Genomic DNA, 72,089 nt, shown 5'->3' on the forward strand with positions numbered 1-72,089 from the left:
GGAAGGACCAGGGACTACAAAAGTCTGAGAAATGCAACAAAGGTAGTCAGGGGCAAAGGCAACAACAGAGATGTTGAAAAGCTGGGAGGAGAGAAGCAGGAAAGGGGCTGTCAGAGCCAAGGGATGGGGGTAGCTGCGGATGGAGCTGGACTAGAGCAAGTCACATTTTCTGGAAGATCCCCTCCCCTCCTGTGAAATCTCTTTACATAGTTCCTAGATTCTCTCCCCATACAAAGGACCAGTCTTTCCAATAAATCTACACATGATTTGGCTCTTGTTTTCTGAGGAAATGAATTCCTGTGGACTAGTGGCCTTCAGGGTTTCAGATGTCTGTATCATTCCTTATCCCTGTTATAGATGAGTGAATGAAGGACACAGGCACAGTTACAGATGTATAAAGAAGCCACGTTTATTACAACCGAAGGCCACAAAACATGGAGAAGACTTAGTGTGGGGAAAGTAAACAGTTAAATGTCCTTTGACCACTTAGAGAATGCATTTCTCTATTTCATCAAAGTGTCAACATTCTGACTGTTAGTCCTTGTCCCCATCTTTGCTTCAGAGAGAGTATAAGGAATCGGAAGGTTGCCCCGCACACGGCTCAGGGTCAGGATGCAGTGGCCGTCTGTGGTGGACAGACTTGGTCTTCCTGTGTCTGCTGAGGTGAGACTTGAAGCTGAAGCCCTGCCCACACGTCTTGCACACATACGGCTTCTCCCCCTTGTGTGCCATTTGATGTAAGGTGAGGTGTGACTTTTGGAGAAAGCCTTGGCCACACTCTCTGCACACACAAGGCTTCTCTTCCAAGTGAGTCCGCTTGTGTGTGATTAGAGCTGACTTATTGCCAAAGCCCAGTCCACACTGCCTGCACATGTAGGGCTTCTCCCTCGAGTGCTTCCGCTTGTGCCTGATGAGACCGGCCTGGTGGCTAAAGCCTCGCCCGCACTCCCGGCACACATACGGCCTCTCCCCTGAGTGCGTCCTCTGGTGTGCAACAAGGTTTGACTTCTGGCTGAAGCCTCGCCCACACTCCCCACACACCATGGGCTTCTCCCCAGAGTGCGTCCTCTGGTGGGAGATGAGGTTTGACCTGTCGCTGAAGCCCAGACCGCAGTCACCGCACACGATGGTCTTCTCCTCCAAGTGTGTCCTCTGGTGTCTCACGACAGCCGACTTCTGGCTGAAACCTTTGCCGCACTCCCGGCACACATAAGGCTTTTCCCCGGAGTGTGTCCTCTGGTGTATGATAAGGTTTGACTTCTGGCTGAAGCCTCGCCCACACTCACTGCACATGTAAGGTTTCTCGCCGGAGTGTGTCCGCTCGTGTATGATTAGCGTTGACTTCCTGTTAAAGCCTCGTCCACACTCACTGCACACAATCGGCTTCTCCCCCGAGTGCGCCTTCTGGTGTCTGGCGAGGCTCTTCTTTAGGCTGAAGCCCTTCTCACATACCCCGCACACGTAGGGCTTCTCCCCTGAGTGTATCCGCTGGTGACTGAGCAGGTTTGTCATCTTGCTGAAGCTCAGTCCACACTCTCCACAGTTGACTGTTCCAAATCCTAAGACTTCTATCCTCTTCAGCAATTTGTCTGTTTCCTCAGGGTTCCCCGTTGGAGCTGGGCTGGCTTCTAACTCCACCCCTCTGAGGCTGTTCCGAGAGGTGACTGGCTGCCTCTGGGGTGGCCTGGAGAACGCTCCCAGAGTCCTTTTCTTTGTTCTTCCAAACAAAGGCCTGGAACCTTCTCCCCCGGGACCTTCTGCTTGATCATTCCAGGGTCTCCCCTCAGAGGCTTGTTGCTGCTTCTGCTCATTCCCTGGGCCCGGATCCCCAGGCTGGACGTCACCTTCTGCACACAAGCATGTGAAGATCCAGGGGGGATGATTACACAGCACATGCTGCATGGGGAATTTCTGACTGGAGAAACCAGGAGGGCAGAAAGGATCGAGGTAGAGTTCTGGCTCTGGATCTGCTGCAGAGAGAAAAGGGTGAGTCACAACTGAGTTCTCAGTGGGCAGCCTGAGCAATCAGCTTAGTCAGATCCCCTAGCTTTCAAAACACTTATGCCTTAAGTGCCATCCAATTGGGACTTCCTTTACATGGCCTACTCTCCAGCCTACCACTACTTCTTACGTCTTCCACTGCAATCTAGAAAACCCACTGGTAAGACCTGTTCTACATATCAGACTATACAAGCATCCCTGGCATTTCTGGGTGTGTAAATAGGGCCAGTATGGAACAGTTCCCCTTCACCTTCAATACAATGAAGTATCTTCTAACTCACAACTACCCACACTGAGATAAATCACGTCCACAAGTACTTTTTTCTTTGATGGAAAGATGTCTAACACTAGGACCCATGTGGAAACATCCTTCCTTATTTCCCTATGAGGACAGGGGGATGGATTGAGAAAGCAGTTATTTGGAGTGAACAGAGAAGCCCTGGTACAGGGAGGAGCATGAGAGGCTGGTGAAACAGTATGTGACACACCCGAACTGCTGTCTCCCCACTCAAAAAAGATTTGTTAGATTACTCTATGCCAGAATTTCTAGGAGGCAGTAGGCTTTCAGCAACAGACAACACAGAGCCTAGGCCCCCAGTGACTTAAAGGATGCTCCCTCCTAGCACCCCCAACCCATTTCCATAATTAGTATAAATAAAAGGTTCCCCAAAAATCAGTGTAAAAGAAGAAATTTCTACTTATAGTACCTCTTGTGTAGGAGATGTCAACATTGATTATATTGTTTTATCACAACAGGGTCTAGTCAGCTGAAGGCAATCAATGACCAGGCAATATGAGTAACCAGGTAGAGACCTCAATGGATGTACCCGAATGCTTTTTTCTTGACCAATGAACAATCAAGCTTATTAAAACTGTGTACACAACCACATTCCAGAATTATTCCATGCTACACGAAACGTTACTTTTCAATCCTAATTACAAAGAGCAGAACCACCTTTTCCTAATACTTAAAAATTCCTGACTCTTCCTACTCAGCAAATTGCCTCAGTGAATGTATTCCCTTCCATGTTTCATTGCCTGGCCAGCAAATAAGCTTAACTTTTCTCCTTTCAGTAGCTCTGGTGGCCTTTACCTCAGGCTTTGATGACAGAAGCGGGAACCAACAATGTAACCTGATGCCACCCTCTCCCCACGCCAGTGCTGAGGAGCTGCTGCAGAGAAAGCCTGCTCTTCCAGCCCTTGTACTCAGGACAGGTGCCCGGTGGTCCCTCAGGTCCCTTTCTCAGCAGTAAATCCTAGCTGCTTTCACTGAGTTCTCACTAAGTGTTTTGGTTTAATCTAGGGTGTCTGAGGTTCCACAACTCATAACTGATTTTGTGTTTCTATTTCTGGCCAGCAACTTCCTTGAGATTATGGAAACTTGAGTTGGGTTGTTGTCAGATTTGATTTATTGGCTGTTTCGTTTCTCTTGAATATGACAGGAGAAGGAAGCAACCGCTCATCTCTCCTTGGCTTAGCTTCATACATATTAGGGCATAGTCATGGGTAAGTAGGTCTTTCAGCAGCCAAAGGAACTCCTGTGTCTGTCCTGAGTTAAGCACAGTGACTATGATTTTGACACAGGTAATACCTCCCACCCACCCTTGTAAGAACCAGCGCTTCTGGTATGTCGGCTTATTACAGCCCTAAGTGCTGTGTCTATTTGTACAGTGGCAGGCTTTTATTTACACAAAATGTATTTCAGAATTACAGAAGCGCCTTCAGATAAATCTCAATTCAACATGGTTTTAACATTTATATGGAGTGACAGAAGAAAAACAAAACTTTAATTCTCCATTAGTCAATTTTTTCAGTTGGTCACCAAATCTGCCATTCTGTGTATACACTAGGAATATTTAGTCTGAGGAGAAATTTTAACACAAAATATTACCAGGTTAATTAATTTGTTTATAAAGTATTTTAAATCTAAGGTACTCCTGTAGTGATAGGTTTGTAGAGACTAATGGGTACTGACACAAATTTAAAATTTAAAAACTCGAGAATAACAAAATTAAAAAAAATCAGGCCAGGCGTGGTGGCTCACGCCTGTAATCCCAGCACTTTGGGAGGTTGAGTCGAGTGGATCACTTGAGGTCAGGAGTTTGAGACCAGCCTGGCCAACATGGTGAAACCCTGTCTCTACTAAAAATATAAAAACTAGCTGGGTGTGGTGGTGCACACCTGTAATCCCAGCTACCCAGGAGGCTGAGGCAGGTGCTTGAACCTGCGTGGCAGAGGTTGCAGTGAGCTGAGATTGTCCCACCGCATTCCCGCCTGGGCAACAGAGCAAGAGTCTGCCTCAAAATTAAATAAATAAATAAATAATAAAATTGAAAATTGAACTCCTAATGATTTAAATATGCCAGTTTCTGCAGGAAATCTTTCTTGCTGCAGCTGAAGCTCTGGCTCTGAAGAAAAAAGTTGAGCTGTGAATTAAGCCAGGCACCTTGGTTATTAGGTCACACTACAAGAAAGAAATGTGAGGCACTCAGGGCTTATAGACTACAGTATGTAAACGACCTTACTAGCTGGTATGTAACTGTAAAGGGTGGAATCAATATTTCAAAATAAGATAAAGCCTGTAAATTAGACAGATGCAATATCTTTTCCCTTATTTTATCAGTGTAAATATAACATTAGCATAATATTCTAGTGATATAAAACTTAGTTCTGATATGTAGGCTTTCTCAAAGAAAGTTTAACTAATCTAAACTTCCAAGACTAATACATAGGTTCAGCATCCCTAATCTGCAAAGTTCAAACATTTGAAAACCTTTAAGCACCAACATGCAGCCACAAGTTGAAAATTCCACAGCTGATCTCACATGACAGGCCGCAGTCAAAACACAGGCACATAAAACTCAGTTTATTCAGCATCCTTAAAGGAAAAATATAATTACCTTCAAGCCATGTGTATGAGGTGCACACAAAACATAAATGAAATTCCTGTTTAGACTAGGGTCCTATACCCAAGGTATCTCGTTAAGTAGTTGGTAATATTCCAAAATGCAAACCAACCCACCAAACAAACAAAAAAAACCCCAAAATCTGAAACACTTATGGTCCTAAGCATTTTGGATAAGGGATACTCAACCTACACTGATTTTAAAAATCAGTATATTGCATTCCTAAATATTTAAGATTAGGTAACTGTAGATATATGTGTCCAACTAGTATCTTATAATTTACAGACAGTGCCAGAAATTATGTGAATCCACAATTACTTTACACAAAGTAAATACCAGAAATGGCATATTTTTCAGGCAGTTTTTAAGTTAAGACTGATTATGTTGTTTTTCAATTTCTAAGATCTCTGTTAGGAAATCATTATAAGAATAAATATTTTTGTTAAAAAATTCAAAAACAAAACTATACAAAGTGTTCCCATGCAATAATTTTACTTGTATTTTTGCCTAAACTAATGAGATCAGCCTTATGTTAATTATTTGAAACTGAAACTTAAAACTTTAAATACCATCTATCAACACTATATATGCTTAAAAACACGTACAATTATTTAGCTTGCCAATAAACAGAAAAAGAAGCTTAAACTTGACAATAATACTGGTAACTAAAAAAGAATTATAACTTGGTGTATTTCTGTCCTCCATATGAAAAATAACTAATTTCTGTCTTCTGTATACTCAACTTAGAAATACAAGCTCTATTTTTACTTCACCAGATTTTCAATTTCTCATTCTTTATTTTTTAAATTTTTTACAGATAGGATCTCACTCTGTGGCCCAGGCTGAAATGCAGTAGTACAATCATAGATCACGCAGCCCAAACTCCTGGGCTCAAGCAATCCTCCCTCCTCAGCTTCCTGAGTAGCTGGGACTACAAGCACATACCATCTCATCCTGGCTAATAATAAAAAATTTTTTAGAGACAGAGTCTTGTTACATTGCCCAGGCTGGTCTTGAACTCCTGGCCTCAAGTGATCCTCCTGCCTTGGTCTCCCTCAGCCTCCTGAGTAGCTAGGAATACAGATGCAAGCCACAGCTCCTGGCTTTAATTCTCATTCTTATGCTTCTGTGTTGCCTCTTACCAGGCTTCTTAGTCAATTTAAATAACAAGGATTATTCACTTCAGGAGGGTATATAATTCTTCATAATTATAGTAACTCCTGTTACTTTTAAAAAACTAATTAATTTTTAAATTGACAAATAAAAAATGTATATATTCATTGTGTACATTTTGAAATACATATACATTGTGACATGGCTAAATTGAGCTAATTAACATATGCATCACCTCACATACCTATCATTTTTTGTGGTGAAAACACCTAAAATCTACTCTTAGTGATTTTCAAGAACACAATATATTGTTATTAACTGTGGTCATCATGTTATACAATAGATCTCTTAAACTTATTCCTTCTATGTGATAATCCTCTGACCAACATCTTCCCCAACCACTCCCATCCCCTCGTAAGCACCATTCTATTCTCTGCTTCTATGAGTCCAACCTTTTTAGACTGCACATATAAGTAAGATTGTGTGGTATTTGTCGTCTGTGACTGGCTTATTTCACTTCACATAACATCCTCCAGGTTCATCCATGTTGTTGCAAATGATTCTGTTATATTTATTGAATTAGCATTCTGATCAATGAAACAGCCAAGAAAATTCAATGCTTTTCTTGTAACTAGCCTATTTTGAGGATTCTGATATTGCCTGTCTTAAATCCAAGTCCCAAATATAGAATAATGAAACTGTTAAGATGTATTTTACATCTAGAACAGTCTTCTTCCCGTTACACATATATTTTAGGTTTCCAAGACAGCTTCCTGGGCAACCACAATGACTTGCTCCTTGGATTGTATAGCATTTTTTTAATGTGCTCAACATCGTTGTGAGAGCTGCTGTTTTTCTTTAAATTAAAACAAGGATTAAAAACAAGAGACAAAAAAGATAGGTTTTACTTTAAGACAATGATAGGTAAGCTACTTGTTATTAATACAAATGTTTCCGTAATTCTATACTTTTCAGGTTGAGAAAAACACATATTTGTGTAAATGTACAAAGGTTAGGGTGTACAGCATTTTCCCAGCCTCCACCTGCCAATTCTAAAACGAACACACAGGTCAGATAATGCCCCTACATCCTCTCCTTCTCTGTCCAACATTCCCTCCATGTCCTTGCCTAGACCTATCTCCGTTGTCCCTTGAAAGGAAGATTTCTGTAAGATTCTCTCAAGTAGATAGACAGCTTCTTCCTCTTATATCTCAAGCATTACAGAGTGGGATGAATGTCCTTGTTTTGTAATGTGGCTTCCACACCAGTACCTACCATACTTCTTTTAGGATCATCCACAGGCCTCCTGGTTTCACATATTGCCTTGAATATTTGATCACCCACCAGCCTCACATCCTCTCCACACCAGTACCTGTCAGCACTCTCAGGGTGCTCCACAGGGCTGAGCCTCTGGCTAAGACTCCAACTTCTTAGCAACACTGACCTCACCTGCACTGTGAATGCTGTTCACAGACACTGCACAATCTTCACATTCTCTCCTGTGCACATTCCCTTCTCTGACACAGCCTTTTCTTCTATCTTCTGACTCACTTTGCTCAAGCATCATGGGCACATTGGTTCCTGACCTTATTTGGGGCTCCAGTCCATGACCTTCCAGCTTATATACCATCATACTTTACTCCTTCATACAACTGAGATCCAATGGACCTATATATCCAACTGACCTTTTATGGAACTATAGATTCAGTGGAGAGTCTATGAAACCACTATGGTGCTCTCACAAGGATGCTGTTATGGGCTGAGTTGTGTTCCCCGCAAATTCTTATGTTGAAGCTGTAACCGCTAATGTGACTGTATTTGGAGACAGGGCCTTTAAAGAGGTAATTGAGGTTAAATGAGGTCATAAGGGTGGGCCCTAATCCAACGGGGCTGGTGTCCTTTTAAGAAGAGGAAGAGACAACCAAGATGTGTGAGCATAGAGAAAGGGCCATGTGAGGACACAGTGGGAAGGCAGCCATCTATAAGTTCGGGAGTGAGGCCTCAGAGCAACCAAACCTGCTGACAACTTGGTCTTGAACTTCTAGCTTCCAGAACTATAACTAAATGAATTTCTGTTGTTTAAGCTACCTGGTCCATGTTATTTTGTCATGGCGGCCCAAGGCGACTAAAACAGATGTTTTACTCCTTTGCCCTGACCTTCCTTCTTTCCTAGCGCTGTAGTAAAACACCGACTCATCGGCCTCAGTCAACCCCTGAGCAAGTCTCATGAAATTTATCAGTTATTAAGTAAACAGGAAAGGCCAAAGTCCCTACTAAAAGTTAACACCACTTGGTTTGACAGCAAATGCAACACCAGCTACATGCTGCTGCTTAAAAGCAAAACACCCAAATGATATTGTTTTCATTTTAAAAGAAAAGGATGAACAATAAAACACCAAAAGTATGCACAAGAAAGTATCGTGCTAAGACTAAAAAGAAATAAAGAGGAAGTTAAAGGAAAGAATAGCTCATGGAACTAAGAGAATTTCAGTATTAAAAACTTCATTAATGAGTAAGATAAAAATATCCTGAACCTTTATATACCTAATAGAACAATAAAGTAAAATAAAACACAACAACTTAGAAATAAATGGAGAAGTTGATATAAATTACAAGGACTGTGGAGAGTTTTAGGATTCCTTCTAACAGATGAACAGTAAGGATACAAGCTAGTTGAAAAACAGCAACAATTTATATTATGTATGCTATAGTCCCTCAACTCGAAGACATAATTAATCAATTTAATAAAAACAAGAGGAGAAGATTTCTTACCCAGAAAAAGAAAATATATACTTCTGTGCAAACATTTATAAAATTGTCAAAAGAATTTTAAAAATTAAAACACATATATAGTTTCTTAAAGTTATCTATGCCTCTGTCTTTTAAAAATAATGCAAAGTAGGATGAAAAATTCTCAGCAGCTCCTTGTCCAACCCTCCCCAATTCTATCCCCACAGAGGTAACCACTAGTAATGGTGTAACCACTAGTAATGATAAGTAACAACAGACTTCTATGTTCACATAAACATATGGATATATACTCTTTCATACACTTCTCTTTGTTTAACAGCAAACTCAACTGCGTAATATACAAATTCCTATAACTTTTTCACTTAATAAGGTATCCACTTACTGTCTGATTTAAAGAAGATACAGTAAAATGTGATTATATTTAGTGAACAGATAGGAAATCTCACCACAAAGCGTAGTAAAAGTGAATGGAAATTGCAGAACTGAAAAATAAGTGAAATGAAGGATTCACTGGCCAGAGCTTAGCATATTGGAAATGACAAATGAAACAGTAAACCTGAAGACCGACCAACAGAAATCATCCCGTCTAAAGAACAGAGAGAAAAAAAGATTTAAAAATACGCAAAGGATCTATAACCTGTGGGATTATATAAAAAGGACTAATATATATGTGCCTATAGTCCCAAAAGGGGACAGAGAGAATCAGGAAGATAAAAACATGTAAAGGAAGAACGTACTTAAGGCAGTCACATCACTGTGAAACGGCTGAATACCAAAAGTCCGGCGAAAAGTAGCCAAGGAAATAAAGGTAAATTATGTTCATGGTGACTTCTCCATTAGAAACAGTGGCAGGCAGAACAATGGAATGTTATCTTTAAAGTGCTGAAAAAATAACCAGTGTAGAATTCTACATCTAGTGAAGATACACTTCAAGAATGAAGGCAAAATAAAGACACTTTCAGAAGCAATAGGGAATACATGGCCACCGGTGCCATGGGAAATGACAAATGAAGTCCTTACGGTTCAAGAGAAATAATACGAAAGGTGAACAAAAAAAAAAATAGAAAATGATAAATTACCTGGATGAGTTAAAGACTATTTTTTCTCTTAAAAAAATACATGGTAGAAAACAAATCCATGTGAGTATTTAAAACGCCCGGGCACGGTGGCTGAAGCCTGTAATCACAGCACTTTGGGAGGCCGAGACGGGCGGATCACGAGGTCAGGAGATCGAGACCATCTTGGCTAACACGGTGAAACCCCGTCTCTACTAAAAAAAAAACTAGCCGGGCGAGGTGGCGGGCGCCTGTAGTCCCAGCTACTCGGGAGGCTGAGGCAGGAGAATGGCGTAAACCCAGGAGGCGGAACTTGCAGTGAGCTGAGATCGGGCCACTGCACTCCAGCCTGGGTGACAGAGCGAGACTCCGTCTCAACAAAAAACAAAAACAAAAACAAAAAAAAAACACTTTAACATTGTAATAAGGAGTGTATAATACAAATGACAACTATAGCACAAAGGATGTTGGGAGGAGGGGGTGATTGGAATTGTGCAATTGCAATGCTCTTCCATTTAATATTTTACCCAGATTAAGTATTATGAGAATATAAAAAGTTAAGGCTATGTATTATACTCCCGTAGAGCACGGGCCAGCAAACTTAAAGATAGTAAATAGTTCAGCCTTTGATGGTTAAGAGGTAAAATTAAGGATATTATATAGATATTTATATAACATTATAAAATGTAAAAGCCATTCTTGAATACCTCACAGTCTTTTTAGAATTCCGTTTCAATTTCTCTATTGGGTTTTTACATTTCTTCCTTCCACTGGGTTTGCCTTCTTTCTTTAGGTCACACTTGTTTCCATATTCTTGATGATCTTTTTTAAAAACAGTAACAAGAGAAAGAAGCCCATAACTATGAAAGAGAACTGAGTGAGCCAGACATGAGAAACGCAGTGGGAGGAAAAACAGCTTCCTAGTGGAGGAAGGAGACAAGAGACACCAGGAAAGCCCCATCCATACTCGAATGAAGATGGAGATCTGGAAGGGAGGCCGTGTCAGGCAATCTAAACAGCAGCCTGGGAGGTCAGGGGAACAACTTTCCTCCCCAGCACCTGAGCAATGCCCCCTTTCCCCCAGTCCTGAGCTGCTGAGCTCATGTCTCATTCACCCAGTGTTTTCCCACTCACCTGGACAGGTAGCCGGTGAACAGTTTTTCTCCTCTCTCCAGGTCTCTTTCCCTTGCTCCAGCTGGGTGATGAGTTCTGGTTTAGAAAATGAAATTCCTGCTCACAGGAAAAGAAAATAAGGTAACTAGGTTATGGGCTCAAGAGCCCATTCAAGAACTCAGAGCCAAACAGCCTAGGAAACTTCAGAGGTAGCACAAAGCCCTGAGTTGGAAGGGGTGGGTGGGGCTCTCAGAAATGGAAGGGATGAGTGGGCAGCGAACTCAGATGAGAGTACACTGATTCTATCCCATGCCGGGTAGATGAACACCCCCTCTCATTTAAAACAAGTTAACATAGGATGAGAACCCCAGTCTGAGAAAAAAGGGCTAGAAATGCAGAGTAGCACACACAACACACATATGTACACACACAACAAATCTACTCATTTTCAACTCTGCAAAATCAGACCCTCCCCGGGAAAACAGGAATAAAATGTCGTTGCTTTTTAGTCCAACCCAAAGGTCAAGTAACAAAGCCAGATGGCTGCTTCAAGCATAGCCTAAACTTCCCAGCAATAAGAATGGGAATCCTAACAGATATCAGGCTTACCCAGTGAGACCAGGTTGCTGTAGTTCTCCAGCATCACCTCTCTGTACAGAGTCCTTTGAGCAGGGCTCAGCAGCCTCCACTCATCCTGGGTGAAATCCACAGCCACATCCCTGAATGCCATGTGTGCCTGTAACACAAAACCGAGCTCTGCTCACTCAGAAGCCAGTCTTGCCCATGGCTGGGTGAGGGGCAGAAAGAAGGCTGCCCTGGGGGAGGCAGGTGAGATATCAAAATCCCTGCCTTTGACAGTGACGCTGGTGCCATGTGTTCCAAGACTTTTAAATCCCTGTCTCTATCCAGCCAGTGGCATTTGTGAACCCATACAGTCAAGGTCCTGGGGGGCCATACAGGGTATATGTGCACAAAGTGGAGTCCCTACATTTTGGGAACTTTAAATGTAGGCAGACAGAAGAGCAAGCAACATCTAAAATGTAAGCAACAATAAAGGACAACAGATTTTCTGAGTTTAAAGAATTTAAAAGATCAAATAATCCACTCTAACTGAGTAATTCCTCAAAATCCTATGGCTTGGCTTTCTCGGGCCTGATGGTCACAAGCAGAGAGTAGTGAAGGACTGCAATCATGGTGCTTGGGTTTCAGACCCACCTCCGCCACCAACTAGTATCCCAGTTTTCTTACCTGTGAAATGTAGAGAACAGTTCATTAAACTTCCAGACACAGACTGTGAGAGCTCACCATGGAGCTTCTTGGCCACAGTCCAAAAATTCATCTTTGCACCCTATTCTCATGCCCCTGCCCAGCTGTATTCTTTTAATTTTCTTAGCACTATTTCCAAATGGAAGACAAACTGGAATAGAGATTAGAAAGGGTTTTCTAAGACAGGGTCTGGCAACTTGGTCTTGGAGAATGGGTTGGAATCAAGGGAAGAAGAAAGTGCTAGGAACTACAGATGAGGCATGTGGGGAGCAGGGACAAGGACATGATGAGCAAAGGAAGACAAAGGCAACATGCAGGCAGGGAGGGCTCCCCAGGAGAATAAAAGCCACCTACTGGTAGGACCCAGAACTTTTTCATCACCTCACACTGAAACCCCAACTATTCAACAGTCACTTCCCATTCTTTCCTCCCGCTAGATCCTGGCAGTGACCATTTTGCTTCCTGTCTCCATTAGATATGTGGTTATTCTATGTGGCTACAATGAGTGGAATCATATACGTCCTTTTGTGTCTGACTTATTTCACTTAGCATGTCTTCAAGATTTAGCCATGTAGAAGCATGCACGCAGAATTTACTTCCTTGTTAAGGCTAAATAATACTCCATTGTGTGTATATACTATATTTTGTGTATGCATCTGTTAATAGACATTTGGTTTGTTTCTAGCTTCTGGCTATTCTTCCATGTACATGGTTGTATAAATTTTTGTTGGAGTCCCTTCAGTTCTTTTGGGCATACACTCAAAAGTGGAATTACTGGATCAAACAGCAATTCTATAGGAACCACCATACTGTTTTCCACAGCAGCTGCACCATTTTGCATTCCCACCAGCAATGCACAAGGGTTCTATTTTCTCCACATCCTTGTCAACACTTACTGCCTTCTAGTTTTGGATTTTTTTTTTTAATAGTAATAGCCAGACAAATGGGTATAAGGTGGTATCTCATTGTGGTCTTCATTTGTATTTTCTTAATGTGAGCGATAGTGAACATCTTTTCAGGTGCTTATTAGCCACATGTATATCTTTGCAAAAATGACTATTCAAATCCTTTGTCCATTTTTAAGCTGGAGTGTTCTTTTATTGTTGTTAAGCTGTAGGAGTTTATATATTCTAAATATTAATCCCTTATCTGATATGTGACTTGCAAATATATTCCCTTCCTTTGATGAATGAAAGTTTTAAATTTTGATGAAGTCCAAGTTCGCTATTCTTTTCTTTTATTGCCTGTGTTTTGGTGTCATTTCCAGGAAATCATCACCAAATCCAATGTTATAAAGATGTTCGCCTATGTTTTCACCTACAAATTTTATAGTTTTCATATTTATGTTTAGGTCTTTGATCCATTTTCAGTTAATTTGCATATATGGTGTTAGGTAAGGGTTCAACTTCATTCTTCAGCATATAAATATACAGTTTGCCCAACAGTGTTGATAGAGTATAGTCTTGTTCATATTGAATGGTCTTGGCACTCTTGTCAAAAATCATTTGACCATATATGCAAGGGTTTATTTCTGGGCTCTCTATTCTCTTCTATTAGTCTATAAGTCTGTTTTTATGGCAGTACCACAGTTTGGGTTACTGTTGCTTTGTAGTAAATTCTGAAATCAGGAACTGTAAACCCTCCAACTTGGTTCTTTTTCATGATTGTTTTAGGTATTCAGCATCCGCTGAGATTCCATATCAAGTTTAAGATGAATTTTTCTATTTCTTAAAAAAAAAATTGTTATTTTATAGGGATTACATTGACTCTGTAGATTGGTTTGACTAGTATTATTATTTTAACATTTTAACGGCCGGGCGCAGTGGCTCACACCTGTAACCCCAGCACTTTGGGAGACCAAACTCTGTCTCAAAAAAAAAAAAAATTGTTTTCCAGTCTACAAACATGTGGTGTCTTTCCATTTATTTACATCTTCTTTCTTACAGCAGTATTTTGTAGTTTTCAGTGTATGTCTTTCATCTCCTTGGTTAATTCCTAAGCATTTTATTCTTTTTGATGCTATTTTAAATGAAACTGTTTTCCTCATTTTCTGTTAGGATTGTTCACCGTTAGTGCATAGATATGCTACTGATTTCTGTGTGTTGACTTCATATATTAGTTCTAATAGGTTTGCATGTGTTTAGTCTTTAGGGTCTTCCACATTTAAGATCATACCACCCGAAACTGAGATAACTTCACTTTTTCCCGTTCAAATGGCATTTGTTTCTTTTTCTTGCTTATTTTCTCTGGCTAACACTTCCAATACTCTGTTGGCTATAAGTGGCAAAAGTGGGCATTGCTGCCTTATTGCTGAGGTTGGAGCCTTGAGTCTTTCACCATGGAGTACGTTAGCTGTGAGATTTTTGCATATGGCCTTATTATATAGTGGTTTCCTTCTATTTCTAGTTATTTTCTACAAAAGGGTGCTAAATTCTGTCAAATACTTTTCTGCATTGAGATGACCATGTGTTTTTTTGTTTGTTTGTTTCATCTGTTAATGTGATATTGTATATGCATTGAATTTTTTTTGGGGGGCGGGGAAGAGTTTTTGCTCTTGTTGCCCAGGCTGGAGTGCAGTGGCACGATGTCAGTTCACTGTAACCTCTGCTTCCTGGGTTCAAGCAATTCTCCTGCCTCAGCCTCCTGAGTAGCTAAGATTACAGGCACGTGCCACCATTCCTGGCTAATTTTTCTGTATTTTTAGTAGGGATGTGGTTTCACCATGTTGGCCAGGCTGGTCTCGAACTCCTGACCTCAGGTGATCCACCCACCTCGGTCCCCCAAAGTGCTGGGATTACAAGCATGAGCCACTGTGCCCAGCCATATACCCATTGATTTCTGTATGTTGAACAATCCTGCATTTCAGGAATAAATTCCACTTGGTCATGGTGTATAATTCTTTTCAAATGCTGTTGAATTCAGTTTGCTAGTATTTTGCTGAATTTTCTTGCAAGAATGTTCATAAACGATGTAATTTTCTTGTAGTGTCTGTCTGGTTTTGGTATCAGAGATTATAATGCTGGCCTCACAGAATGAGTCAGGCAGTGTTCCCTCCTCTTCAGTATTTTTGGAGAACTTTGAGAAGAACTAGTATTAGTTCTCTAATCGTTTGGCAGAATTCACCAGCAAAATCATCAGGTCCAGGAGGCCCTGATTCTTTGTCAGGATGGTTTTAATTACTGATTCAATCTCCTCACTAATCATACACTTACTCAAAATTTCGATTTCCTCATGGTTCAGTCTTGATAGGTATTGCATTCTAATAATTTGTCCACTTCATCTAGGTCATCGATTTGTTGGCACACAATTCATAGTACTCTTGTACAATCCTTTTTACTTCTGTAGAAACAATAGCAATGTCCTCACTTTCATTTCTGATTTTAGTAATTTTTCTTATTTTCTTAGTCAATAAAGCTAAAGGTTTGTCAATTTATTTAATCTTTTTGAAGAACCAACTTCAAGTTTTGTTGCTTTCTGCAATTATCCTTCTATTCGCTATTTTATTTGACTCTGCTCTAGTGTTTATTATTTCCTTCCTTCTGCTAGCTTTAGGTTTAGTTTGTTCTTCTTTTTCTAGTTCCCTACGTTGTAAAATTAGGTTGTTCTTTGGAGATTTTGCTTTCTAATGTATTTCAGCTAAAAATTTCCCTCCTAGCACTTTACTTCATCTCATAAGTTTTCCTATGTTGTGTTTTTGTTTTCACTTAACTCTAAGTCAGGTCTAATATCCCTTATAGTTTCTTCCTCTACCTACTGGTTTAAGAGTATGTTCTTTAATTTTCACATGTTGGTGAATTTTTAAATTTTCTTTCAGTTATTCGTTTCAAGCTCCACCTTGTTGCGGTAGAAGACACTTTTTAGGGTATCAGTCTTAATTTGTGGCCTAACATGTCGTCTATCCTGCAAAATGCCCCATGTGTACTTGCGAAGAACGTGTATCCTCTTTTTGTTGGGTACAATGTTTGGAATATGTCTATTATATCTATTGGATTTATGCCTTGTTCAAATCTTCTATTTCTTTACTTATTGTCTTTCTTATTGTTCTATCTATTATTTAGAGTGGGGTACTGAAATCTCCAATTATTATTATAAAACTCTACTTCTCCCTATAATGCTGTCCATTTTCTTTATATATTTTATGGGTCTGTTATGAGGTGTATGTGTATAATTTTTATATCTTCTTGCTGTATTAAATCTTTTGTATTAATGTCTTCCTTATCTCTTGTAACCTTTTTCAATTAAAGTCTATTTTTTCTGGTATTAATGTAGCCACTCCTACTCTCTTTGGTTACTATTTGCATGAAACATCTTTTTCCATTCTTTTACTTTGAAACTATTTGTGCCTTTGGATATAAAGTGAGTCTCTTGTAGACAGCATACAGTTAGATCTTTTTTTTAAAATCCACTATGCCAAATTGTTTTAGAGTTTAAAGCATTTACACATAAAATAATTACTGATAAGGAGGGACTGATTTCTGCAATTTTGCTTTTTGTTTTCTACATGTCCTACAGTCTTTTATTCTTTATTTCCTGTATTACTGTCCTTTTTTTCTTTGTTGATTTTTTAAACGCAACTTTTAAATTCCCATCTTATTTGCATTTCTCTACATCCTACAGCTATTTTCTTTGTGGTAACCAAGGGGATTACATTTAACATCCTAAACTTTAAAAACTCAAATTTGAACTCATCAGCTTAACTTCAATAGCATATAAAAACTGTGTTCCTATACAACTCCATCTCCAACTCATTATTGACGTCACAAAATTACATCTTTATGCACTGTGTGGTCAAAAACATAGATATTTTTTTTTAAATGCAGTGGTCTCCTAAGTCTCATATAGAGAACAAAAAGGGAAGTTACAAAGCACAGTTACAGTAATACAAGTTTATATTACTATCTCTGTATTAATTTTTAATGGAGAACTTAATTTTTTCATATGGCTTCATGTAACTGTCTAATGTCCTTTCATTTCAACCTGAAAGACTCTTGTTAATATTTCTTGTAGGGTAGGTCTAGTGGTTGTAATCTCCACCAACTTATCTGAGAATGTCTTAATTTCTGCCTCAGTAATGAAGGGCAGTTTTGCCAGATATAGAATTCTTGGTTGGCAGGTTTTTTTGTTTGTTTGTTTTCTTTTAGCACTTTGAATATATCAACCCACTGCCTTCTGGCCCGAGAGGTTTTTCATAAGAAATTTGCTAATAATCTTATTGAGGATCCCTTGTACGTAGCATTGCTTTTCTCTTGCTGCTTTCAAAAATCCCTCTGTCACCTTTCCATTTTGGTGCTTTGATTACATTGTTTCTCAGTCTGAGTCTTTTTGAGGTTTTCCCACTTGTAGTTCATTGAGCTGCTTGGATGTTTATATTCAAGTCTTTCATCAGACTTGGGAAGTTCTCAGCCATTATTTCTTCAAGCAATCTCTCTGTCCCCTTCTCCTCTTCTCCTTCTGGGAATCCCATAAGGCATAGTTGATCCACTTGATAGTATCCCATAGTTCCCTCAGGCTCTGTTCACTTTTCTTTAATCTTTTTGTCTGTGTCCCTTAGACTTGATAATTGTCCTATCTCCTGGTTTGCTGATTCTTCTGTCTGCTCAAATCCATTTCTGAATCCTTCTAATGAACTTTTATTTTTAGTTGTACTTTTTAGCTCCAAAATTTATGTTTGCTTTATTTTTATGTTTTCTGTCTGTTTATTGATATTTCTAGTTTGTTCTTACATTGTTTTCTTAACTTTCTTCACATCTTCCTTTAACTCTTTAAGATGGCTCTTTTAAAGTCTTTGTTTAGTAAGTCCACTATCTGGCCTTTGTCAGGGATGTTTTCAGTTTATTCATTTTTTTCCCCTTTGAATGGGTCATATTTTCCTCATTCTTTGTATGCCTTATGATTTTTGTCAAAAACTAGACATTTAAATCTTATAAAGCAGCAACTCTGTAAGTCAGAGTCTCCCTTCTGTTTGTATTTTCTTTTTTTTTTTAAATATTGATGTAGGGTGTCCCTATGCTAAGAATTAGTCTGAGGTGTAAGTTTAAGGTCTTCTCAGGTCTTTTCTGAGCCCATGCCTTTCCATGGGTATACCTTCTACATTCCCCCATATGCAGTTGCTTTTCAATATACTAGTCCTCAAATATTTGGCTCTCAAAGGGGAAAAAGAGAACTTAAGTGGGGGAAAATAGACTCTGGCTCCTTAAATCCCCTAAAAGCCACTTTAGCCAGTGGGGGTTGCAATTGGCTGAAGTCGCTTTCAGGGGATTTAAGTGGACCACCTCTGTGATCAGAAACAGCAATTAACAATTAGAACACACATCCTCAATATTTGGAGTAAAGGGTCCTTATTGTCCACCATGTCTCCCACAAGCCATATAGAAGCTGATCCAGGAATACAGGATGGCTACCTGCCATAGGGCTGGCAGGGTGGATGATGGGTAGCTGCTACTATACTAAGAGCTAAAATTAGCTGTGACTTACCCTCTATGCTTCCTTCCATCTGGGAACTGGAAGCCTTCAACTAGACTCTGGAGTTTCAAAATAGGTACACCTGACAGATTCTGCCAGTATAATCGTATGTACTTTCCATTCCATTACTGTGAAGATACTCTCAGGCAGTAGAACTTTTGAAGCTGAACAAAGATATGCAGACTCTATCTCAAACTGTAGAATTGTGTGTTGTTCAGTTAACTACTGGGTGAATAACTGTGTCATGGGTTGTGCAGAAAGCGATGCTGAGGCAGGGAAGCCAGTAAGAGGAATTGGAGCTGAACTCTACTAGGCACCAATAAGGCAGTCAGGGTAAGAGAAGGGAATGTGTCCGTCCTGTTACAGCCAGTAATGGAGACAGGAAACATTCACCATTCCCCTGGCTCTCCGGAACCCTGTGGCCTTTTTTCCTTGTCTCCCTAAAGAAGGATCATATCTCAGAAGGTAGATCTGGGTAAGGAAAGCAGAAATGAGAGGGTGTCAGGTGGAAATGCTGCCCCCATGAGTGAAGCCGGGCCTGCTCTTTAACCCCACAACTGGGGGAGCAGTGGCATAATGGGGAACATATAAAGCAAGGAAAAGATACTGCTTGGAAACAGCAAAGGAAAAGAAAAACAAGCAAGAGAGGGTAATCCAGGGTCTTGCAAAACAAAAGAGAAAAACAAAACAACAACAAAACCCCAAAGGAAGCACCACCTCTCCATCCCCTGCAATCCAGTAAAGAAACTGTACCTTGCTACACTGACAGAAGCATTTTCCTGAACTAGGGAAATCTCAAGAACACTAGAACCTGACAGTTCTGTTTACAGAAATGCAGACATGCAAACAGTTGTAGTCTATCAAAAAAAATGAAAATAAGAATCCAAACAATTCAGCTAAAGAAAATTCCACCAAAAAAAAAAGAAAGAAAATGAGACAGAAAAAAAATTAACAAAACTGCAACATTAAACTAAATTAAATATCTTCAAACAAACATTTTGGGATATGAGATATCATCATGAATTAAAAATTCAAAAACTAAGAATAGAGATGGACAAAAAAAGGAAAAGAAAAAAAAGATTTCAACAAACTTTTGAAAGAAACCGAAGAAAAAGACAATATTATATGAGAAATGAAGACGAACTTATAAGACACTCAAGGAGGAATAGATTGAAATGAAAACATAATGAGCACTTAGTAATAGCCAGAAAACAAGAGAATTAAGTGAAATAAGAAGTAAAAAGGATCAGAAAGAAAGAAGCTGGATAGGAAACCAGACAAAGAAGTAATATTCATATAATTTGTTCCTAGATACCAAAACAATGGAAATATTTAAAAGTATAATGTAAGAAAACATTTTAAAAATAGATTACCTGAATCTAAATATGAAAGGGCCTATGGGTTATGAGGGAAAAGTTGACTCATAACCACCAACTCAAAGACACTAGAAAAACTATTAGACTTTAAAGAACAACAACAGGAATCCAAAGTGACTCTAAGTAAAAAATATGAGTTCTACCAGACTTTTTGAAATTATCATTCAACCACTGCTCACTGCTGGTGGGAATGTAAAATATGGTATACTCACAAACAAGTATGGTGGTTTCTCAAAACATTTAAAATACAATTATTATGTGATTCATCCAATTCCACTTCTGGCTATATACGCAAAATAACTGAAGGCAAGGACTCAAACAGATACTTGTATGCTCATGTTTATACCAGCATTGTTGACAACAGCCAAACGGTGTAAGCAACTCAAGTGTTCACCAATGGATGAATGAATAACAAAGTGATACATACATACAATGGAATATTATTCAGACTTAAAATGCAAGGAAATTGACACATGCTACAGCATGAACCTAGAAGACATTGTGCTCAGTGAAATAAGCCAGAAGTAAAAGGACAGTAAGATTCCATTTATATGAGGTAACCAGAACAGTCCAATTGTGGTTCAGGAGAGGTGGTTGGGGAAAGGGAGAATGGGGAGTTACTGTTTAATGGGTATGGACTTTCAGTTTGGGAAGATGAAAATATTTCTAGAGATAGATACTGGTGATGGCTGTACAGCAATATGAATGTACTTCATGACATTGACTTGAACACGTTAAAATGGTAAATTTTATGTTATGTATATTTACCACCAAAAAAAAAGGTCTGGCCAAAAATCATCATTCGAAGCAAGACATGATGGGAAACTTAGCAAAAAGACTGATGATGAGCATTTAATATACATAATTGTAAATTTAGCATGAAAAGGGGAGAAGAGAGAGGAAGAAAACATATGCTAATGGCATAGGGCAGTGTGTCCTGATAAGGTAGAAATGCCACTCAAATAGAAGACACAGGGGAAGAAGCAGAAAAAGGTTGCTGATCGTATCATAGGCAATAGGTGGGAATTAAAGGGAATACACGAAATGAAATTATAGAATTGCTTAAAAATAATGTAATAAAATACACTACATATATACAGGATTTATTTAAAACAGTGAGGTAAGGGAAACTATAGCCTTAAATACTTTTACAAATAGAAAGGAAAGAAAAGAATCTAGCCTGGGCAACATGGTGAGACCTCATCTCTACAAAAAATTCAAAAAAATAGCCAGACATGGTGCATACACACACCCCTATGGTCCCAGCTACTCAGGAGACCTAGGAGGGAGGATCACTTGAACCTGGGAGGTTGAGGCTGCAGTGAGCCTGACAGCATCACCGCACTCCAGTTTAGGTGACAAAGTGGGACCCTGCCTCAAAAAAAAAAAAAAAAAAAGAATAAATTAAATTCCAAGCTCAAAAAGCTAATAAAATAAAGTAACCCAAAAGAAAGCACAAATAACAAAGATGAAAGCATACATTAATGAACAGAAAGCAATAGATCTAATGAGCCAAGTCCTACTTTGTCAAAAAGAGTAGACAAACACTACCTAACTGAAAGGGAGAAAGCATAAATATTCAAAATAAGAAGTAACATGGCTGTGAGGGCGATCTGGCTGCTACATCTGTCACCACATTGATCACCAGGGTCGATCCAGCTGATCTGGCTGGCTAGGTGGGTGTCCCCTTCCTCCCTCACTGCTCCATGTGCATCCCTCCAGAAGCTGCACGCTTGGTCAAGGACGACGACCATCCCTCATAGAGGAGGACCAGTCTTTGGTCAAGGGTATACGAATAGCTGTGCTCCCCTGTTAGAACCTCCCAACAAGATCTCAAAATAAGAAACAACTAAGGGAAAGTCACCAAAAAACATCTTCTTTTAAAAGTCATGTAAGACTACTTTGCAGACCTTTATATAAATAAATGTGTAGACCTAGATGAAGTGAATAACTCCCAAAATTAACTCCAGATGGTCACAAGGAAATTCTATCAAACCTTCAAACCAGGTAGTCCTTATGCTCCAAATACTGTCCTAAAGCACTGAAAACTAAAGAGAAAAGTCCTCATTCATTTTACAAAGCAAGGATACCATGAGGACCTTAACTTGATGACAGTTCAGAAACAGAAAAATTACAGACTAATTATCACTTACAAATATTGAAGCAAAATTCTAATTAAAATATTAGCAAAAAGACTCCAACATCGCAATAACAAAATATTTCACCATGGCAAAGAAAAATTTACCCAGAATTGCAAGACTGGTTTAATTTTAGGGGATCTATTGTTATAATACATCATAATAACAGATGTAAGGAGAAGTCACGATTGCCTCTCTACATGGTAAGATACTCTTTACCAAAACTCAACACCTCTTCTTCAAAAAACAAAACAAAAACTCAAGAATATAGAGTTGATGGATTTTTAAAACTTTTTATTTTGTATTAATTTTAGACTTACAAGGAAGTTGCACAAATATCAATTCCCATGCCCTCCACCCAGTTTTCTCTAATGTTAACATCTTAGAAAACCACAGTACAATCATCAAAAGCAGGAAATTAACATTGATGCAATACTATAAACTACAGACCTTAATTATATTTTGCCAGTTTTTCCACGAATGTACTTTTTCTGGTCCAGGATCCAAGTGAGGTTTTCACATTGCCTTCAGTTGTCATGGACCTTTAACCTCCTCCAATCTGTGACAGATCCTCTGTCTTTTCCCGTCGTTCACGAACTTGGCGCTTTTGAAGAGTATCCCTCAGTTTTGGTTTGTCTGATGTTTTTTCGTGATTAGAAAGAGGTTTTCATTTCTGGTTAGAATACCTCAGATGTGATGCTGTGTCCTTCAGCATATGAATGAGTTCATGATATTGTTATGTCCTTTTACTGGCGATGTTAACCTTGATCACTTGGTTAAGGAGATGTCTTCTGAGCTTCTCCATTGTAAAGTCACTACATTTCCCTTTATAATTAATAAATATCTTGAGAGAGATACTTTGAGATTATACAAATATCCTACTTCTCTTCAAACTTTCAGCCACTAATTTTAGCATATATCTGTGGAACCTATCTGCAATAGTTATTACTGTGCTGTTTACCAAATGACAATGTTCTTTTTCCCCCTTCATTCTAAATCCATTAATTAGAATTCTTCTGTCAGAGCTATTCTGTCTCCCCATTTATTTGTATTCATTTATTTATTTATATCAATATGGATTTATATCTTATCCTATGGGTTATAATACAATATTATCACTGCTTATGTTGCTGTTATAATTATTCCAGCTTTAAACACTGGGAGCTCTTTCACGTTGGCCTTGTTCCTGCTTTAACCAATACATTTGACACAAGTGACACTGTGCCAGTTACAGGCTTAAGTCCTAAGAAGGCCAGACAGCTTTCACTCTTGGGAGCTCTAACATACCATGTAACAAGTTCAGCCCTGCTGGAAGCTCTTACACTACCTGGAGAGAGTGAGGCCTGCTGTCCCAGCTGACCCCAGCCTTCCAGCCAACCCATGAAAATATGTGATGAAACCCATGAAAATATGTCAAATATGTGATGGAACCATCTTGCATGTTCCAATACAAATGAGTCCCCAAATGACTGCAGCCATAGCAAGATGCGTCACTCACATCTCAACTGATCACATCCACTTTGGGTAAACCCAAAGAACTGTGAGAGATTAAAACATAGTTGCTCTCCTAAGCTACTCAGTTTTAGAGTGGTTTGTTGTGCAGCAGTCAATAACCAGAACCCTTCTCTCTTTCAGCTTACCTAATAACAGAAGCACCTTCCTGTCATCCATGGCGCTTACTCAGTCCCATGACTACTTCTTCCTACCTTCCATATCAAACCAATTATCAAGGCTAATTGATTCCACCTCTGCCAACTCTCTCAATTCCTCCCCGCCCCTTCACCAGCTGGAGCACTAGGACAATGGCAAAAGCCTCCTAACAGTCTCTGTAGACCATTTCCCAACATCCTAGTCTGCCTCATCCATTACTCCCAGAATTAGCTTTACATATACAGGTTGGATTATTCCTTCCTTTGGCAAGTATTTATTAAGCTCCTACTATGTGATAGGCACTTTTTAAATCCTGGCGATATAGAAGTGAACAAGGCAAAAACACCCTCACTGACATGAAAGTCTAGAGGAGGAAGATGGGCCAATTACATGAATAAATAAAATACACGATGTACCAGAAAGTGATGAATGACATGAAGAGAAATAAAGCAGGGAAGGGGAAAGGATAGTCACAGAAGTGGGGTGAGATTTTAGAATTTTAAACAGGGTGATTTGGGAAGGCATCTCTGAGGTGACTGGGTAAAAATCTCAAGAATGTGAAAAGCCAAGGGAATAACTTTCAAAAGAACATCTAGGCCAAGAGAACAGCCAGTGCAAAGGCCCTGATGCAAGGAAGAGTCAGGCTAGCATGGTCAAGGGATGGACAGTTCACTGTGGCTGGTGCAGAGTGACTGAAATAGTGTGGTGCAGATGAAGTCTAAGAGTAAGTGTGGGGAGATCAGACCTAGCTTTGTAGGATACTGGTTTTGACTTTGGTTAGGATGAGAAGCCATTGGAAGGTTTTGAGCAAACACATGACACGATTCGATTTGCATTTAAAATATCCTTCTAGTTGCTCCACTGGTTAATGTACCTTAGCAGGACACAGGCAGAAACAAAGAGACCACTCAAAGGCTGTGATCATCCAGATGAAATGGTGGCCTGGACCATGATGGAAGCAGCAGAGCACGGAAACGGTCAGAGTCCAGATATCCGCAGTGTGGATGACGGTGTAAGAACAAGAAAAGATCAAGGATGACTCCTTGATGACTCCAAGTAGTCTGAAGGAAGGAGCTGAAATGCCTCTGCTCCAAGATAAACTCTTGAAAGAATGGTCTATATACCACTGGGGTGGAACATGTTCAGGGAAGGTGATCAGAGTTTCTTGTTGCACACATTAGGTTTGGGATGCCCGTAAGATATCCAGGTGGGGTGGCGCACACCTGTAGTCCCGGATACTCAGGAGGCTGAGGCATGAGAACCACTTGAAGCCGGGCAGCGGAGGTTGCAGTGAGCCGAGATTGCACCACTGCACTCCAGCCTGGGCGATAGAGTGAGACTCCTGTCTCACCAAAAAAAAAAAAAAAAAAAAAATCCAAGTGGAAATGTGGAGACAGTAGGGGACCAGGATATGGAGTTGCAGGCAGAGCTCTAGGCTGAGCCTCAAACAGATAGCATTTAAAGCTTTGAGAATGAATGGGAGAACCAAGGAGAGAGTATAGCTGAAGAAGACAGGAGGTCAGGGAACTGAAGCAGGGCCTTTTCCATGATGGAAATTTGGGAGAGAAGGAAGAGCCAGCAAAGGAGACAAAGGAGGAGCAGCCTACGAGTTAGGAGGAAAACCAGGAAGACCTAGTGCCAAGAGCAACTGTGTGAAACGTTATATTAAGAAGGAGGATGTAAACAACTACATCAAATGTTGCTGAGAACTGATGGTGGCCTGATTGTGACAGGGAGAACACTGGTAACCCTGACAACAGTATTTTTTGATATCACCTGAAAAATCCTTACTAGAATATTCAAAAGATAACAGAAGGATAGCAATGGAGACAACAAACATACATAATTCTTTCAAGGAGTTCAGCTCTAAATGGGAGGAAAGACAAGGCAAGAAGGCGAAGAAGAGACAGGAAGCTAGGGCAGTGCAGAAATGGAGACAAAGGGAAAGAAAAGGAATCAAGAAGAATGAACAGGTGGAATGGGAGAATATAACTTTTTAAATTTTGTTTTGAGATGGAGTCTCGCTCTGTTGCCCAGGCAACACATTCTCCTGCCTCAGCCTCCTGAATAGCTGGGATTACTGGTGTGTGCCACCGCGCCTGGCTAATTTTTGTATTTTTCGTAGAGATGGAGTTTTACCATGTTGGCCAGGCTGGTCTCGAACTCCTGACCTCAGGTGATCTGCCTGCCCTGGCCTCCCAAAGTACTGGGATTACAGGTGTGAGCCACCGTGCCCGGCCAGGAGGACACAACTTCTAATGGGAAGTAAGTTTGGAAACGAGGATGCAAGGAAAACTCAGAGGTATAGCTTAGCTTATATCAAGTTATAAAGCTGTCAGAACAGATCAGCAAGATCAGAAGAAGTACGAGGAGAAATGAGGCAGAGATAGGGAAAACTGGGATGCTGTTTCCAGTTCTGACTGGTGGAAAAAAAGTTTTTTTTTTAACAATGGGGGAAAACTTAATATGAGCTAGATATTAAATGATATTAATAAGTTATTAATTTTGTTGGGTATAACAAAATATAACTAACAATGTAACTGTATAACAATGAAATTCTGGTTATGTTAAAAGGAAGTCCTTACGTGTTAGAGATGCCTCCTGAAGGCAATAGCCAGGTGAAATGATATAACTGGGATTTGCTGCCAACACTCTAGCAGGGAAAAGAGTAAGTGAGAGTATTGGAAGAGAGAAGAACAGAATGTTGACAACTTCACAGCATCTGACAAGCCCTGGGAATGAGCAGTCTGAACAAATACTGAAAGAAGGAATGTAGGGGAAGAATATCGGTGTAATGAATGAGGGCATCAGCTCTGAAAAATATTCCCTGTGAAAATGATCACTGTTAAAACAAGCCTAGTTTCCCGAAGGAAACAGCTGGGGCCCTGATCGCTGGATGGGACACTGTAGAACACAGATGTCAAAGCTAGGCAAAGGAAACCCACTCATAGTTCGAAATGCAAAAGGTAAGTGGCACCCACCTGAAGCTAGGCTGTCAGGAGCTCAGGAGTACCCCCTTTCCCCAGCAGGCAGTCCTCTCTGGGCAGACAGGAGCCACAGGGAGGCAGAACAAGAACAAAAAGCGATCAAGAAAATCAAGGGAAATCCTCAAACTCCAGTAGGGCAGCACCTCCTCTTCCTTAGCGGCATCAGGAATGAACCTGCCACAGAAGAAAAGGAGAAAAGAATTGTGGGCAGCTTCCTGGGAACACAGCTGGGATACAGGCTGAAAGCACAACCTGCCCTAACATGCTGTTGATGCTGAGCATGAGGTGACCTCTGTGCCTGTTATTAAAGAAAGGTAATATTCACTGAGTAGTTAGTATAAACCAGAGCCTGTTACAGCCACTGTAGGAGTTTCACCTCATTCTATCCTTTCAACAACCCAATGAGATAGATGCTATTATCCTCTTTAGGTTAAATCGAGAAAATTAAGATACAGTGAAGTCAGCCTCTTGCCCAAGGTGACACAGCTATAAAGTGACAGAGCCCAGAAGAAATGTGGCTGTGGAGACCGTGCTCTTACACAGTAAGGGCAGTGACAGTGAACTCTGTGGGTTGCAAGGATTCTCTGTGTCCGTTCTGAGATGAATCAAGATTGGTCATAAGGTGTTAAGTGTTGAATCTGAGTGATGGAGATCTGGTCTATAGAGTTCTATCTACTTCTGGCTGTTCGAAATTTCTCCGCAATAAAAAATTAAATGGAATGTAAAATCCCAAAGCCTGACCACACGAGGGGCCTGGGAATCCGTAATTCTTGCGATCAGTGACGGTCCCTGGGACCTTTGGAAAAAACCTGTCCTGTGGGTCCCAGCCAGACTTCCTCCTCCAAGGCCTGAATCCGGGGGCGACCAACCAAAGTGAAACCCTAAGATCGCGGCAAAATGGCCACCCCAGATCCAGTCTAACCCTGGCTTGTTTGGTCAAGCCAGACCGCTCCTCATTCCACTCCAGCAAAGCCGAAGAACACTGGGGCCCCAAGAGACTAGCCCTCAACCGACCAAAGCCTGGGGGACACATGGCCCCAGGGATGGTCCCCGCTCCGCCACCTGGGAAATACCAGCTCCCTTAAAAGCTTATTTATTCAACTCCCCAAAACCGGGGACTTATGGCATGAGCGAGCGACCCCCTTTCCCGATTTCAGCCAAAGCCGAACCAGTCCCCACCCACAAGAACCCTAGGAGAGATAGCCCGGTCCCCCACCCATCACCATCCAGTTTCACGGATGGGCTTCACCCAACTCCCCAGAGATGCACGCCCACACCCCCAAAATAAGACATCTAGGAGAGGACGGCCTGCGCCACGCCAGCGCGTTCCCACCACAATCACCAACCCCGCGCCACCCGCACGGTCCCCAAATTCAGCCCATAGTCCAGCCTTTCGGGACATTCCTTTCCGCGCAGAAAAGGGTACGGCTGCGGCAAGGGTCCCGCGGGAGCCTCACTCACCAGCGCCACCAAAGAACAAGGGGTCGCTCCAGCCACCAGCTGGGGAGCTCCTCCAGCGGGGCGCCGGGACTACACTACCCCGAATCCTCGGCACTGCGCCCGGACCACACCTCCCAGGATGCTCGGCGCCACCAGGCGCGCCCTGATGGCCGGCAGCTCCCATTGGCCTCTGACGGATCCGTTTCTGAGTAACACGCTCCGGTCACTGGAGAATGGCCGCTGTGGCACCTGAATTCTCCCTCTTTTTTCTTAACCACGTGCATAAAATACGTAGAAGCTCCCGAGAAAAGTGCCTGGTCCTACTGTGACCCTCCCTCTGAGCGCCTCTGTCTGGAAAACTACACTTCCCAGTGACCCCTGGAGCGACTTCCGCACCCGGTACCGGCCCCGCCCCTTGGCTCGCGGAAATGAGGTTTCGGGGCGCATCTGATCGGCTTCTGGGGTTGGCAGCGGTGTACAGCTGGCTGACCGAGCTTCTTCAGGGGCTGGTTCGTGTTGCAGCACTATCTGGTCTCCCTGGCTCCAACTGTCCGCTTGGAACGTCACGCCCCATATTCCTAAGTACCGGGCGAACGTCATCTCGTGTACACTTTAGCTCCATTTAAAGCCCTGGAAAGGCCGAGCAGTCTTCCCGAAGTCTCACATCCCGTTCGAGGTAGACCCGATTCTGAGCCCACGCCCTCAACCCAAATACACCTTTTCCGGTGCCCTGAGACCTTTTTCTTCTTTTTGAAATCTACGAAGTTATGGGCAAACCCTCATCTCCTGGGAAACAGAAGCCTCATGCTTAGGCCAGAGCTTGGCCTGCCGTCCGCTTAAATCTCTAGGTCTTTGTCCGGGATCCTGGTTGAGAACAGGACTGCGCTGGTGCCATCTGGGACGCCCCATCTGGAACGCCCCATCTGGAGAGCTCGAGGGGAAGGCCCACTTCACTCTTGAGAGGGCTTTTCCGCCCGTGCACCCTCTCACTGCCCTTCACCTTCCTCAGATAGGCTTTCTGAAACTTTGTCATTCTCTGGGAAGACTAAGGAAATGACCAAGGTCTGAAGGGCCGGGGAGATGAGAATTTCCTAAAATTCTTTTTTAGCTCTCAGAGGGTGAATCCATTCCCTTCTCGTACCCCAAGGCTACATGATTTATTGTGAATGCAGTTCAGTCCTGGCTCCGGAGACATGTCCAGTGTTAATTGGATTCATCCCTCAACATCATTCTCTGCCTCACTCATGAGTCAGTCATCACCAATAAATTAGTTGTTAATACACATAAAAGTTCAGAACAACAATGCAGGAACACCCGTGGTCAAGTGTTCACTTGTGCTGGTTGTACAATGAAGACACAAATGGCTGACATCTCTTAAGCCTGGAAATGAAGACTTACAGGATGTGCTGCCTGAGGAATTAGGCAAGATGACAAGTTGGAAGAACACAGACGAGTAAGGAAGAGTGTAGGAAGTGCAGACAGAATCTCAGGGCCTGAGCCACTGGGCGGACTGTCATGACCACAGTGAGATTTTCAGTAGTGCATGGTCTTGCATCCAGCTGATTTGTGTATAGACAAGGATGCAGTCTGGATGTCCACCTCTGTCATACAGATACTTGGTGTGTCCAGCCTCCTGTTTCATCCTTGAAAGACCTCAGCATTTAATAATTAGGAATTTCTGTCTAGAAATCTGGATTGCCTGCTTTCTAAAACACTCCTTGCTGCCATGTCCTCTTTTTCTCCTGACACTTCCCACTCACTCCTTGTCATACCTCATCTGGAATACCCTTAGCTCCTCTGAGTCCATCCTGTCCTTCAAGACCAAATACCCAGCTCTGTTTCATGATACCTTCCCTGATCACTATCCTATAGTGACTTCTTGAGACTTGAGACTCTTCTCACCCTGGCTGTATGTGGGAGCTTTTTAAAATACAATGCCTGAACACCACCCCAATAAATGAGTTTGCAGTGGAGCCTGGGCATCCATTATTCATAACAGAGCTGCTTTCTTCTTAAGAAGGGAATATATTGTGTAATAATGTAGAAGAGAGATCTTGTTTTGGAAAATCAGAAGTTTAGTTATTGGTTAGTTGTCACTATTTCTGAACCATATACCTTAGTAGATCATTTAATCCAGTGCTCTCAAAAACATGCATACTTGTCACTTGAGATCTTGTAAGCAGCAAATTCTGAATCAGCATGCGTGATGGAGCCCAAGCATCAGCATTTCTAATAAGCTTCCAGATGATGCTGGTACTGCTTGTCCTCAGACCAGACTGGGTAACAGGGCTTTAACCCAATCAGAGGCTCAGATCCTTAAACTGAATATAATCAGCTAGATTAAAGAATCTCCAATTTCCTAAATCTCAGAAAGATAATGATTCTATACTTACGTTTTGTTTTAATATGTTGTCTGTTAAATTTAAAGCATCTCAAGGTTAGGAATTGTGTTTTCATTTGTAAACCCCATAATAGCCAGACTAGGATCTCAACAAATGATGCTGATTGAATAGTGAACAGGGTTAATGGTCCTGGAATCCAAGCTCCAGAGTTACAGTCAAAAGCAGGATCTAGATATTTTACTTATCTTCTCCAAGCAGCCCTCTTGCTCCCTTATTTTCAACATGGGCACATGTGTCAACAGAGTGAGCAGAGCTGTGTTTGGCATAATGGGTTTTCATGGTGTTCAAGGTTTTGGCTGTGGATTTCATCTAAGAGGTATGAAGTTGTGGAGTCCTACTCAAGGACCTGTACTGGGAGATGGTGCTGGAAAACTATAGCAATCTGGTCTCACTGGGTGATAATGGCTTTCTTACAGTTTAAAATCTGACCCACTGAGCAGCTTAAATCCCTCATGCAGAAAAGGCAGTGCATGGAGCAGCTGCCAGATATAGCTGACTTTAGCCTTTCGAACTTGAAAACAAAGACAGGTTATTCATGTTTCCCCAGGGAAGGTCAGGTTGGTTTGTTTTGATATAATTGAGAATGGGTAGATAGGGGTGTGTGTGTGTCGCTCTTGAGAATTTGCTTTGTCTTTGGTTCTCAGCAGTTTGACATTGATGTATCTAAATTACTTATTGTTGTTTGGTATTAATCCAGTTTGAGGTTTACTGAGATTCTCTAATCTGTTAGCCAATGTTTTTCATTAAATTTAGGAACTTTAGCTGTCATATCTTTAAGTGATTCTCAGTTTCTTCTCATTTTGGATAATTCTCCATTTTAAAATTTAATTCTTTCTCAATTTCTTCTTTTGAGTCTCCACTTACACATATGTTAGACCATTTAATATTGTTCCTGAAACTCTATCCAATCTTCAGTATGTTTTTCTGTTTGACAGATTAGTTTCTGTTGACCTGTCTTCAGGTTCACTGAACCTTCCTTTTGCCATCTTCAATCTTTTAAGCCCATCTAGCAAATTTTAAATTTTTATTTATTACATTTTTAGTTCTAGAATTCCCACTTGTTTCTTTTTAAAATAATTTCCACTGAGATTTCCACCCCCATTTGTTTCTTTGTGATGCATGTATTTTTCTTTAATATGTTTATACTAGCTTCTGTAAAGTCTATGTGCTGAAACCTCTGGACCATCTCAGGATCTATTTCTGTGACTGCATTTTTTTCTTAACAGTGGTCACACTTCCTGTTTTTCTGCATGTCTAGTACTTTTAAAGTTTTTTATGCTGGACACTTTTTGTGGCATGATTCTAAATTCTCTTATGTTCGTCTGAAAGTGCTTTTTATACCTGTAGGCAGTTTAATTACTAGATGAATGTTTTGAACTTGTACAGGCTTCATTTTATTCTTTGTTAGGATAGATCTTTGAAAGGTCAAAGTGTTTACCAGGCCCCTCTAACTCACAGGACTCAAACTCCAAGTACTTTGACCCATGCAGATATTTTTAACGTCCTTATTTTAGTTCCAATTACGGTGTATATAGAGAAGACCTTACTATCAGATGTGGTCCTTGTTTTATGGCATGGCCTCTCTGGTTTCTCAGCTGAATGATTGAGGTGTTGATGAGGTTTGTTTATTCTGATTGGGCCGGAATGCCTACACTCACCAGCCCTGCTAAACTTCTAGTATTTCCTTTCTTCTCTCAAGCAGCTGTTTTCTGGTAATCATTGCATATTTGCCCTGCACAAGCAAAGCTCAACTTCAGCTGAGGTGGGCTTTCCCCACTATGCACAGCTGCCTCCTTTCTGAGACCTACCCTACCAATGTCATCTGCTTCACCATCCCCAAAGTCTTTTTTGCCTCCTCATCTTAGTAAGAGCAGTATGCCTTGCCCCCACCATCCTGTATCATGGTCAGGAAATTGTCCCCAAGCAGTTAGCCAGGGCAAATGTAGAACTCATTTTCTGAATTTCCCATCTCTCAGGGATCACAATTTTGTGCAACCTATAGTCCAGGGCCTAAAAATAGTTGCTTTGTGCTTTCTCCGGTGTTATGGTTATTTATAATGGGAATGATCATTTGATACGAGTTATTCCATCATGGCCAGCAGAACAAGTTAATTTGATAACTACTGTAAGTCACAAAATTTATAGTTATTTTTCTGACTATCCTAGATCTAGGACAGATCCTAATGAAGGCAGCTAATTTGTTATAATCAATAAGACCACAGTTACGTAAGGAAATTTAACTGATTGTTGGGTTTGTAGCCCTTTCTCTGAAATACTAGTGAGGTATCTTTTATTAGAATATCTGACAAAAAAATCAGCTGCAAGTTTAATAAGGTTCATCAATTTATGTTTCTGCTTAACTCACAGAAATATACCTCAAAGGTTAATGATATTCAGTAACTAGTTTTGAAATAAAATAAAATTAGTTTAAAGGGTTAAAAAATTTTAAGGTATGTGATTGGTATTACTATTCTTGGAAATACAACATGAATATTTCAACTACAAAGTCTTTTACCTTTTCTGTAAAGACATGTTCTGATGATTATGGGACATAATTAACTTCAGTTAGTTAATTGGTGTCCTTGTGCTGGTTGAATAGTTACACTTTTAAATTGTAACTGCAGGCATATTTTGTGATGTCAGCTCCCTGCCATCTGAGAAATACACTTAAAGAATGTACCAAATTTACTCTGGTTGTACCCTTCCTTGCTTGAGGTATTCATAACAAGGTATGATTACCACACAATGTCAGTCTTGGAAAGAAGGAGTCTGCCCCTGAGAAATGGTTTTATGTCAATATTTGATTTAGTGTATCTATGCTCCCTAGTGAGATCTCAAATGGCTTAATTCTTTCTCATCAATGTGCCTGTTGAAATGCAGACTTCTCAGGAGTAACTGGAGATATTGATTTTTATTGTTTTGTGTGCGAGTTTCTCCCTTGGTTCTGAGTGCCTGAATTTAGTAGGATGCACTTGTAACACTGATGTACAATGTACAATGTAACACTAATGCAGTACTTTTAATAACCTACCATTGGTATTCCAATTTGACACTTGAAGCCTGTCCGTTACAGTGGCAGTTACTGCATGTGTAATCTACGTCTACTATACAAACTCAGCAGAACAGCTTTACATTATTTGCTGCAAAGATGTTATACAAAGGCATTGCCTTGGGATATTTTATGATTTAAGGAATCTCTGCAAATGTTAGTTATACTATGTTTGTCTTTGTTCCTAATTGTTGCTGTTGTCAGGTATGTTGTTAACAGGGTATTAATACTTCTGCGAAGCTACCAGCTCATCAGTTCTAACCACAGATGATTCTGTATCAAAAAGAAATTGAAGTGACTCTGATAGAAACAAATCCTGTGAGAATGATACAAAAAACAACATGGAGGTATAGAACTGGAAACCTGATAATGTGGCTAATATTTGTGTGGTCATCCAAGTGGCTAATATTTGTGTCATCATCCAAACGTTTTAGGGAAAGAAAAAGAGCAAAAGAAGAGACAGTAAAGGAAAAGATTCCATTTACAGCAGCACCTGCTTAGAAAATAATAAAACAATGCCATCTCCCTTCACCTGTATCTGTTAAGAACTCTAAACTTTGAATGACCCTAGTAGGGCAAAACGACTTGGCTCTAACTCAATATTTTTTCCTGGCCTCTGAAAAGTAGAACCTTTTAAACCAATTATGTAGCAGTACTGTGGATTCACTCTGACCTATTTGGAGTGCTAGCTTTTAATCCATAATGAACACAGCCACGATGAAACTCCACCTCCTAACGTTTAAAACACTGAAATTTCCCCCTCAGTAGATAACTTGTGATACTTTTTCAGTGATGCCTGTAGTAACTCAACCTTTTCACTTCTTTTCTTAAGTAGTTTTCTTGGTAGTTTTTGTTTTACATTAGAAACAAAACAAGAATACTATATATGAAAACCAAAATTCTGATCATAGCAAATCCACTGTATTTAATGACTTTATCATTGAAAGAAAATATTTGAAAAGTAAAGAAACAAAGTCTTCAACTCAAGCTTGAAAAAATATAGCAAAAAGAAACACAAAGACATAATACACTGGAAAACAGTGAAACTATGATAATACTTGTGAAGCGAGTTGGGGCTCAGTACCTGTGAGCCAGGATTCATGATTGCTGCTATCTTATTCTCCTCCAATGCACGTTCCATCTCACCTTGTCCCTGGCAGCTTCTCACTAGCTCTATTGCATTTTTTTTTTTAAGACTGAGTTTTGCTCTTATTGCCCAGGCTGGAGTGCAATGGTGCGATCTTGGCTCACTGCAACCTCTGCCACCCAGGTTCAAGCGATTCTCCTGCCTCAGCCTCCCGAGTAACTGGGATTACAGGCACCTACCACCACAGCCTGGCTAATTTTTTTGTATTTTTAGTAGAGACAGGGTTTCACCATGTTGGCCAGGCTGGTCTCAAACTCCTGACCTCAGGTGATCGACCCATCTCAGCTTCCCAAAGTGCTGGGATTACAGGTGTGAGCCACTGTGCCCAGCTGCTCTATTGCACTTTTTAAAACTGATAGTGTGATTTACCTGTTTAAAGAAACATGCCTTTGTGTAGGTTATTTTTATATTGAGGTATATTTTTATTTTTATATATTGAAATGGTTATTTTTTAATTTAGAAAGAAATACTTTTTTTGTAAATGCTAGACCTTTTATTTGAAAATAATTTCAAACAGAAAGTTGTAGGTGCAGTAAATGTAACACTGATGCAGTACTTTTAATAACTTACCATCGGTATTCTAATTTGACAATTGACTTGATAATGTGTTTTATAACTTTTTTTTTTTTTTTTTTTTTGCCTTCTAGTATGGGATCCAGCCTAGGATTAGGTTTAGTTGTCATGATTCTAGTATCCTTTAACCTGGAATATTTTTCTTAGGGTTTTTTTTTTTTTTCTGTCTTTTAAGAACAGGATCCTCCTTTTTGGTAGCTGAATGTTTTATTCGGGGGTTGTGTGAGAGGTATCACATTTGGTAGTGCCTGATTTCTGCCTTGTACTGTTACCAGTTTTTCGTTGTCTGTGAGACCATCTCTGACAATTTAAGACCGTGCATCCGTTAATGATTCTTGTCTAGACTGGTTTTTACCCTAATAGTTACAAAGCTGTAATTTCCAATGCCAACACTCCCTCCACATTTTCCAGTCAGTACTAGGCATTCAGGTAGGATGCTATTTTATGAAAGAAAGTACAGTATTCAGGTAGCAGTGAGAGAAGGACAGGCAAATCACTGATCCCAGTGTCACCAGAGCTATTCAGAGGTGCAGAGAGCTGTGAGAGCTTGGAGAAGGGAATATGGGGTGCAGAGTGGCAGGAGGCAAGGTCGGGGCTATATAAGCTTCCTCGCCTGCCTGGCCAAGGTGTCTTGACTCAGTCCTTCATGTTGCTGAGCTTATAAAATCATATTAACACAAAACCTGCCAGCTGAGAAAATAAAGCTTATCAGTTTTTTAAAATTTAAATATGATAGTTTCCGCCCCCCCTCCCCTCCGCCATCCACGGGGGATATAATCCAAGACTGATTGCCTGAAACCTAGGATAGTACCAAATCCCATATACTGTACATGTGTTTTTTGCTATACAAAAAAACTGAAGATACAGTTTAATTTATAAATTAGGCACAGTAAGAGATTCATAACTAATAATAAAATAGAACAACTATAACAATATACTGTAACAAAACTTACGTGGATGTGGTCTCTCAAAATATCTTATTGTACTATGCTCACATGTTTTCAGACTGTGGTTGTCCCTGGGTAACTGAAACCTCAGAAAGTGGAACTGTGAATAAGGAGGACTACAGTACTGCATCCACGTGTCCATATATTTAGTATTTTTAGAATGGATTGTCCCTTAATAAGTTAATTTTTTTACCATATTCATAATTGAGCAAGTCTGAGCATCTTGTTAATATTTTTTAATGACAATAAAACCAGTAGCAGTGAGGGCAGATCCTAAAGAATGAAGAGATTAAGGGCAATAAGGAAGATGAAGAGAGTCAGGGACGACTGTAGCTCTGGTAAAGACAAAAGAAATTTATTATCAGTGGCAATACTGGACCGTTAGAAAACCATCTAATGTAGACCAGAGCTTCTCAAACTTCAATATTCTGGGGATCTTGTTATGATGCAGGTTCTGATTCAGGGGCCCTGAGCTTTCCAGTAAGGAGGATGCTCCTGCCCCAGGACCATGTTTGGAGATGTTGGTCCATGGGATGTACATTGCAAGTGACGGGTCAGGTGTGGATAAAGCAAACCAAGGCAGCAGCTGAAGGAGGTTTGTGCTAGAAATGGGTTGACATGATACTGCAGTCTTGATGAAATAGCCATCCTCTAGTGATTCCTTTGGGAATTTGTCCCCTAATAGTTCCGTGAGGGCCCAAGGATCTGCCTCAGTCTCAGGCACAGGCTACTATTTTTGAAGTTCTTTTCAGGAGCCTGCTACTGTGCTTTACTCACATCACCTCACTGAGCCCTCCAGACAGCCAAATGGAGATGAATTCCTCTTTACGGACAGGACGTGGAAGCTCTGTTTTAGTGAGTACTTTGCCTAAGGTCCTGCAGCCAGTAAGTTGCAGAACTCAAATCTGAACCCTTCTGACTCAGAAATTCTGTTCTTACCACATCTTAATTAAGTGCCCACCACAAACACATGGCTCATGAAATGAATGCCCCATGCTCCCTGCCCTCCAGCAGCACAGAGTCTAAAGGGAAGGATGTGTCGCAGGTGATTACCATCCAGCCATGTTGGTGGAGAAGAGTACCACCAAGGTATTAGCTTTCCACTCTGCAGGCCTCTTTGGTTAGAACTGTTAAAAATGCCCTTTTACAAAGCAGAACCTTGAACGTTGAATAAGTTGGTGTAACATATTTAAAGGTAATGAATGATTACATCTACCTTATTTCTTTTCGTTCCAACATATTACGACAACTTTCTAATATAAAAGTTGAGAGAATCATACAGTGAATATCCAGATGCCCACCATAGTTATATTTAACTATATATCTTTTGTTATGCTTTTGTCATCCCTCTATCCATCCATCGGTTCATCCACTTTTTTGATGCATTTCAAAGCTACAGACTTCAGTTCACCCCTAAATCGTTCAGCATACATATCATTAGAGTTCAATATTTGTTTATGGTTTTTTAAATTTAAAACATAAAACAAAATGCACAGATCTTAAGTGTACTATTCAGTGAATCTTGACAAATGCAGACACCCATGAAATCCATACCCTTCTCGAGATGAGAATATCCTCGCCATTCTGGAAGGTTTCCTCATGCCCCTTCCCAGTCAAACTCAATTCTGTTGCCTCAAAGGCAGTCACCCAATTAGTGATTCCTGTTCTAGAACATCGCATAAATGGAATTCACTTTTTTTTTCCTTTTAGAAGCCTGTGGTCTTAGCAAAGAGTTGCAAACGTTCGACACATCCTTACTAGGCTCCAGCTATCTATCTGTAAGAATTTGTTGATAGGATGTGTTTGTTTCAGTGGAGTAGCAAGAAGGCTTGAAGGACTGCCAAGGGCATACCCTTCATACCAAGGCACCCACATCAACGAACTAGATGAAAGAGCATCACAATCCCATGTAAGGGCAGAGTGAGCCCCCACCCCAGGCTGGGAGATGAGTGGGTTACAGCAGATGGCCCCAGCCTAGGGATCTTTGGCTTCCAGGTATCCCCAGAATTACCTTTGAACTCCACTATTATTGTTAGTATTTCAAAATATCAAATTGGAATGAGACATTAATCTCCCATGGGGCTGCACCCACTAACAAAAGTACTTTTTTTCTTTCTACTTTTGATTGTTATTGTAGAATTATAGTAGTGAACATTTCTGGCATATTTATAATGTAGCAATCACTGTTTCAAGCTTTTCACATTTTAAATTTTAAATTTCATTTGCTAATATCAGTAACGTAACATCTCATACATGGTCATTGTTTCCGTACTTTTTAAAATGAGAAAATGCATTTTTACTCTAAAAGTGTGATTTGCTTGGCAGACTAAAAACTTTCAAATATGAGGCCTGTGGAGAAAAATAATGAAAGGAATGGCTGGACTAAATAGAGGTAAGTTTCTCCTTGATTCTTAAGGAAATCTATGCTTGGGGAACCTTTGTTAACATGTATTGAAAATGTGAATAGTGACATTACAGGAAGTTGAAGGTATAAATCATAAGAAATTGGCACTATAGATTTGTGATTAATTGTTCTTGATTTTTACAAAGGCACAAGAAACTGGAGTTATGAATTCATTTTCCTCTCGTTACTGAGGGGTCTGGGCCTGGGAGTCCGGTTTCTTCCTCTTTCGAGATTTAACCAGTTGTGTGACCGTGGATGAGGCATTTGACCTCTTTGGGCCTCAGTTGCCCATGTGTAATGTGTGGTTTGAACTAGTTGTCTCTAAAGCCCTTTCCAGGAATGAAAAGTCTGTGGTTCTGACGTTTGCTCCAAAATGCTCCTCCGCTGAAAGCCTTGCCCTGGCTCCTTGGGCTTCAGCCCTTTGAACAGAAGAGGGCGCCCTAAACATGGTGATTCCTTCCTTTCCCTGCGGGCCCTTTTGGCAATTTAGGTAGAGGACGGGTGCAAGTGTTCTCAACAGTCAGGATTCGGTTGTCCAGAGGCCAGCATTTTCCCTGGACAATGGGTAGCTAAGGCCTCAGAGGAAGCCACTGACTTTGCATCTTTCCAAATCTTGTGAGATTGAAACTTTTAATTCTATTTTAACTATGGATATAATTGAAGAAGATGGAAAAAAGACACTACTATAATTCCATAGTCAGTTACTGCTCCAAAATAAAATGCAGATAAGTAATATAGCCATTCTCGTTCTTTTTGACTGGAGGGGGTGGGGTATGGACGTGTCACATCTTGTCTCAGGGCTCTCAGGGCATGGCTTCATTTATTCATTCCATATTTTCCGAGGGTCTACTTGGTGCCAACTACTGTTTGTTTACAGCATCAACCAAACAAAGCCCTTGTCCCGATTGAAGCTAATATAGTATGAGCATTTTCAAAATGGTGGGCTGAAATGGATCCTCAGGCCTCGAAATGCATGCTTGCAGCCACAGTTGAGCTAACCAAGGGTGTGAAGCTTGCAAACACCAAGTAGTTTCCAAAGGAAACTGCCCAGGGACAGAACATCTTCTTATCAGGAGTTTTGCCACTAGCAAAATGGAGTAATTGGGAAAATGGCTGTTGAACAAGTTAAATGTACAGATACAACGTTCTTTCTTTCTTTCTTTCTTTTTTTTTTTTCTGAGACAGAGAGTCTCACTCTGTTGCCCAGGATGGAGTGCAGTGGCACAATCTCCGCTCACTGCAACCTCTGCCTCCCGGGTTCAAGCGGTTCTTCTGCCTCCACCTTCCAAGTAGCTGGGACTACAGGTGCGTGCCACCATGCCCGGCTAGTTTTTGTATTTTTAGTAGAGATGGGGTTTTGCCACGTTGGCCAGGCTGTTCTCAAACTCCTGACTTCAGGTGATCCACCCACCTTGACCTCCCAAAGTGTTGAGATTACAGGCGTGAGTCACTGTGCCTGGCCCAACATTCTTGAAAGAAGGACAAGAAAGCTACCTGCGTTTGTCCACACTGCTCAGTCTCAAGGTAATAAAGGGAATGGAAGGCTTGTTAGCATTCAGGCAAATGCAGCAGCTAAAGCGCCTGTTATGGGCAACAGCACAGGCTGTAGAGTGAGGCTGCCCAAGTTTCAATGCAAGCTCTGCCACTCACTTTCTGGCTGAACTGGGGGAAATTTCTCAACCTGCATGAGGTTCTGTGGGTCATGTGGGGATTCAATGGGTCCACATATTTAAGCCATCAGAACAGTGGCCTGGCACACAGTAACTGCTCAGTAAATTTTCACCATACTTATCAATGTGATTATCAGTATAACCTTAAATTGGTCCAGTTCCTGATTTCTTTTCATCCTGACTAAATTCTTTTAAATCTTAGGTTAAAAGGCTAAATAAATTTGCCTAGCCAGAACAAGAGAAAGATTTGTTGAGCATCTGCTATTCTGCTCTTCTAGGAACAAGGATTTGGCAATAAACGAGATAGAGCCTGTCTTCTCAGGAGCTTACAACGGACAATAAACACATTAAAAAGTAAACAAACAAGTTGAGATGTAGTAGATTTGAGTAGTATTTCTCTCTTTGGAATGAATTATAACCACATTAAAATCTTACTTGTGATGTTCTTGATGTTACATGTTCATGTAAGAGAACATCTTCCACTTAAGGAATTGATGTATGAATCCTAGCAAAAAACTGAATAAGTCAGGATATCTTCTGACTTTCTTTTCCAGTTCCACAAGATGTAAGCAGAAACTGGAGATGCTACACTTTCTCTTTTGGTAGAAGAACGTTGCACTTGACTACAACAAGATTTTAAGCCTGATTTTTATATCTCGAATTGTGTTTGTTCACAATTCAAACTGGCTAAAGACTGAATTCCAGGCTAATATTCATAGTGTGGTTCCAGCAACTGGAAAATGGACTGTGTTTCCTTTCAGCCTTCTAATTCCTGGATGAAATGAGTATACAGTCACATACCACGTAATGACATTTCCTGACTGCATATATGACGGTGGTCCCGTAAGATTACAAATACCGTATGTTCACTCTACCTTTTCTGTGTTTAGGTATGTTTAGAAACACGAATGCTGTGTTTAGATATGTTTAGACACACAACCACTTAGCATTATGTTACAGTTGCCTACAGTTTTCAGTATAGTAACAGGCTGTCCAGGTTTGCAGCCCAAGAGCAATAGGCTCTACCATACAGCCTAGGTGTGTAGTAGGCTATGCCATCTAGGTTTGTGTAAGTCACTCTATGATGTTCGCACAATAAAGTTGCTTAACGATACATTTCTCAGAATGTTTCCCAGTCATTAAGCAACACATGACTGTATGTTACTGCTGTTACGTTTCATAGCAGCCAACCATCTTCAGCAGGAAGGAAGTAGCCCAGACAGTATCTCTGCACAAATTAGAAAAAGATGCCCCCTTCCTTAAGGCATTTTTCTGCCATCTACCTGAAATATTTTATAACACATATTCATTTCTACAAATATTCAGTGCACACCCTGCTCAACCACATCAAACGAGAAGCAGAAGAACAATTTATATTACAACTTTATTTTTAATTGCCTTCTTTTTACCCTTTCGCCTTGTAACCAGTGTGACAAAACACATTCTTGCCACCTCCAGGCAGACAAAAAGATGCATACCAGGGATTAGTAAGTCTATACCAGATCCTAGGAATTGAGTACATCCTTGGGAGGGGGAGGAGACAGTCAGTTAATATCTAGATGACCACAACAAACCAGCAAGGAAGTACAATTGCAACTCCCTCCAAAACCCAAAGAACCCCCAAAAACAAAACCAAAAAATGTCTCCGTCTGACCTGGCACTGGGCCATCTTTGTCAGCTGCCAGATTAGCTTTCCTGCTTTTATCCATCAATAGAATGAGTATTGCTCCATTGTTTTGCAATTACAGTGGCCCTTTGATCTCTTGAATCAAAATTGAACTTTGTCTTCTTGTGTGAGAGAATACAAGATCCACCCCATATCAGTTTTCTGGAGCTCCAGATCCATTCTCCAATGCTAGGCAGACATCTCTGCTAGACGACCATTAGGCACCTTAAGCTCAGCATGCCTCAAACTCACCCCATCCTTACCCTTCCCAAACCTCTTTCTCTTCCTGTAGTCCCCACATCTCCATTGACTTCGTGACTCTTCTCTCAGTTTCACAAATGATTAAGTACCTTCTTAGAGTTCCTTTCCCTTCACCTGACATCACGTCAGTTTCCACCACCTGCTGCGTGCTCTGCATGTGGACATCTGCCGGGATCTCTCTGTTCCCATTGCCTCAGCATTGGATGAAGCCTTGGGTCCTTGTCATTTCTCCCTGGGACTAATGCAGTGGCTTCTCAGCTAGTGCTTTAGCCATTCCCAAGTCTCCTCACCTCTTTTCAATTTTCTGCTCCCCTGTTATCTGAACAGAACTGGGACCATTTACCCGCACTGCTTATAAACCTCTAGTGGCTGCCTACTGCCTTCAGGATCAAATCTCCACTCTGTTCCAGTCTACCCCAAGCTGCCGCTGGTTTTAACCACTATTCACTGCTCTGTTGTCTGCTTCTCCTCCCTATCCCATGGTATTCCCTGCCACTTTTCACTACTTAGAATTTTAGAATTCCCTCAAAATGCTGTGCATCAAGCCTCCTGTGCTTCATGGATTGAATACCACCACCTTCTTCCTCTGGCAAACTTTGTTTGTTTGTTTGTTTGTTTGTTTTTTGACACAGGGCTCTCTCTGTTGGCCAGGATGGAGTACAGTAGCTCAATCTTGGCTCACTGCAGTCTCGACCTCCTGGGCTCAAGCATTCCTCCCACCTCAGCCTCCCAGAGCGCTGAGATTACAGATGTGAGCCACCGTGCCAGGCCCCTCTGGCAGCTCTTATTCATCCTTCAGGTTCAGCACAAGTGTCACTTCTCTGAAGTTTTCCCACCCCCACCCTCTTCCTTTGATTTTCCTAGCACAGTTTATAAACGTCTGTCTTGATATTTTTGTCATGATGTGCTGCAGCATGTTTCCCCTCCCAGGGGAGGTGCCCGGTCTCATTCCTTCCCTAAGGCACTCAGAGCTGACTCGGTAAGGATTGTACTCAAGGGTTGGTTGAGACCTTGAAATGGAAAGATAAGGACAATGAGACAGGCAGGTGGTTCTATGGGCTGTTGAGCAACTCTTGATGAGTTTCGGGGACACGAGTGAGGGGACTGCGGGTGCCCTGGGGGCCACTCGTTGTTTAGACAGCTGGAAAACTCAGATTGTTAAAAATCACAGTTTTCATCAGAATGTTTTCTTCTTTTGTACACATGACCTTCTACACTTCTAATGAAACTGGGCCTTTACAAAATGAAATAAAAGGATCTGTGCTATTATTGACTATAAAGTGATCATCTTTAAAAAGACAGACACTAAGAAAAAAGTTACTAATTCAGTGAATTGAAAGTCCAGAGTTCTAGAATTGATTTATGGGTTCCAGCAAGGATCAGATACTAAATGATTAGGTCTTTTATCGTCTTCCAACTTATTGTTTAAAATTGTTACAAAGGTGAATTCAGGCTGGGCATGGTGGCTCACACGTGTAATCCCAGCACTTTGGGAGGCCTAGGAGGGTGGATCACCTGAGGTCAGGAGTTTGAGACCAGCCTGGCCAACATGGTGAAACCCTATCTCTACTAAAAATAATAATTAAAAAAATTAGCTGGGCATGGTGGCACATGCCTGTAATCCTAGCTACTCAGGAGGCTGAGGCAGGAGAATTGCTTGAACCTGGGAGGTGGAGGTTGCGGTGAGCCGAGATTGTGCCACTGCACTCCAGCCTGGGTGACAGAGCAAGACTCTGTCTCAAAAAAAAAAAAAAGTGAATTCAGTCTTGCTTATATATTTTGAGTTCCTTGGAGCTCAACAGTCTACTGAAAATATAAGATAAATGGGTTTCATTATCTTGCCTGCTTAAATTTATTGATGCAGGGGTAGAAGCAGGAGAAGAAAAATAAGAAGAAAAAGAATTAATTGATGAGCAATTTTGTGGGTTTTTTTTGCCAGGGAACAGATTTTTCCAGAACTGTGTCTTTTTTTTTTTTTTAGGAAACAGGAAGGTTATCTTGGATTATGACTAATTAGATTAATTTTAAAAACAAACTATATATTCATTATAAATATATTGACTTATAGAAGAAATATATTTATATATTTATACGTTCATTCTGTTATATTAGTGTGACAACATGCCATAATGTTTATAGACAGCTAACAGCCATTTATCAGGGGCTTACAGTGTCCTGCTCAGCTGAGCCCCTGGGATTCAAAGTGGGGGGACCCTGCTCCTGGACCCAAGTTGCTCATAGTGTCATTGGGGAAATGACAAGGTAGAAAAAAGAATAATCACAAGGCAATGTAGTACGTGTAAAAAAGCCTTTAACATTCTGTTGGCACACAAAGTTCAGTCAGATATTCTCTGCTGATGCAGAGGCACATGTCACAAAGGGGGACACAAACTGGCTCCAGGTGTGGCCAAAAAAGTGTGCAGTAATGTTCTCTAGTATATACTTTTCCGTTTTTCTCTGTTCTAGCTTCTCAATATGATGTCTAGTCTAATCAAGCAAATTCACAAATAAGCAGGTGGAAGTTTAAGAAAGGGACCTCAGAAGTCTTCTGGTTTGGGCCGGGTGCGGTGGCTCACGCCTGTCATCCCAGCACTTTGAGAGGCCGAGACAGGCGGATCACGAGGTCAGGAGATCGAAACCATCCTGGCTAACATGGTGAAACCCTGTCTCTACTGAAAATACAAAAAAATTAGCCAGACGTAGTGGTGGACGCCTGTAGTCCCAGCTACTCGGGAGGCCGAGGTAGGAAATGGCGTGAACCCAGGAGGCGGAGCTTGCAGTGAGCCGAGATCATGCCACTGCACACCAGCCTGGGCGACTGAGCGAGACTCCGTCTCAAAAAAAAAGAAGTCTTCTGGTTTGGCCCATTCTTTTATGATGAACGTTCTAGCTATAGGGACTGGGATTTGTGTGAGGTAACCCAGGTGATTGCACAGTGCCAGCCCTCAAAGCCAGGTCTAGGGCTCTGTCCCACTTTCCCAAGATGCCCCAAAGTCTTCAGGTGTCTACTAGGAAAGCTTTGCATTACTGGGACAGGTGAAAACCAAACTCTAAAATCAATGACTAGAGAGATGCTTTCAATTTTATTTTAAAACTGTGTTTTGATTATATTTGTAATTCACTTTTCAGACTTAGGAAAGAAGCTTCATGTTACAACAGGCTGATGTGTTTTCAGCTCAAGAGTAGAGACTTCTGTCAATCGTGTGGGATCATGAGTGCCTCAAGTGTTGGAGGTCCATGCGTTGACTAAGAAGAACTCCAGCTGCTTCAGATTGCTTGATTGTCACCGAAAAGTACATGCACTATGAAGAAGATTGCAGTTAACTGGATATTAAAATTAGATGTCTTGATGAGGCAAATCATTTCAATGTATTTCTTCCCTTTCTTTGATTTCCTCTCATGTGTATTATAACAACTGTAGTAGCAGAGGGCTCCAGAAGGAACTGCTCTCACCCTTACCTGCACTGTTTTGTTGAAAAGGAATGTTTCTGATTTTATCTCCTCATTTTTACTACTTCTTCTTATCTTTTTTTTAAGTTTTATTTTCATGGTACGACATGTGAAGGACCTCAGGGCTTTTGGCATGTGTGTTAGCCAGAGGTGTTCTACAGTTTCTTTAGTGATATAAGACAATCTCCTTTTCTTCTTCTTCTTTTGGAGAGAGTGTTTCAAGCCCTGAGGGCTTAATATTACCATTTTCACATTTGGATGGAGTTTTTCCAAATGTCTTGTGAGCCTTGCCAGTGGTGGCAAGCTGTAATTGGTCAAAAATGAAAGTGAAAACTTAATGAAAACTAAGTTTCCAGTCTCATCTTTATGGCCAATTTCCCAGGTAACCTTGAGACAGTCCTAATTGCATGAGGCATAGTGGGAATGATAATATCTTACTGATGGATAGGCTTGTTGTATAACTAAATGAAGTCACATCTGCAAATCATCTCAGCTTCTTAGAAAAGGATGGTATTATGGAACCGTGATGATTACAGCAGCCAAGGCTCTGTTTGTAGTGATATCTGCTCTGGTGTACTTTGTCTTGTCTGTTTCATTATAGCCAGCAGCTTTTTAAGGGAAGTCACAATGGGGTGCAATGATACACTGTCATTACAACTATTCTTTAACATCCTGGTCCTGGCATGTCCTGGTAGGTTCATTCCTGTATTCCACAACGAAACCCTCCACTTCAGAGGGTGCCTCATGACATAGTCTAAGACACTGGTCTAGGCTGATGCATATTTTTAGTGTCTTAGAAAATGGAAGACAGGATAAGTAAACGTGGGCCACGGAAGCCACATTGTTTGTCCATTTCCACTCTAGGAGATTTTGACTTCAACAACCTGAGCAATCCTGAGGCTTCTGGACAGTTAGTTGGTTTCAGAATCCCCACTATGCTTCTGGACAATTCTAGGGCAAAGGGGCTCAGGCTTCTGCTGCTGCTGCTTCTGCTGCTTCTGCTTCTCCTTCTCCTTCTTCCTTCTTCCTTCTTCCTTCGTTGTTCTTCCTTGTTCTTCTTCTTGACAGAATCTCTCTCTTTTTGCCCAGGCTGGAGTGCAGTGGCGCAATTTCAGCTCACTCCCAGGGTTTCAAGCAATTCTCCTGCCTCAGCCTCCCGAGTAGCTGGGATTACAGGTGCCTGCCACCATGCCTGGGTAATTATTTTATTTTATTTTTGTATTTTTAGTAGAGATAGGGTTTCACCATGTTGGCCAGGCTGATCTCGAACTCCTGACCTCAGGTGATCCACCTGCCTCGGCCTCCTAAAGTGCTGGGATTACAGGCATGAGCCACTGTGCCGGGCTGGGCTCAGGCTTCTTTAAAGGGACCACGTGACAACTGCATGAGGGAGGGACTTTTGTTGACTGTGCCCTCGACTCCTAGGATTTCCTGGTATTTTTCTGCCAAGACTTCTCCCTGGAGCTTCACCGCCTGGCCTGTGCCTCCAGCACTCGGCCGTAGGTCCACAGTGGCAGCACTGCCTGGAGGTCATTCTCCATAGAGGCCCCTCTCTGGTGGCAGAGTCACACACCGCATGTATGGCCTGGACTTTCGGGAACACCGCTGCAGGGAGAACACTGTGACACCATCAGAGATGTGTGCAAGCATCTTTAACCTCCCCTAGTAATCTGTGTGTCCCTAAGAGAATGACATGACCATGAACTTGAACTCATCACTAAGCAGACTAGTGACCACGAACTAATCCCCACCGAGTGCCAGGCTGTCTTCACTTCTCACAACCATCCTGGAAGTGAGGCGTGTTATCCCTTTTTACTGATGAGAACACTGAGACCTAGGTGAAGGAAATAAATAAAACAAGAGGACTCTTATGAGAGAGAAGAAAAACCAAAGTGTTTTTTCCTCCACGCGTATGCACACATCACTCAACACAACACTTCTGACACCTGGGGTTGGGGGTGGGTTTCCACACACACGAACCAATTCTCTGTGGACTCCAGCTGGGCATCCTTAATTCAATTTAATTCTGACAGTATTCACCCAGAGAATCAGATCCCACAGGTGGAGGGCTTGGTCCCACAAGATTGCCCCTACTTCGGGTGCCAGTTGCATGTAGTAAGTTGTCACCTCTACCTCCACTGGCCAGCTCAGATTTGGATTTGGGGCTCCCACAACGTCCTCCTTAGGTCTGATTAATTTGCTAGAGCAGCTCACAGAACTCAGGGAAACACTTTACTTGCGTTCACCCATTTATTATAAGGCTATGGCAGGCCGGGCGCGGTGGCTCAAGCCTGTAATCCCAGTACTTTGGGAGGCCGAGACGGGCGGATCACGAGGTCAGGAGATCGAGACCATCCCGGCTAACACGGTGAAACCCCGTCTCTACTAAAAATACAAAAACTAGCCGGGTGAGGTGGCCGGCGCCTGTAGTAGTCCCAGCTACTCGGGAGGCTGAGGCAGGAGAATGGCGTAAACCCGGGAGGCGGAGCTTGCAGTGAGCTGAGATCTGGCCACTGCACTCCAGTCCGGGCGACAGAGCGAGACTCTGCCTCAAAAAAAAAAAAAAAAAAAAAAAAAAAAAAAGGCTATGGCAAGGATAGAGTTGAGTGGCCAGATGAAGAGATGTGTGGGGTGAGGTGTGTGGGAAGGCACACAAAGCTTCCCTGCCCTTCCTGGGTGCACAACCCTCCAGATACCCCAAGCGTATAGCTATCTGGAAGCTCCCCAAATCCAGTCCTTTGGATTTATGGAAGCATCATTACGTAGCTATGACTGATTAAATCATTGACCATGGGTGATCAACTCAGCCTTCAGCCTCTCCCCGCTCCCTGGAGGTGAGGGGTGAGGCTGAAAGTTTCAACCTTCTAATCACAAGGTTGGTTCCCCTGGCAACCAGCCCCCATCCAGGAGCCCACCAAGCCTTGGGTCATGAGAACAAAAGATGCTCCTGTCACCCAGGAAATTCCAAGGGATTTTGGAACTCTGTGTCAGATGTTATCACTGAGGAAATTACAAAGGTCTTAAGGAGCTCTGTGTTAGGAACCAGGGGTCAAAGACTAAATATTACAACAATAGATTCTCATTGTGTAGATCAATGGATTCTACACATGTTTGTGTGTATTATACATATATATATCTTAATATATCACTACATCATAATCTTCTCTAACAAAAATTGGTGTGTTTTCCAGAGAAAGCCAAGGTTCCTCCCATATTGGGTCCTCTTCTTCTATCTATCCCCAGGGAACAGATCTTAATAAACAATAGCATAGGAAATCCACACCAGCCTCAACATCCTTTACATACTTTGGTTAAGGAAGGGCCTGAGGGTGCTGGGCTAGCAGTTGGAACTGAGCTTCATTCAAATGCCATTCTCTGTGTAAACGTCTTGTAGCTGCATCTTTTTCTTCCCCAACTAAAATTCTAAGACGAGAGTGAAATCTTTAATTGGAAGTTTGAAACCTAATTATTTGGATATATAATTTGATTTCATTTTAATTTATCCCTAGTTTTATTAAGGTATAATAGACAAATAAAAATTGTATATATTTATGGTATACAATGTGATGTTTAGATATGTGTATATATACACTGTGAAATGATTAAATCAAGCTAATTAACATATTTGTCACCTCACATACTTACCATTTTTTGCTGTGAGAACATTTAGATCTACTCTCTTAGCAATTTCCAAGTATGCACTATTATTAGTTATAGTCACCGTGCTATACAGTAAATGCTTTATACACTTCAACCAATCTCTCTCCATCCCTGTCTCCAGCCCCTGGCAACCACCATTCTATTCTCTGCTTCTTTAAGTTCAACTTTTAAAAATCCCATATGTAAGTGAGATCATGCAGTATTTGTCTTTCTGTGCCTGACTTATTTTACTTAGCATCATTTCCTTTAGTTGGGTATTTTATATCTTGCATTGTTATCTATCTATCTATCTTTTATCTTTTATCACACCCTGAGGAAGATGTTCTGCCCTAATAGTCATTACATAGAAAAAGAAACTAAGGGATAAGGAATATAATTACTTTAATGTTTTTAATTAGGCCTTTTAATAGGCACTCAAAAATACTAACATAGCACAATGAGATCATTTACTCTAATTACACTGAAGGATAAGGGCCAAACTTGTGTGAGGATTTAGGCTTTTTGGTACCTACATACTAGTCTCTCTTCTCTATTCTACTTTTATACAGTAGAAACAAGAAGTATATAAATATCTGTTAAATGAGTAATCTTATCTGAAATTAAATACCTGTGTTTGCAATGTATTATGTGAATAAAAAGGAAGGAAGATATAGATACATAGGGAAAAACACTGGGAAATGACTCTGTAACATGAAAGAGTATGGGAAAAGATTACAAGGAATGTTACAAGATACCTTCACTACCAGTGAACCAGTACAGTATCATCTGAAAGTGAACTGACATTAGTTGTAAATGCAAACTCAAGGGCGGTCACAGAAATTTTTTTTTTTTTTTTTAACAAAATCAGTATAATTGGTATGGGAAGAGAAAAAATAAAACAGAACCGTATAAGGGGTGCGGTGGCTCATGCCAGTAATCCCAGCACTTTGAGAGGCTGAGGTGGGCGATTACTTGAGGTCAGGAGTTCCAGGCCAGTCTGGCCAACATGGTGAAACCCCGTCTCTACTAAAATTTCAAAAATTAGCCAGGCCAGGAATGATGGCTCACACCTGTAATCCCAGCACTTTGAGAGGCCAAGTCAGGCAGATCACCTGAGGTCAGGAGTTCGAGACCAGCCTGGCCAACATGGTGAAATCCCCCTCTCCACTAAAAATACAAAAATTAGCTGGGCGTGGTGGCAGGTGCCTGTAATCCCGAATACTTGGGAGGCTGAGGCAGGAGAATGATTTTGCTGCCTCAGCAATCATTACATGTGATCGGTCACTTGATGGATCACGTTACATGTGATAGGTCAAAATGCAAGAGTAAGAAAATGATTGCTTATTGGGAGCATAGACATTCACAGTCATGAATGATGGTGATGCCAGGGAACCACAGACTGTCCACATGGGTGGCTGAGAGAGTGGCATCTTTGCTTCTGATGGTTCAATGCACACAAACTTAATTTTATGCAAAAGTTATTAAAATATTATATAAAATTACCTTCAGCCTCTATGTATAAAATGTGTCTGAAACATAAGTGAATTTTGTGTTTAGGCTTGGGTTTGATCTCCAAGGTATCTCATGGTGTATATGCAATATTCCAAAACTCAAAAAAATCTGAATCCAAAGCACTTCCCGTCCCAAGCATTTCTGTTAGGGGATATTCAACCTGCATCAGTTTTCCTGTTTGTTTCCTTTGACTTCTCTTCCACACTGCTGGTTTCATCATAAGTCTGGTGAGTCCTCCCTGTCTGTTATGGAAAGAATTCTGTGATTGGCCGGGCGCGGTGGCTCAAGCCTGTAATCCCAGCACTTTGGGAGGCCGAGATGGGCGGATCACGAGGTCAGGAGATCGAGACCATCTGGCTAACACGGTGAAACCCCGTCTCGACTAAAAATACAAAAACACTAGCCGAGCGAGGTGGCGGGCGCCTGTAGTCCCAGCTACTCCGGAGGCTGAGGCAGGAGAATGGCGTAAACCCTAGGAGGCGGAGCTTGCAGTGAGCTGAGATCTGGCCACTGCACTCCAGCCCGGGCGACAGAGCAAGACTCTGTCTCAAAAAAAAAAAAAAAAAAAAATTCTGTGATCGGTGTGGATTTCCTATGCTTCTGTGTAGGAAGGTCTGTTTCCTGGGGATAGGTGGAAGAAGGGGGTTTGTCCAGGGCTTACTGATAAGATTTCTCTCTAGATCGCTTCTTGCCTTTTGGCTAAGATCATGTGTAGAATCTGTTCTTACCAGTTTAATACGCTGATATATCCTCTATCTGAGGACAATACAGTAAATGGATTTTTTGAGCAGGGAGATGGAATAGGAGCTTGCTCCATCCACTCCACACATCCACCTGGTATTGCAGTACCTCCAGGAATGGTGTAACCCTCAGGGGATATTTAAAAAAAAAAAAAAAAATTTCAATCTAGAGGCTATAGGCTGCAGATGCTGCGGGTGCTCAAATGAGGAGAGCTCTGCTGCAGGGCGCCACATGCCAGAAGCCTTGGCTTTCTCCAGCCACTCAACTTTTTGCTAGAGAAGAATTCCCTGGTTTGTCTGCACTTTTTTCCTCTACCTGGGAATAAATGAGACTGTGCACTGTTTCTTCACAAAGGGGTAGAAAGAGGACTGAACTGTCAGGGGGCTGCCATACGTAGGATTTTAATTCGATTTCCCCTGTTTTCAGCATAATTTCTCACTCTTGCTTTCCACTTTACATGCCAGTGTCAAACACAGACTTTTTTTATTTTTTATTTTTATTGTATTATTATCATTTTTTTGAGATGGGGTCTCACTCTGTCAAGTAGGCTGGAGTGCAGTGGCACAATCTTGGGTCACTGCAACCTCTGCCTCCCAGGTTCAAGCGATTCTCCTGCCTCAGCCTCCTGGGTGGCTGGGATGACAGGCATGCACCACCAAGCCCAACTGATTTTTGTATTTTTAGTAGAGACAGAGTTTCACCATGTTGGCCAGGCTGGTCTCGAACTCCAGGCCTCAAGTGATCTGCCCGCCTCGGCCTCCCGAAGTGCTGGGATTATAGGCATGAGCCGCCATGCCTGACCTAAATTACATATTTGATAAGGAATTAATATCAAAAATACATGGAGAACTCCTAAAACTCAACAACATCAGAAGAAACAACCAAATTCAAAAATAAGCAAAGGACACTTCTTCGAAGAAGATATACGAATGGCAAATAAGCATTTGAAAAGATACTCAACATCATTAATCATTAGGGAAATGCAAATCAAAACCGCAATGAGACTCTATTCCCACTAGTATGGCCATATTTTAAAAAATAAAAAGGAAAATAACAAATATTGGTGAGGAAGTGGAGAAATTGGAACTCTTGTATAGTGCTGGTGGGAATGTAAAATGATGAAGCTGGTGTGGGAAACAGTTTGGCAATTTGGCGGGGAGTAAAACATGGGATTACCACATTACCTGACAATTTCACTCATAGTTATACACCCAATAGAATTAAACACAGTTACATAAATATGTATACACAAGTGTTTATAGCAGCACTATTCACAATAGCCAAAAGATAGAACCAACCCAAATGTACATCAACTGATGAATGCATAAACAAAACATGGCATATACACACAATGGAATATTATCTGGCCATGAAAAGGAATGAAGTACTGATACCTGCTACAATGCGGATGAGCCTCAAAAATAGTATGCTAACTGACAAAGGTCAGACACAGAAGGTCACATATTATATAATTCTATTTATATAAAATATCTTCATGAATGGGTAAATTCATGAAGACAGATTGATGGTTGCCAAGGACTAGAGGGAGGGGAGAATGGGGAGTGACTGTTTAATGGGTATGGGTTTGCTTTTGAGAGGAGAGTCATGAAAATGTTTTGGAACTTGAAAGAAGTGGATGGTTGCATAACATTGTAACGTGCTAAATGCCACTGAATTATGTACTTTTAAAAAATGGTTGACTTATGTTATATGCATTTCACCTCCATAAAATAATAAAGGAGCTTAAAAGAAAAAAGATATCAACCAAGGCTGCAGTAGTCTGATGCATCGCTTGGGCCTGGAGGATGCAATTTCAGTGTGGCTCACTCACACGGCTCTTGGCAGGAGGCTTCAGTTCCTTGTTGGGTGTTGGCAGGAGGCTCAGTTCATTGCCATGTCTGCCTCTCCATAGGGTGCAGGGCTGTGTGAGTGGACTAATTACTTATTATTTGGGTTTCCCAGAGACAGTAAGGGAAAAAGAAAATGAGCAAAGAGAAAGCCACAATGCGTTTTGTGACCTACCCTTGGGATCCTAACACTGCCAGTTCCACTGCATTCTTTTCATTAGATGTAAGCCACTAAGTTCAGCCCACAATCAAGAGGACAGTTAGGATTCATAGTTTAAAGGGAGCAGTATCAAAGTATTTGTGGTTATTTGTGAAATCACCGCAATTTCTTTTTATATGTTCTTGGGTTTCATTTGCTAATATTTTGTTAAGGATTTTGCATCTGTGTTCATGAGAGCTATTTGTTCAGTCTTCTTTTCTTTTTTTTTTGAGACAGAGTCTTGCTCTGTCATCCAGGCTGGAGTACAGAGGCATGCTCTCAGCTCACTGCAACCTCTGCTTCCCGGATTCAACATGATTCTCATGCCTCAGCCTCCCAAGTAGCTGGGATTACAGGCATATGCCACCATGCCCAGCTAATTTTTAAAATTTTATTATTTTTGTATTTTTAGTAGAGATGAGACATGGTTTTGCCATGTTGGCCAGATTGGTTGCAAATTTCTGGCCTCAAGTGATCCAACCACCTTGGCCTCCCAAAGTCCTGTGATTACAGGCATGAGCCACTGCACCTGGCCCATAGTCTTCTTTTCTTATGATGTCTTTAGCTTTGGTGTCAGGGTAATACTGGCTTAATAAAAAGAGTTGGAAATTGTTCTTTACCTTTCTGTAACACTTATTTATAGAATTTGTGTTGGATTGTACTAACCTGTTCATTTTCATTAAATGTTTGATAGAATTTACCAGGGAATTCATCAAAGGAATTCCAGGGAAACAATCTGGGCCTGGGATTTCCTTGTGAGAAGATTTTAAATTAGTAATCCGAATGGATAAAAATTACTAACTATAGCTAATGTTAACATATTCAGATTTTATGCTATTTTGAGTCAGTTTTAGTAGTTTCCTGGATAGGAATTTGGTTCATCTAACTTGTTTAACTTATTGACATAAAGTTGTAATAGTCCTTTTTAATTCTTATGATTTCTGTTGGGCATGTAGTAATGTATCCTCCTTCATCTTGATTATTTTGGAATAAATAATATAGCTTCATTCTCTTTTTCTTGTCAGTCTAGCTAAACATTTAACAATTTTGTTGACTTTTCAAATAACCAACTTTTTATGTTTCATTGATTTTTCTATTGTTTTTATTTGCTGTTTTATTGATTTTGGCTCTGGCGCAATCTCAGCTCAATGCAACCTCCGCCTCCAGGGTTCAAGTGATTCTCCTGCCTTAGCCATGTGAGGAGCTGGGACTACAGGCGTGCACCACCACGCCCAACTAATTTTTGTATTTTTAGTAGAGACGAGGTTTCATCATGTTGGCCAGGATGGTCTTGATCTCTTGACCTCATGATCCACCTGCCTTGGGCTCCCAAAATACTGGAATGTGCACATAAACACCTAGGCATCTTGTTAAAATGCAGGTGTTGATTCAGCAAGTCTGGGATGAGGCCCGAGAATCTGCATTTCTTTCTTTCTTTCTTTCTCTCTCTCTCTCTCTCTTTCTTTCTTTCTTTCTTTCTTTCTTTCTTCCTTCCTTCCTTCCTTCCTTCCTCCCTCCCTCCCTCCCTCCCTCCCTCCCTCTCTCTCTCTTTCTTTCTTTCTTTTCAGACGGAGTTTCACTCTTTTTGCCCAGGCTGGAGTGCAATGGCGCAATCTCAGCTCATCTAACAAGCTCTTACTGCTGCTGGTCCTGGGACCATACTGAGTAGCAAGATTTAAAGATGATGATAATTTTCCAAATACATAGTATTTAATTTCTTAACTCCATTTGTCTTGTGATCATTTCCAATTTATTCTTTTTAGTAATTATTACTACACATAAGGGTGTCTATTATTGGTCGGGTGCGGTGGCTCACGCCTATAATCCCAGCACTTTGGGAGGCCGAGGCGGGCAGACCACCTGAGGTCGGGAGTTCGAGATCAGCCTGACCAACATGGAGAAACCCCGTCCCTACTAAAAATGCAAAAAAATAAGCCGGACATGGTGGTGCATTCCTGTAATTCTAGCTACTTGGGAGGCTGAGGCAGGAGAATCACTTGAACCCAGGAGGCAGAGGTTGCGGTGAGTTAAGATCATGCCATCGCACTCCAGCCTGGGCAACAAGAGCAAAACTCTGTCTTTAAAAAAAAAAAAAAAAGAATGTCTATTATTATAGCGCATTATAGTTTTGAGAGATATTTTTTACACTTTATCCCACTCATTTTTCACAACCGTTAAGTCAAGCAGAGAAGGCATGCATTGGCCAGTTGCAGTGGTTCGCACCTGTAATCCCAGCACTTTGGAAGGCCGAGGCGGGTGAATCACAAGATCAGGAGCTTGAGACCAGCCTGGCCAACATGGTGAAACCCCATCTCTACTAAAAATACAAAAACCCTGCCAGGCGTGGTGGTGGGCACATGTAATCCTAGCTACTCCAGAGACTGAGGCAGGAGAATTGCTTGAACCTGGGAGGCAGAGGCTGCAGTGAGCCGAGATCACCTACTGTACTCCAGCCTGGGCAACAGAGCAAGACTCCATCTCTGAAGGAAAAAAAAAAAAAAAAAAAGTCATGCATTTATTTTATTACCTTTCCAGGGTGAGGAAACTGAGCCCTGGAGAGGTTGAGAATGGCTTGACGTATTTCACATTTCATCATTAGACCATGCCCCTCCCTTTTAATGATATTTGTGAAACTGACTTTCCAATGTTTGCTGTGACAAAAAAAAAAAATGTACCATTGAAGGTCCGTGGTGGTGCAAGCAGTGAGGGCGTCAGTTCCAACCAGACTCCGGTTTTGAGAAGTTGTGGAGTGCCCAGTAAGCACGTTCATATTTAACTTATTTAAGGATGTTTATTTTAGGAGGAAGTAAGTTTTTAAGGAATTATGTATATTTTTTCAATGGCTACTAAATGCTTGTGTTGTATGAACCTAATAATGGAAGTTTGGGGTATTCTTGTTGGCCTCCCTAGACTGTGAAAAATTACTGAGATGCTCAGGGCACAGTGAGATGAGAAAGTTTGGGGAATTCTACTATAAATAAATAATCCCACTATATGTATGGATCCATATATATGTCACATGTACATATCTTTATTTTTGTATTTAAAGATAATATATGTATTGTGTATCTTTAGCCAGGTTTCACTTTGGAGTTCATAATTTTCTCTGTTTGCTCACATGCATTATGAATTAATGAGTTGTTTTGGAATTAAAACATGTTAGGGGAGGGGTATGTGTCTTTTCTAGGTTTTGCAAGTACTGGCTGTAGAGTCTCCTATTTTTGTGGTATTGTCCTCAGGGATGTGGTGCCTTTTACTAATTACACTGATGCAAAAACAGAAGAAATTGCTAAAAGCCACAGGGGAGTGGGCAGCTGAACCAAGGAGCATATGAAAAGCAGGCTTCTCCAGACTCTGCCACATCCTTTGGGAAACTTATTAGGGGGAAAAAAATTCTCTAAGTCCTTTTTTTTTTTTTTTTTTTTTGAGTCAGAGTCTTGCTCTGTTGCCCAGACTGCTGGAATGCAGTAGCGTGATTTTGGCTCACTGCAACCTCCGCCTTCCGGGTTCAAGCAATTCCCGTGCCTCGGCCCCCCAAGTAGCTGGGATTACAGGTGTGCACCACCATGCCTGGCTAATTTTTTTGGTATTTTTAGTAGAGACAGAGTTTCACCGTGTTGGCCAGGCTGGTCTCGAACTCCTGACCTCATGATTCCCCTGCCTTGGCCTTCCAAAGTGCTGGGATTACAGGCGTGAGCCAGTGCGCCCAGCCAAAAATCCTCTAAGTCCTTGTAAAGCTTGCTTTATGGCTTACTTTGGGGCAAGGAGAAGATGAAACAAAATTTGTCATGAGAATTTAAGATGTCAACCTAACTAATTTATCAGGGCTTTCAGCTGCGACAGAAAAGATAACAACCAGCCCTTCAAATGCTTGATAATGTGCCTAAGTTCGAATCAAGATGGAATCTTCTTGGATATCAATTTTTTCAACTCGAAGCTTCCCTATACTTATAAATCTTGATTGTTTTGTCTGAACATGAACAAGACTTTTGAGCATTGATTTAGTATGATGTGTGAATAAAATGAGGTAATGAAAGTCAGTGATTTTTTTTAGTTTTATTTTATCTATAATTAACACATAATTGTACATATTTATGGGGTACAGTATGATGTTTTAATACATGGATACATTGTATAATAATCATATTAGCATAATTAGTATTTATGCTTTATGCATTTATGCTTTAAGCATTTATTATTTATTTGTGGTGATAACATTCAAAATCCTCTCTCCTAGCTATCTTGAAATATATAATACATGATTATTATTAACAGTTATAGTCACTCTATTGTGTAATAGAACACCAGAACTTATTCTTGTTGTCTAACTGTAACTTTGTGCTGGTTGACCACCCCTCCCCTCCCCAGGCTCTGGTAACCACTATTCTCTCTACTTCCATGAGATCAACTTCCTTAGATTCCACATGTTGCTGGGTGCAGTGGCACATGCCTGTGGTCCCAGTTTCTTGGGAGGCTGAGGCAGGAGGATCACTTGAGGCTGGGAGTTCTGGGCTGTAGTGTGCAATGCTGACTTGGTGTCCGCTCTAAGTTTGGCATCATTATGGTGACCTCCTGGGAACAGGGGACCACGAGGTTGCCTAAGGATGGGTGAACCAGTCCAGGTCGAAAATGGAGCAGGTCAAAACTCCCTTGCTGTTTGGAGTGGGATTGGGCCTGTGACTAGCCACCGTACTCAAGCCTGGGCAACATAGCAAGACCTCATCTCTAAAAAAGGAAATTTTAAATTTTTTGTATAAACTATTATTTTTAATAAAATAAATTTTTAAAAAAGAAAAAAATTAATAAAAAAAAACTAAAAAATAGATTCTACATGTGAATGAGATTACTCAGTATTTGCCTGAAAGCTAATGATTTTAAAAGTCCAGAAAAATGGTGCCTGCTGTTCTCATGATGGTATTTTCTGCCAGGGCGTGAGCTAACATCTGGCAGATGGTTCCCTCTAGAGCTATTGAGCTGTTTCAAGGATGATAACATCAATACACATCCCCAAGCTCTGCCCTCTCAAATTGAATCAAAAGCGCTGGGCATGCATCCCAGGTTTAAGTATTTTAAAAGGGCCCCCAGATGTTTTAATGTCCATCCAGGATTGAGAACCACTGACATAAAGCCCTTTGGTGTTTAATACATTGAGTTTCTCGTATTTCTAAATTTTCTCTTGAAATCATACTACAGAGGAACTTGGTAACAGGCCTTGACTTTTTAAAGTTTTTAATTTGGATTATTGGTTAATCCACACTTAAGTCAACAGGTTGAAGGTTAATCCTACCCCCAAGGAAAGAAATAAAACTTTTTTGGTTCAAGAAGCCCAGCTCTTATCTTACAGGAGAACATGGAGAGAAATGGCATCAGCCTATTCAGAACTCTTCTGCCCACCTAGCCAGAATCAGCAATTTAACATGCAATCATAGCTGTAGTTCACATCTATTAATTGGTCAGCACCTGGGGGGCTCTATCTTTGTCTTAGGTCTCCATGTTGCCCTCTGCAAGCCTCTGTATTATACTTGGTCAACAGAGCGCAGAGTGGACCCTACAGCCCTCACCCCCATTGCTGGCGCCTTTGGGAAGTGCCCACCCTGCCCAACCTTACCCTGCAGTTCTCCTAGGCCCAATAAGAGCTCAATTAATATTCATGCATGCACTGATGTATTCAACACATATTTGCTGTCTTTTGAATAGATGGGGCCAACTCAATTATATTTTCTGCATTAAAAACACCTTCCAAGGCTCACCTTCTCTCTCTACCCCTGCATTTCTGGTCCTAGCTGAGGTCCTCTCATCTCTTAACCTGGGCACCTGCAGTCACTCCCTAATCAGACTTGCTCCTTCTAGTCTCATCCCCTTCAAACCCAGCCCACACACTGGCCAGAACCATCTATTTAAAACTCAGATCTGGCCGGGGCTAACCCCTGCTCGACACCCGCCAGGGGCTCCCGCCACTATGCCCTGCCGTGACTGGTTAAAAGGGACTGAAACTTCCAGGGGCTGGTCTCTGACCACTTCCTTAGCAGCCATCCTGTTGCTTCCAACCTCAGTGCATCCTTGAGCAATGCCGACTGATGACTTTGTACACAGATCCCTTACAGGGATTGTTTCAGTCACCTCCTGCTCATCCTGCTGGTGAGAAAGGGATTCGTGTCCCAGGGTTGTGGGAATGGCCAAACACAGGACACCTCACACTGGCCGGATGCGATGGCAGCAGTTTATAACTCGCATTCTGGGTCAGAACACAGCAAAGCATGCACTGCCACAGGGGCTGCGCTTGGGAACAGAGTGAACAGCCAGGGTCTGGAGTCAGGCTTCGTGCTATCAAAAGGGTAGGGGGATTCCTGGTTCCTGCGGGAGAATGTGATGGGCTTGTTTGAGTAATGTCTCGGGCTGACAGGGAATGGACTGACACCCACTGCTCAGAGATAAGCAGGAACTGCACCATGTTTGGCTAGGGGATCTTATCCAAGAGAGCAGAAGGGAGGGGAATTTGTGGTTAGAGCATTCCAGGCTCTCTCAGTTTGACCAGATGTCAAAGCAGCACTTAATACTGAGCCAAATTCTAGGCCTTCCATCCCAGGCACACAGGTGAGCTCCACCTCTGTGGGCTCCTCCATCTCCCCACTCCCAGTTACTCTCTGGCTAACTCTTACTTTTCTGGTCACCCTTATTTTTTAACTCTGGTCTCCTCTCTAGTAGGCCACTTCCCTGGCCTCTCCTATCTAGCTGGGTTGCTTACCTATCCTAGGTACTCTTAGTGCATTTTTTTTCTCCTTCTTTTTTTGAGACGGAGTCTCACTCTGTCTCCCAGACTAGAGTGCAGTGGTACTCTCCTGGCTGCAAACTCCATCTCTTGGGTTCAAGTGATTCTCCTGCCTCAGCCTTCTGAGTAGCTGGGATTGCAGGCATGCGCCACCACACCGAGCTAATTTCTGTATTTTTAGTAGAGACAGGGTTTCACCATGTTGGCCAGGCTGGTCTCAAACTCCTGACCTCAGGTGATCTGTCTGCTTCAGCCTCCCAAAGTGCTGGGATTACAGGCATGAGCCACTGCACCCAGCGGAGTACTCTTGTTGCACCCTCTTGCCCATATCAAAGTCTATATACAAATGTAGAGATGAGTCTCTGAATTTAACGTTTTTTTGGGGATACGACAATTGCAATTTGGGGCGTACACATAGACTAGGTACTCTTTGGTGTGTCTGAAGAACAAAGAGAAAGTTGGGGATTTTATTTTTAAAAAGAAATGTTACCTGTGGTCTGGAAAGAAAGTTCATGGGTATCAGTAAAGTCTTCGGGAGCTGGCAAGCTCCAGTTGGTGAGTCACAGGCCTGTGTAAAATTAGTCTTTGAGTTGTAGCAGCTGCTGGGTAAAGCTGGTTCAAGGCTGGTCTTGTTTCATCAGCTATTGGGTAAAGCTAGTCTTGGGTTACCACAGGTAGCTTTAGCTGCTGGACTTGTAGAGAATGAAATTTTTGGAGCAATGCTATATGCCCCAAGTGCTTTTCCCTTCTGGCTTCTCAACTCTGTTTTTGTTGGGTATGACAAAAATGACCCAATTTGTATAATCAACTTTCACACTCAGAAGTTAGCAAACTACACTTAACCACATTCTGTCTTCTCCTCTACAATGTGGGCTCCTTGCGGACAGGGGCCTGGCACAGTGTATTTGTTTTCGTATCTCTAGTACCTGCCCAAGGAAAAGTGGTACATTTTAAGAATATAACTCAAAAATCCTAATTTACTTTTACTATGTTTTATACTGCAAGAAAAAGCAAGTCCATTGGAATCCCTCAGACAAAACAGACAACAATAAAAATTTCAAAATCTACAGGGAAATTGTGGGGGAAATTACATTATTTAAAAAATGGTTGGGTGTGTTTGCCCACACCTTAAATCCCAGCACTTTGGGAGGCCAAGGCAGGAGGATTACTTCAAGCCAGGAGTTTCAAGACCAGCCTGAGCAACATAGTGAGACCCTATCTCTATAATCTGTATATATTTTAAAATTAGCCAAGCATGGTAGCACATGCCTATAGTCTTAGCTACTCAGGAGGCTGAGGTGGGAGGATTGCTGGAGCCCAGGAGTTCGAGGCTGCAGTGAGCCATGATTGCACCATCGCACTCCAGCCTGGTGACAGAGTAAGACCTGTCTCTTAAAAAAAAATGTTTTGTAAATATGTCCTCTCCCTACTCCTTTTCTTCACAATGTTTGGCTGGGTGCATGTGAACACTTGCTCTCAGCATACGCTGGCAATTTTGCTGCCCTCCTCTTAAAATGTTAAGCATGAGGTCAAAGAGAGTTTGTAGTTCTGAAGTACCACCTCAAATCAGTGTGCTGGGAGCTCGCTCTCACAGCCAGGAGCCGAGCTCCGCTTAGTTTCACACAGAGTTTATTCACATTGGCCATGGATGCTCTGTCCAGCTTTGTGAATCCAGTGGATTTGGATGTGTTCCCTTCAGAGCCTTCTGGTAGGAAACAAATATACTCAGAGACAAAGCTTTATAATCCTCGACCCATTGCTAGAGAAGAATTCAGCATCTCATGACTACTAAGGAGGAGAGCCAGGATTCAAACCGAGGTGTGTCCAGCTCCCAAGACTACGCAGAGTGGAGTTAGGCCAGAATGTGGAATGGGCATTGGCCCTCGCAGAAGACCAGTGTGGCGGAGGGGACAAGTTAGCAGCCTCGGGCCCCACAGGACCCAAAGACAAATTTTGTTTAAACTGTGCTGTACTTACAATTTTGTTCCCATTTTTTTTTATTGTGGTAAAATACACGTAACATAGAATTTACCATTTTATCCATTTTAAGTATATAGTTGAGTGGCATTAAGTACATTCATAATGTACAACCATCACCACCATCCATCTCCAGAACTCTTTTTATCTTGCAAAACAGAAACTGTATCTATTAAATGCTAATTCTCCATTCTCTTCTCTCCCAGCTCTTAGCAACCACCATTCTATTTTCTGTCTCTGTGACTTTGACAATTCTAGATGCCTCATAGAAGTGGAATCATGTAGCATTTGTCTTCTTGTGACCGGCTTATATCACTTAGCATGATGTCTTCAAGACTCATCCACATTGTAACACATGTCAGAATTTCCTTCCTTTTTAAGGCTAAATAATGTCTCATTGTATGCACTCATATATATCACATTTTGCTAATCCATTCACTTATTGACGGACACTTGGTTTCCTGGTACAGTTTGGCTGTTATGAATAACGCTGCTACAAACAGAGGTGTGTAAATATCTGTTAGTATCCCTGCTTTCAGTTCTTTGGGAAGTACACCCAGAAGTGGAATTGTTGGATCATATGGTAGTTCTATTTTTAATTTTTTGTGGAACTGCCATACTGTTTTTCACAGTAGCTATATGGTTTTACATTCCTACTGACAAGGCACAAGTATTTCAGCTTCTCCACATTCTCGCCAACATTTGTTATTTTCTTTTTTAGAAAATAGTAGCTGTCCTAATGGATGTGAGGTGGTACTTCATTGTAGTTTTGGTGTGTTTTTCCCTAATGATTACTGATATTGAGCATCTTTCCATGTGTGTATATAATTTTTTAAAAAATTAGTTGTCAGCCGGGCGCGGTGGCTCAAGCCTGTAATCCCAGCACTTTGGGAGGCCGAGGCGGGCGGATCACAAGGTCAGGAGATCGAGACAATCCTGGCTAACACGGTGAAACCCCGTCTCTACTAAAAAATACCAAAAAAAAACTAGGCGGGCGAGGTGGCGGGCGCCTGTAGTCCCAGCTACTCGGGAGGCTGAGGCAGGAGAATGGCGTGAACCCGGGAGGTGGAGCTTGCAGTGAGCTGAGATCTGGCCAGTGCACTCCAGCTTGGGTGACAGAGCGAGACTCCGTCTCAAAAAAAAAAAAAAAAAAATAGTTGTCAGCATGAAATACCTGTACCTTTCACAATTTCACAATAACTCCAAATTCCTGGCTTCCCTTGACAAAACAAGAGATCTGGTTCAGCTGGGCACTTATTTCCACAAGGTGGCAGTCAGCTACTCAGGAGGGTGGCTGCTCTCTAGAAGGGCCACACATTCTCTGGTTTACCACAGTCCCCACCACTCCCTGTTGCCTGACCCCAGGTGACACGAAGTTCGGGACTCCCTAGAGGATGTTAGCAGTACCTCGACTTGTCCATGTCTTCAGATCTTCAGGCCAACGACTCACCCCGGCCTCATGCGCCCCTACCCTGCCCCTGGGCCTTGTGAAAACTGCCAGAACAGCTCCGGAGACCACATCTGACTTCTCCGCGTGCTTCCTGCAATCACCTCTGAACAGGAGCCAAGAAGTATTTGCCAAGCAAATAAGAGAATGGAGCCTTTCTCCATAAATCTTAACAAAGCAGTTAAGAATCTAAGTGCGACCAGGGAATGACATCTTGAGCCTAAATGATTTCGGGAGAGGCTGCCAGAGGCTTTTTTGAATGAAGAGCAGCCCAAGCATGGCTGAGCCGGGCACGCAGCCACGTTTCTGGCATTGTGCTTTCACGGCGAAGGTTTGATGAGGCTTTCTTGGGGTGACAGAGTGAGGAGACCAAAGTTGCTGGGCATAACCGTTCTATTGTTGCATTAACTAGACAAATACGTGGAGGGCTTTTCTAGGTGACTAAGGCCCTAGCAATGCCCCATGGGGTGGAGCTGGTGGGTGTTCCCCTCTCCCATGGGTGGCAGCCAGTACCCAGGAACTTTGGCTGGGGACGCCAAGACTCAGAAAACAACACTTGGGACTTTGCATGTCTGAGAAGATAGGCAGGATCCTCCACGCCTCCACCCAGACTGAACCTGGTGAATCACCCAGTGTATCACACTGTCAGGAAGGCAGGTGCTGAAGTGTCCGGGGCAAACTCAGAAGAGAAATTTTCCAAGCTGCCTTCCTGGGACCTCCCAGTCTTACCCTTTATGCAAGGACTTAACAACATCAACAGAGTGGAAAGCGGCCTCTCCTTTCTACCACCTTGAGGACGAGTACCCATCTCACAGGACAGGAGGATGGAGGTTTGTGTCCCAGTGACACATGACCCTGGACATGAACTATAAAAACACTGAACTGCTAAAGGTCTAGTTGGTCATCTTGAAATCCCAAGTTTCTGGCTAGGTTAGTTAGGTGAATCAATTATGGTTTTAGCAGAAAGATGCTGCAGCTCTCTGGGGCAGCAACTCAACATTTTGCAGACATAGGCCTGGCTCCAGAAATACTTAAGGGGTCCATGGGACATCAGAGTAAACAACCAGCTGCTTTATTATTGTAGTAGTAATCACAAAGTTGATTGTGCACCTGCCTTAAGTGCTTCCTACAAGCCAGTCACTCTTCCACACCTTTGCCACACATTGATCCTTTTGATTATCACCACAGGGCTTTGAGGTCTGATTGAATTCCAGGATGAAGGTGTTGTTGGGGCACCGACAGACAGCGTCTATGGCAGGGAGTGCCCATGGCAGACGGCTCCCAAGGGGCAGTGCTGGGAGCCATCCTAAAAGCTTGTTCTTTCAACTCCTACAGGATTAGGGTTGTGTGTGGCTCCCATAAAAATAGCGACCTGCTTTCCCTGCCCTCAGAGCACTATTCCACAAGCAAATCCCTGCCCCATGCCCCTCTTCTTTCCCAAATGAATCAAGAGCACCTGTGTCCATTATGATCTTTACTTCTCATAATGCAGTAAAACGGGTGTTACTCTAACGCCATCGTGGGCTCCACTGTTCAGAGCAGAAAACAGACCCAGAGAGATTTGGTGGTGTGGTCACTGGCATAGGCTGGGAGGCCGAGGAAGGCACTGCCTAGATCTCCCTGCCCGAGCTGGGGTTTCTCATGCTCTGCCCCTAGTGGGTTACCGGCAAATTCATGGTGGATAAATAAGCTTATTGATAACTTCTAGATGGGCAACTTCAGATAATTGACAATTTCACTCCCTACTCATATCATGTAGCAAAATCTTCTTAAATGATATTTTGGATTGACATTATTGTAAAATATATGACTATATTTCCTGCATTTTTTCTTACTTTTTTCTTCCTCAATTGCCATATTTTATTTTGGCACTTTTGATGGAAATTTTTCTAAAATAGATCACACCATTTTTTATGTCTTTTCTTAAGAGTAGCTTTTAAAAATAACTTTATCATGGAAAGTTTTGAAGATATACAGAAATGGTTCAGAGTTGAGTGAATCCACAGTGCCCATCGCCCAGCCCCAGTTGCCATCAGTGGTGACTGGTCCTGCCCCCTACAGCCCACTCAGTGACATCCGCCTCCACCCATATAATTCTGAAGCAAATCCCAGACATGGTATCATTTCACTTCTAGATATTTAGACATGTGTCTCCAAAAGATACAATTAGTTTTCACCACCATCACCCTACTCTTTTTCCTTTTTTTCTCGAGATGGAGTCTCACTCTGCCGCCAGCCCAGAGTGCAGTGGTGTGATCTCAACTCACTGCAACCTCTGCCTCTCGGATTCAAGCGATTCTCTTGCCTCAGCCTCCCGAGTAGCTGGGACTACAGGTGCGTGCCACCAAGCCCAGCTCATTTTTGTATTTTTAGTAGAGATGAGGTTTCACCATGTTGGCCAGAATGGTCTCGATTTCTTGACCTTGTGATCTGCTCGCCTCAGCCTCCCAAAGTGCTGGGATTACAGGCGTGAGCCACCGTGCCTGACCACCCTACTCTTTTTACATATGAAAATTAATAAAAAATTCTTTCTTTTTTCTTTTTTTAAAGAGACAGGGTCTCACCATGTTGCACAGGTTGGTCTCGAACTCCTAATCTCAAGTGATCCGACCACCTTGGCCTCCCAAAGTGCTGGGATTACAGGTGTGAGCCACTGTGCCTGGCCAAAATTTCTTAATATTTAATATATTCAGTTGTATTCAAATATTCAATTGCATTATACATTTGTACATTTTTAGCAGAATTTTTTTTTCTTTTTAAAAAACCTTTTTTTTTTCAGGTTCAAAGGTACATGTGAAGGTTTGTTACATAGGTAAACCCATGTCATGGTGTTTCTTGGACAGGTGATTTCATCACACAGGTATTAAATCCAGTACCCAATAGTTATCTTTTCTGCTCCTCTCCCTTCTCCCACCCTCCACCCTCAGATAGACCCCAGTGCACCCTGGAGGTTGGCTCCAGAATCCAATGTACCACTGCAGCATGCTGTTAAAGTTAGGTAACAGTTTAATACAGGGGAGAGAGATTCAAGGATGCTGGCTTCCATTATTCTCTGTGTCTTTGTGTGAATCGTTTCTGTTTCACTATTAGCAAGGGGAGCAAATTATACTCCTTAAATAGCATTTTACAATTTTCTGTTGAAAATGAGGATGGTTCAGGTTGTTACAATCCATACCAGGCATCCTTTGAATTATTCAAATCCCAGAGTTATTTCAATATGAAAGAAATGTTTCTAGTTTTTAAATATGACTAACTCCAGGCAGAAGTAGAAACTGGTACAACTACCTTGGAAACCCGATTGGCACATTTTCCTAAAGCTGAACACATCCATATCTTTGGATCCAGCAGTTTCACACTTCGACGTGTATACTGAAGCCAAATGAGTGCATAGGACCACCAAAAACACCTGCAGGAATGTATCAGCATTTCTTTTTGTAGCATCCTCAAACTGGAGACAACTCAAATGTCCATCAACAGAGGACATACGTCATTAGAGAAATGCAGATTAAAACAGTGGTAGGATACCACTACACACCTATTAAATGACCCAAATCCACAAAATCCGGAACTCTGACAACACCAAATGCTGATGAAGTTGTGGAGTGACAGGAACTCTCATTCATTACAACACAAATGAATTTTTGTGGGAATGCAAAATGATACAGCCACTTTGGAAGACAGTTTGGTAGTTTCTTACAAGATTAAAAATATTCTTACCTTTTTATCCGGCAATCATGCTCCTTGGTATTTACTCAAAGGAGTTGAAAACTTATGTCCACACAAAAACCCGCACACAGATTTTATAGTGGCTTTGTTCATAACTGCCGAAACTTGGAACCAACCAAGACGTCCTTCAGTAGGTGAATGGATAAATCAACTGTAGTTCATCCAGACAATGAAATATTATTCAGTGCTAAAAAGAAATGAGCCAGCAAGCGGTGAACAGACTTGGGGGAAACTTAAATGCATATTGCTAAGTGAAAGAAGTCGATCCGAAAAAGCTATACGCTATACGATTCCAACTATGTGACATTCTGGAAAAGGCATCAGTGAAAGGTCAGTAGTTTCCAAGGGTTGGGAGGAGAGGAATAAATAGGAGAAGCACAGAGGATTTTTAGGTTAGTGAAACTACTTTGTGATCCTGTAATGGTGGGTACGTGTCATTACACATTTGTCCAAACCTGCAGAATGTACAACACCAAGAGAGAACCTTAATGTAAACTATGGCCCGTGGGTGATAATGATGGCCAGTGTAGGTTCATTGGTTTTAATGAACAAATGTGCCACTCTGGTGGGGGATGTTAATAATGGGGGAGGCTTTGCATGTGCAAGGGTGGTGTGTATAAGGGAAATCTTTGTATTTTTTTCTCAATTTTTCTGTGAGCATAAAACTGCTCTAAAAAAATTAAGGGCCAGGTATGGTAGCTCACGTCTGTAATCCCAACACTGTAGGAGGCAGAAACAGGAGGATCGCTGAAGCCCAGGAGTTCAAGACCAGCCTTGCCAACACAACAAGACCCCATCTCTACAAATAACAAGAAAATTAGCTGAGTGTGGTGGCACACACCTGTGATCCCAGCTACTCAGGAGGCTGAGGCTAGAGGATTGCTTGAGCCCAGGCACTTGAGGCTGCAGTGAGCCATGATCATGTCACTGCACTCCAGCATGGGCAACAGAGCAAGACCCTGTCCCTGTCTCAAAAATAAATTAACACAAAAAATTTGAAAAATTAATGACAAAGAAAGAGCTGACCTATCTGCTTTTGGGTGAAGAACGTAAAGAAATTAGAATTAGCACCCAATCACTTCACCATAGCATACTAGACTATCAAGCAGAAGCAAGCCCTGGGACTAACTGGCCACAGCAAGGAGGTGAGCTCAGGTAGAGCCCAAGAACCATCTCTTTCCTGATCCCTTTCCAATTTCCAAATAAAATTGACCTTCTTTCTTAATGCTCATAGTATGCCCCACACAGAAATCTCTAGTTGTATTTTCTTACTTAGCAACATTTAAATAGCAATTACATGTGTATTAATATTTAATTATAATAATTAATAATAATTTAAAATAATGGAAATGTAATTCTCATAACAACCCTTGGGCAGTTATCATTCACATTCCCATTCTACAGCTGCAGAGACTGAGGCACAGACAAGTTAAACTGGTCAGTTGACCAAGGTCTCCCAGCCAGTAAGTGACAGAGTGGTCAGGCTGGGTACAATCAATGAGGGGGACCAATCTGGCAGAGGGACCAGCACCCAGGGCATGTTCAAGGGGAAATGGCCTGGGGTGGTGAAGTTCAACTCACCGCTGGGGGAATGATGACATTCAATCCTTGACTTAGCCATTCTTGGGGCTCCAGAAAGGACAGAGCTGGGATTGGGAGGTCTCAGTCAGACAAAGTATAATATGTGCCCAGGTTCCCTGCCCGGCAGGTGGTGGAGGCAGTTTTGGGACTTGGGAGAGAAGGCGTGAAGAAAGGCTTCAGCTTTGAGATAATGTCATGAAGCAGGAGCAGGGGAGGAGGTCTAGGGCCAGAGATGAAGATTTCCGCCCTAGGCTGGAAATGATCCTAGGCTGGCTGGGATCCACGAGCATGGGATATGCTTCCATTTGTTTGTGTTGTTTATGATTTTTTTCAGTAGTATTTTGTAGTTTTCCTTGTAGAGGTCTTTCACCTCCTTGGTTAGGTATATCCCAAGTATTTTATTTTTATTTTTTGTAGCTGTTATAAAAGGGATTGAGTTCTTGATTTGATTCTCAGCTTGGTTGCTGTTGGTGTGTAACAGAGCTACTGATTTGAGGTCTCAGTCCTAGCAGAGACCCCACTGCTGGGTGAGGGCTTTCAGGCAGGAAATTGAGGATGTGTCCCAAATCTCCAACTACAGTCTAGGCTCACTCCTGGCCCAGACCTGTGGAGTCACCTGCTGGCCGGACTTTCTGCGCAGCATATGCCGAGCGGAAATCTTCATCTCCGGCCCTAGACCTCCTCTCCTGCTCCTGCTTCATGACAGCCCCCCAGAGCTAAAGCCTTTCTTCACACCTTCTCTCCCAAGTCCCAAAACTGCCTCCACCACCTGCCGGCCAGGGAACCTGGGCACATATTACACTTCATCTGAGCCCAGGTTCCTTCATTTGTAAAAGATGGAAATGATCCTAGGCTGGCTGGGCTTAAAGCACTGAATCCCAGACATGTAATAAATGCTCATTCGATTTTAGCCAACTCCACTTCCTTAATTACTCTCCCTCGGATCCAGCCGCTGCTGGTATATATATATATATATATATATATATATATATATATATGCATATACCACAAATTCTTTATCCACTCATTGGTTTCATCGGTTGATGAGTATTTGGGCTGGTTCCATAGTTTTACACTTGCGAATTGTGCTGCTATAAACATATATGTGTGAGTATCTTTTTCATATAATGACGTCTTTTCCTTTGGGTAGAAACCCAGTAGTGGGATTGCTAGATCAAATGGTAGTTCTACTTTTAGTTCTTTAAGGAATCTCCACACTGTTTTCCATGGTGGTTGTACTAGCTTACATTCCCACCAGCAGTGTGAAAGTGTTCCCTTTTCACTACATCTATGCCAACATCAAATTTTTTTTTATTTTTTGATTATGGCCATTCTTGTAGGAGTAAAGTGGTATCACATTGTGGTTTTGATTTGCATTTTCCTCATCATTAGTGATGTTGAGCATTTTTTTTATCTATTCATGTCATTAGGCCACTTTTTGATATGGATTGTTTTCCTTTTCTTGCTGATTTGTTTAATTTTCTTGTAGATTCTGGATATTAGTCCTTTGCCGGATGTATGGATTGTGAAGATTTTCTCACACTCTATGTGTTGTCTATTTACTCTGTTAATTGTTTCTTTTGCTGTGCAGAAGCTTTTTAGTTTAATTAAGTTCCTTCTATTTATCTTTTTTTTTTTGCTGCAATTGCTTTTGGGTTCTTGGTCATGAAGTATTTGCCTAAGCCAATAACTAGAAGGATTTTTCCAATATTATCTTCTAGAATTATTATGGTTTCAGGTCTTAGATTTAAATCTTTGATCTATCTTGAGTTGATTTTTGTATAAGGTGAGAGATGAGGATCCAGTTTCATTCTTGTACATGTGGCTTGTCAATTATCCCAGCACCACTTGTTGACTAGGCTGTCCTTTCTCGACTATGTTTTTGTTTGCTTTGTCAAAGATCAGTTGGCTGTAAGTACTTGGTTTTATTTCTGAGTTCTCTCTTCTGTTCATTGGTCTACATGCCTTCAGTACCATGCTGTTTTGGTGACAATGGCCTTATAGTATAGTGTGAGGTCAGGTAAAGTGACGCCTCTAGATTCGTTCTTTTTGCTTAGTCTTGCTTTGGCTATGCGAGCTCTTTTGTTTGTTCCATATAAATTTTAGAATTTGTTTTTTCTAGTTCTGTGAAGAATACTGATGTAATTTTGATGGGAATTGCATTGAATTTGTTGATTGTTTTTGGCAGTATGGTCATTTTCACAACATTTATTGTACCCATCCATGAGCATGGGATGTGTTTCCATTTGTTTGTGTTGTTTATGATTTTTTTCAGTAGTGTTTTGTACTTTTCCTTGTAGAGGTCTTTCACCTCCTTGGTTAGGTATATCCCAAGTATTTTATTTTATTTTATTTTTGCAGCTGTGATAAAAGGGGTTGAGTTCTCGATTTGATTCTCAGCTTGGTTGCTGTTGGTGTGTAACAGAGCTACTGATTTGTGTATACTAATTTTGTACCCTGAAACTTTGCTGAATTCATTTATCAGTTCTGGGAGCTTTTTGGAGAAGTCTTTAGGGTTTTCTAGGTATATGATCATATCATCACCAAATACTGACAGTTTGACTTCTTTTTTACCAATTTGGGTGCACTTTATTTCTTTCTCTTGTCTGACTGGTCTGACGAGGACTTCCAGTACTATAGTGAATACAAGTGGTGAGAGGGGACATTCCCTGTCTTGTTCCAATTCTCAGGGAGAATGCTTTCAATTTTCTCCTGTTCAGTATTATGTTGGCTGTGGATTTGTCGTAGAAGGCTTTTATGGCCTTAAGATATGTCTCTTCTATGCCAATTTTGCTGAGGGTTTTAATGATAAAGGGATGCTGGA

General features: G+C 41.6%; 1 protein-coding gene and 1 non-coding gene across 7 annotated transcripts; one reads left to right on the forward strand and one right to left on the reverse strand.

The window, feature by feature from the left end:
• Positions 1–384: 384 nt before the first annotated feature.
• Positions 385–29,162, reverse strand: ZNF133 (zinc finger protein 133). Of its 6 annotated transcripts, none has more exons than XM_033185522.1 (5): positions 28,655–29,162; positions 11,549–11,675; positions 10,961–11,056; positions 1,259–1,970; positions 385–1,090 (listed from the first exon to the last, which is right to left on the reverse strand). In XM_033185522.1, exons 1-5 carry the CDS (start codon positions 28,856–28,858, stop codon positions 559–561), a joined length of 1,671 nt encoding a protein of 556 aa, XP_033041413.1. In that variant the 5' UTR covers positions 28,859–29,162; the 3' UTR covers positions 385–558. The 6 variants fall into 6 exon arrangements, with proteins under 6 accessions (XP_033041413.1, XP_033041415.1, XP_033041412.1 ...); XM_033185524.1 differs by lacking the exon at positions 28,655–29,162 and adding exons at positions 26,813–26,992; positions 28,280–28,623 and having other exon boundaries at positions 385–1,970; XM_033185521.1 differs by having other exon boundaries at positions 385–1,967.
• A 22,496-nt stretch (positions 29,163–51,658) lies between these two features.
• On the forward strand, positions 51,659–51,849 carry LOC117069176. Its single transcript, XR_004431423.1, has one exon. It is a non-coding gene; the product is annotated as a U2 spliceosomal RNA (small nuclear RNA).
• Positions 51,850–72,089: the final 20,240 nt, after the last annotated feature.

Source organism: Trachypithecus francoisi, unplaced genomic scaffold (genome assembly GCF_009764315.1).
Source record: "Trachypithecus francoisi isolate TF-2019V2 unplaced genomic scaffold, Tfra_2.0 Lachesis_group21, whole genome shotgun sequence".
Taxonomy (NCBI): Eukaryota; Metazoa; Chordata; class Mammalia; order Primates; family Cercopithecidae; genus Trachypithecus; species Trachypithecus francoisi.

Coding starts and splice junctions, on each gene's coding strand:
- ZNF133 (XM_033185520.1), bottom strand. CDS start 28,858: ATGACGTTCGCCCGGTACTTAGGAATATGGGGCGTGACGTTCCAAGCG. Junction 11,057..11,548: donor CAGCAACCTGGTCTCACTGG/GTAAGCCTGATA, acceptor TCCTGTGAGCAG/GAATTTCATTTTCTAAACCA. Junction 1,971..10,960: donor TTCACCGGCTACCTGTCCAG/GTGAGTGGGAAA, acceptor TTCTCTCTGCAG/CAGATCCAGAGCCAGAACTC.